General features: G+C 37.1%; 1 pseudogene; it reads left to right on the top strand.

Moving 5' to 3' along the window:
- Window positions 1-18,214: 18,214 nt before the first annotated feature.
- Window positions 18,215-41,398, top strand: LOC138441633 (tigger transposable element-derived protein 1-like; annotated as a pseudogene).
- The last annotated feature ends 19,550 nt before the right edge of the window (window positions 41,399-60,948 follow it).

Here is a 60,948-nt window from a genome sequence, read left to right as displayed (position 1 = left end):
GAACTGAAGTAATCTGATCATATGCTTCCTTTATGTAGTCCATGCCAAATCACTAATGATTCTGCTTCTAGGTCTTGGAAATCAAGGCCAAAATACTCTCCATCTTCCAAGGAAGTAAAGCTCATTGGGGTTTTACATAATGTCAAAAATGTCATGTGCCTCAGTGATGTATTCAGTTTTTATCCAGTTTATGTTGTGCCTCATAGTTTAAGAAGGAATAGTAACTGTATGGGTATGTGTTTCTCTGATTTAGTTTGCAGGCATGTCTTATATATAATCCAGTGCAGCCATTTCTGATTGTACTTCCTGTTCCAAAATTTGATAAAGAAAATAGATGAGCAATTTCCATAGCTTAGTCTTTTCTAAATAATCAGGACAAGAATGCTTACCAAAAAAAGGAACTTACTAAAAAATCTAGGGGAAAGTTGACATCTGTGTTACTAACTTACATATTTAATTGGTGTAATATTGTTGTCTGAACTCTAAATTAGGGGCTTTTCTTAGCAATTCTGGTTTTCTTGTCAGTCTTTTCTATAGGCTTTGCATATGTGCACTCTGTGTGTAATTTGATAGCCATATTCACATTCATGTCTTAAATGAATAAATTACTGAATTAATGAGAGTATATATTAATTATGAAAGTGTTTTAGTGATGGGGAAAATAGTAAACCTATAAAAATGAGAGTATTGTGATAAACTAGTGATGTGTGAAATGAATATGAAGATTTATGACGTTTACATGTAGCATATATTTAAAGAATAGTAACACCACCAAGCATAACTCATAACAGTCCATAAAGTTCACCCATGGTGAATGTGTATCTTATGTGGACAAATGTCTGGTGAGGGACATCTGACTATTAGAATTGTACATATCATAAATGCATTAGACATAGACCTCCCATTATGGAGAAGACAGAAGAAGAGGTCTTTAAGTGGCCATATTCACACTTGGAAAAGGCCTAAGGAAAAGAATGAGGCTAATTAATTAGTTAAACAAAATTCCTCTGTAGATAGAAGGGTGGGGGTGGGGAAGGGGAAGGAGGTAGAGTTATGCTCTTAAGGTCCAGGTGTCTTATCTGTCTTTTTAATGAGGTTCCAATCCTTTTAAAAATAATTTCATAAGGAAGACTAGTATATTTTGCCCTTCTGTCTGAAAATTAATGTTTGAAACCACAGACAAAGCCTCAGCATTTTTATTACAGCAGAGTTGTGTACAACATTAGAAACTATTGCTACAGTCTTTACCTGTGCTACGTTCTAAAGCACACCCTGTATACAGAGTTATTTAAAAAAAAAAAATCCAGGATGAAGTCGGCTTGCTTAGAGCATTCACTTTGAACTTACAGAACAAAATATGATGCCCTATCGCCACAGTACATAGATACAAAACATGTCTGAGCTGTGAAGCCATTAAAAACACAGCACCAGAGCAAATTGTCAATGTTATCGCATATGGACTCACTGCGTAATACAGATCTGATTCCCAGCCCCAGAAAGCAAGGCCCTGCTTTAAGCAATCGCAAAGTGCCTTCCATCTGCCTGCCCATGCAATCTGCCAGAAGAGAAACGCAGGTAAAGACGTTCCCCAGATCTGAAATGCTTTTATCTGTCCTTAGAGAGAGATTTCTTCCAGTCTTTGGATATTAGAGCGATCTACACTAGCACCGAGGAGGTAAAAGGCCGCGGGTTGCTTTTCCAGAAGCAGGCGGCAGTGCTAGCGGAAGAGCTGTTGATTGAGAAAACAGGGCTGTGGCAATGCCGCCGCCGCCGCAGCCGCCGCTTTTGCTGCCGCTACCTCTGCTCGGGCAGCAGACGTGGGGCAGTTGGATGATCACTGATGCATATCAATAACCGTGTACTTGAGATTTCTCATGACATCATCATTACCTTGGTCTCCCGCGGTCTCGAACCTTTGACCTTGCCGGGCTGGTCCACATTTTGGCAGTGAAAGCCCCTCCAATGATGGCCCTTTTCTCCTTCTTTCAGACCCGGGGCAGCAGCACGCCAGCAAGACGGCATCTTCTCCTCCCCAGCCTAGAAGCCCTGTGAAATCGAGGATCTTCCCCCTAAAACACACACGCACAAGATATGTGCAATCAAGCTGCCACCGCTTGGTAAAAAAGCTCATGGTGCCTACCCCAAAGGATCCGGAGCAGATCCTTGAATCAGCTGTCACTTCTTCTATAGAATGGGATTTTTTTTTTCTTCCTCCTTAACCTGCGCTGGAAATTGCCGTTGGCTTTATACGTCTCTATAGAGGGAGGCTAAGGAGTCTTGCGTGAGAATGAAGCAATTTACAATGCAAATAGAGGCCTGTGAAGGGACTGATGCTGCTGCTCACTCGTAACCGCTTTCTGCACCGTAATAGCTGGTTTTATTTTCTGATATTGATAGATGAATTGTTGGCTAACGCTGCCGGAGATTACCTGCTGAAAGGAGAAAAAAAAAGTTTGGAATAAACTTTGAAAGCCACAGCTCTCGTTTGGATGTTTTAGCTGCACACACAGACAGAAACCAGGTCATATTTACATACAAGGAGGCATCTTTTGCGCGGCAAAGTGTCCTGGAGGACTACTCTTCGGTGCTGCCGGAAAGATCCGGACCTGGAGTATGGGCCGAAGAAGACAGAGGCTGTGAGGGAAGCGAGTTGTTATCTTTGGTTATCTAGCTGTATGAGTGTATTGGTCTTCATAAAGCTAGATAACCGAAAGTAAAAACTCCTTCAAGGTCGCCGGGGAGCGTGTGAGAATGAACGACAACCAAGAGACAGTAAAAACCGGAAAGGTCAGGAATACTTATTGAATCTAACTTTGTTTTTGTGTTCGTTTTTGCCTTATGATGAAAGGTGGGATGAGAGGAAATTAAGGGACACACGTATGCCAAAACATAAAGGTGGAGATATTTTGCTAGAGGTTGTTGGAGCTGCAGAGGAGACTTGTATAATGCTAATGAGTAAAGGGGCACATGTAGTGCGTCCTACTTTAAGGCAAAAGTTTACATGTGGAGGGTTTTTTTTCTTTTTCTTGGAAAGCTGTTGTAGAGATGTCTGGTACCTAGTCTGCAAATGATTCCCTATATATGTAGACTTAGGCTGTTCCCTTCTGAGACCCCTCCCCTGAAAAATTTAAAGATTATGCTTGGAAACTGCATATATTGGGGTTGTATGTCAAATTATATGAAATTAGAGCTGGAAGGTTAATAATTTGTATCTACTGAGGATACTGAGTACAGAGAGCTAGGAGGAAAAATGCAAAAAAAAAAAAAAAAAAAAAGCAAAGGCTGATTTTTATTCTTCTATTCAAAATACAAGGACAGATGCTTCTCTGTTCCAAGAGGGTTTCCTTGAGGAAGCTACTGAAGCAGAAAGACATGATGGAGACGAGATCGCCTCCCCTCTTGTCAAAGTGTTAAAAAAATGTTCTGTCTTACTCTGCCTAGCATTGGAAATGAAAGTGACATTTACGCCACAACCCACGTGTGCGCCTCCTCTCTTTTTGTTTAAGGATGATCAGGTCTATCCAGGAAACAGCTCTGGCATCCCAAACTGAAATAATTAGGACGTATATAGACCTGACAAAAATGGGAAGGGGGTGGGGAATCTGAAGGTCTGTCTTGCCTAATTGATTCCACTAAACGGAATGCGGGAGATGTGAACGGCAGGACGCTACGATTCCCACGCTCGGGGGCAAGTGGTAAAGCGGGGCCCGGCAGCCTATGACAGACAGCCCTGTTGGGGGGTGGGGGTATGAAAAAAACATCAAGTGCACACACCATACTCATCTCCATCGCTTAAGAAAGTAGAGGCATTTCCCACCCACAGCCATCTGCAGCCTCCCAAATGCCAGCGCCAACTGGTCTGTAGCTGCTGCGTACTGTCTGTTTCTGTTAATTTTATCATCGCTGTTTAATCGGGCCATTATTAAGTCTGGCTGTTTTCTTCTGTTGAGATTTTTAAAATGTAAGGAAAGCTAGTAGAAAACAGTTCCCCCCCAAAGTGCCATTACTTCTTGCCCCTCATGTCAAATTCTCAGTCCCTCGTTTTGGCCTGGTGGACCACCTTTTCTGGCTTTTGTTGGATGGGTTATATTTAAAAATATGTATCTCTGTATAACAGACGTTATGATCACTTCATCAGGCTGTTTACCTCTGAACATTATTTATTTAGGAACTTGGCCTAATTATGCTAGTAGGCATGCACTGGAAGTGAAACTATAAAATCCTCAACCTGAAGAGTGTTAGTTAAAACACAATAAAAGTTTGTTCTGATATAGAACCAGTTAAATGTGTTCTAAACAGCCATTTTCATTTAATCTAAAAAAGCGACTTTGCTCAGGAGAAACTTTGGCATTTTAGAGGTTCCCCCCTGTAATCTTTTAGAGAAATCCTTACATTTTTCCACGTGTCACCAAGCAAACATTTCTATAGGTATTTAAATATAAATACAAACCTTGCATTACAAACTGTCTGGAATGACCTGTTACCTTCCATGTGGCCTAGATTACTAGCAATCCCAAACATACAGTTTTTCTTCAAAAGCATTACATTTTCCTTTGTAGTTTCAAATCCTTATAAGACTGCAGACTGGTGAAGCCTGTAAAAGCACTATTAGTTTCAGTTAGAAACTCTGAGAGACATTATTAATGTAAATTCTCAATTTGGCTGCTGAACACGTGCCAAAGTTTTACTACTGTAGTGACCGTTGAGAAGACCCTTGTTTATTTACATTTGAAGCACTGTTTGTGCAAACAACCTTTCATTGTTAAGTGCCTGTATTCCTTTCATTTACTTCATGTCCAGGGGTGCTATTTACCTAGAACCATTGTCTACTACAATTAACATTTACATTACAAAGTGTGTGGTTTTCTTTCTCAAGGAGGTTCAATTAAGGCAATAAGATGTTTGCTGGGGAAACCTATTGTTTACTGAAAGCACTCAATGGAGTCAAATTACTGAAGCTTTTGCCTACATCTTGGTCTTTTATGTAAATGTGTTAAATATAACATCTAAGGAAAATAAACAATATTATAATTATGTGTTTACCATTGTCATATCAAACTTGCTTTGTATCATACTAATGTTACATGACTTATCGATCAATAAAAATACATTTCAATGTTATTATTTTCATTTTATTTTTTGCTGTTCCACTGCTCTTGCTGCAACATGTCCCAATTTTTCTTTTTTCTATTACACATCAAACTTCTGACATTTTGTTTTATTTGTGTGTGTTGAAGAGAGGTACTGTATCTGAGCATGGGTCTGAAGGGTGTCCGAGGTGATCTCTACAATGACCTTATAATAAGGTGATATTTCTTTGAAATCTGAAATATTCCAAAGGCATGTACATTTAAGTCAAAAGAAGTGTAAATATCAGTTAAGTAGTTCTTTGAAAGCTAGTTTTAACATTGGCAGAAACCGGATCAAGTTTATTTAGCATACCACTGCATTGTAAAACAGTTGGAGTGAAGTTGCAGGTTGCGTGAGCATGCATGTTAACTAGTGGGAACCAAGCGCAGTCTTTGTGAAAGGGGAGCAGCAGATTGCTGTGCAAGGCCAATGTTAAAAAGGCAGCTGAATTTAACACCATCTGGAAGAAAAGATCCCTTCACGACTTTCTCACACCGTCAGACAAAACTAGTGTCTCTTGTTCCGAGCCCTTGTCTATGCAACCATACAATACTGAGTCATTATACTTTTGCTGAGAGAAAATTTGAGAACACAATATGGGTAACCAGTGAATGACCAAGTTTCATTGTGCCCGCTTAAGTCGATTGAAATCTACGTCTAGAGCTATGAATGGTAGTATTGTTTTCCTCACCAGGGCTGTACTAAATGTCAGCACAGTGTAAAGAAAAACTTGAAGTCTGCAAATAACTTACCAGATCTCAATTATAATATTTTCCCACACTAGAACTAATATCATTGCGAGGGGCTACATTGCAGAAAATACAAAAAGAAACTAAAAGAAATAGAGAGTTCATTTAGAAGTTATTTTATCCAGACAAACATTTTAATTTTCTGGTGGGAACCTCAATTTAGGCTGTAGGCTGGATTCAGAAGTGGAATTCATTACTGGGAAGTTCAAGTTGCAAAAATGCTTCTGGTGCAATTAAAATAGAATGAAACAACCAACTAGTCCCACCTGAAACTCTGGTTTCTTAAATATAAAGACACTCTCCTTGGGTTTTATTGCTTTAGTTCTGCTGAGAATTATTGGTATGGATCTAGCTTAAATTGTGCTTTGAATTTTGGCAGACATTGCTCTTTTAAGTTTGCCACTATGATTGACATTGCAAAAGAACATCATAGATGTACATTTCCAAAAATATATGACATTCTGGCACCTCCCTAGTTAGAATCTGGTGCCCTCAGGAATACACCCTTTTTATACTACTTCCCCTCCCCATTTTCTAACTTTTCTTTTTCAAGATGTGTGTGAATCAGTTATTATACTTAGGTTTAAGGTTCACACAATCTATTTGACTGTAAACAGTCAGAAAAAGGAAACAAAACAATTCAAAAGGAGTTGGTTGTGTATGTTTTATTAGGATGTCTATTTTAAATATAATTGACTTTGCAATTTTGTTATTGTGTCACCAAGTGTCGCATAGTTCTTAACATGTAAGTGCAAAACAATGAGTAATTGCTGTTTTGCTGAATAATACATCTGAGTTGCCGACGTCAAAGGTATTATTTTGTGTATTTCTAAACAGGAACGTTAACTGCAGGTTTTGACATCTAGAATCTTTTCATGAAATACTTAGAAATAGGCTGGTAAAATGACACCTGTAAAAGTAAATATAAAGATATAACCAACTTATTTTCCTTGTCCTACTTTATACAAGAAAATTAACAATGAAAAGTCACTCAATAATAGAATTATAGAGGATATAACATAAAACTAGTCATACAGAAAAATCCAAAACAACAACAAGAATGGAAATTAGAGATTAAAAAAAAGATATATGGGAAGACTTCTGCAATATCCTTGCAGGATATGAACAAATATACTTACCAGTATCAGCCCCCTAGTGCAGTTACCATTAATGTGCATAGTAATGAGATAAATGCATTATTTACAGTCAAAATGAATTATTTTCCCTAAGTGGCCTTTCTTTAAATCTTCTTAAACACTAAGTTTCTTCTACTTGTGCTCTGTTTATTTTTTAAATTAAAATAATTTTCTTATTTGGAAAAATATGAAATGCTAATTTGATTTCGTGTAGCCTTTGATGAAAAGAAACCACTTAAATAGTATGAGATAAGGATAAGTACATTTCAAGTTCATAAACGTTCTTCCTATTCATAGACTACATATAAACAGTTCAAGACAGTTTAGAATTCAATGAAATTTGTGTTTTTTAAAACGGAGAGAGTTGAAGCCAACCGTTTTATTTTCCAATGTGGCTAGAAAATGTATTAGAGTGTATAACTATGTATCTGTTTTTTTTCTATGGATCTGTATCTCTGGAAATGCCATTCTGATAAGAATATTGATAACCTTTCCCCACTCTGTCTTGCTAAGACTTGGCTTTTCCCTAATTAGTTACAGTAAAACACACCATAATATGATGGTGCACTTGGAAGGGTGCTGGGGGTGCAGGTGGTGAATTGGGCAACAGGAGGCAAGGTGTCCTTTAGAAGTTGCTGAGTAAAAAGACATCCATAATACTGGGTCAATTGTTTTTAACACTGGTACTTTGAGACAGTTAAACAGGTCCTACAGCGATGGGGCATGTAAGGTTGTTCTTCAGTGTCTCCAGATTTTAATGGATGGCCTTGTTATCCTGTTTTTGTGCTCACTGGTTTCTTAGCACAAGTTAACCTAGTACAGAAGTCAGCAGAAACCTCTGTTCTCATCTGCTTTGAGAATCCATTTCATCCCTCCTGGGAATTGCTCAATTTTATTGTGGAATTAATTCTAAAGATGGTGAATGAAAACGAAAAGTATATAGCTATGATTGCTAAGGAATATCTGCTCACCCTCAATCAGGGCCGCGACTTAGTGCACTTCCTTAGAAAGGTGATGACCGTCTTTGAGGTAGGAGCCTGTGACTTTCTGCTTTGCAGCCAACTGCCAGACCACAGGAGGGTAGGACTTTAAAAAGTGAAGATAATCGACTTTATTCAAGGAAATAATGTAGTGCTGAGGCATATCTGTTCAAAGACAAGCACATCACTGTGCTTGGTTGGTTGAACTGGGTTTTAAGCCGAGCTCTAGCCCTGTGTAGTCTTGAGATCTAAAAATAGCCAGGCTTAGCCGTCGCCTCGCTAGGTGCTTGGCGTGGGCGGTGCACGCCAGGGGAGACAGCAGACTCCGTGACTGGCTGCGAAAGTGATCGGGCTAGGCAGTGGCAGCGACGAAGGCAGCCGGCCGGCCGCCGGGCAGCACGACGCCTCCCGGTGACCGCCAGCAGCCAGAGTCCTGCAGCTGCGGCTGCTCGCGGCCAGGGCCTGAAAGCGGGCGTCTGATTGGTGTTTCCCGGGAGACCGGCTGCCCGAGCTGCCTGAGCTGGTGCGCCGGCGCGCGCGCTCCCGGGGCTGGCGCGCGCTCAGGACTGCCGCGCAGCGGGGCGGCCGGGGGCGCGCTGTGGCCGGGGGCGCTGGCATAGGAGGCCTCCAAAGTTGGCACGAGCTCAATTGCAGAGCCCGCCCTCCAAAGTTTGGAGACCGCCAGACGCCGGTCCCCACTGCCAGGGTGGGGGGCCAGCGTTCAAATGCCTGGCTCGTAGAGTTGCGTCCGCGAGGGCCCGTGTGTGTGTTTTGATTTGTCTGTCCTTCGGCCTCTCACCCACGACCTCGGCCCTGTCTTTGCGCCAGCTGGGAACTGCGGTTGCTTGGGAATCCGGGGAGTTGGACTTGAGGATGGGGGTGTCGTCGGGGTTTAGTCACGCCTGAAGGTCTGTCGTAGGCAGGCCTCCGCCTTCCCAGGCATCTTTCTGCAGCCTAGCAGGCAACTTGTGATTGTCTTTTGCTGACCCTCAGTTTCTCTAGTTCTGCCCAGGCATCTTTCCTGGGTATGATCAATATTAATGATGAAGATATTGTGTTTCCCATCCCCCACCCCCGCAATTTTTAGCCTAGTGAAAGGCTGCTAACGGAAAGATACCTACACCCGCACCCCAAGGGGGAAGATCTTGGGGGAAGAAGTTTTGTGTATCCAGAGAGGGGGTTGGTGAGCGCAAACTACTCTGGACCCTTCCGGAGATCAACTTGCAGCTCTACCCCCATGGCCCATTACGAACTCAGAGAGCATCTTCCCCTATCACATTTGCTGGAAATATTAATCTCCTTGTTGGGTGGATACAGTAGAACTTGTTCAGTGATTATTTTAAAAAGAGATCTGGGTCTTAAGCACTTACTAAAGCCAGTTAATAACATCATGCATGGACATTTAAACTTGTTGTAAGTTGCAGAGAGGATTAGTAGGAAGTCACGCTGTGCGCAGCTAATGATACCATCTTAACTCTAACAGGACTAAATCCACCTCGTCTGGCGAAGGTCTGGCTCTTCGGCCCTGGGGTGGGGCTGGGAAAGAGGAGGGGTCTTCCTGCCCTCCTTTCTGGTGACGGTCACTCGTGCTGGGGCCCTGAGGACCGTCCTGGCCCTGTTGCTGGGTGAGCACGAGCACCCGGATGAGGGCCCAGGCTTCACAGGATATTTGGACTCGCCACACCCACGGGCTGTGCTTAAGTGACACTGAAGGGCACTTGCCTATATATTGAAATAGATTTGATTCCACTAACCAATGGGTGCCCCAAGGTCTGTTGCAAGCTCAGGTGAGGGTGAGGGAGTCCAAAGGTGGTCCCTTTCTGTTGCCAGTGGGTGTGCATTACAAAGGCCGTTTACTTTCAGTTCTGCTTTTTCAAAAGTAGTCAGGCTCAGTATTTCACAGGTAAATTTCGAAGCATATTATTAACAGCTTTCTGTCATAGGCTTGAACAACTGGTTTCAAACGGATTACTGTTGTAAAGGCAGTTTGCGACCACTTTATGACAGGGCCAATTAGAAATAATCTTGGGAAAACGCTTCCAAAATGCTGCGTTATTAAAACACTCACAGAGCAATATTCATTTGGTTGTGTCACTAAGTAGCTGTCTGACGGATTTCTTATGTTCTCAGAGTTTCTTTTAATAGTAACTGGCCCTGGGAAAACAAGCTATGGGAGAATTTCAACTGCAACCTGGCTCTTGGAGGTTTTTTTTGTTTCTTGTTTAGTTTTAAATTCAAACTTGACAAAGTTAAAATGTTTATGCCTCATATTGTAATTGCTAGTGGAAGATTTGGAAATAACTATAAATGCTAATCACTTTAATAATTGGTGAAAACCTGTAAAATAAGCTTCATAGGAAAAGGGATGTGTGTAAATAATATTAATAAACATTTTTTCTCAATTAGTCCATGAAAAAATGACTTCCAGAATATTGTTCAGGATGTCTCTAAATCTTTGCCTTTCAGAGAAAAAAAAAAATCTATGTACATATATAACCCCCCTTCATACACACACACGCACACACAGATATAGATATGAGTAAGATTTACTAGAATGGAACAGTTTCTAGCAAGTATGATTAAGAAATATTTTCATTGAATAAATATCTCAAATATAATTAATTTATGTATTTATCAAACCTGCTGAAATAAACTTCCTATAATTTCTTTGGAGGTAATGCTTTCCTGAAGACAATAATAGATTTAATATCATTGAAATTCAGAATCCATGGACTTACTTCCTGTCAGAGCTACATCTCTTGTATAATAATAATAGAAGTGTACTTAGTTCTTATTTTTAATTCAGTGAGAATTACGAAGGTATCTGAAACTGTTGCATGAATTTAATAGTCTTTGAGAAGAACTCAAATCATGGAATTTAGGCTTTATTTTTAGAAAGCACAGTTTGGAGACTTCCTTGATGGTCCTGTGGTTAAGACTTCTTCCTTCCAGTGCAGGGGGTGTTAGTTAGATCCCTGGTTTCTGCAGCCAGAAAAAAAAAAAAAAAGAAAGAAAGCACATAGTAGCTGCTCAATATATATTATCCTAATGTACTGAATTATCCTTGAAGTATATAATCTATATACAAAGTTAAATTAGCATTGACTGACAGGAGTCTGAAGTTGGGGATGTTGTACAATCTGTGAAATAGTTTGCAAACTGTTTAGTAACTTTTAATACGAAGTTATTGCCATGACTCATTCATGACAAGTGGGTTTGAAAAGAAAGGAAGAAACATAATTTGATAGGTCTTGATCTTTAGAGTTTGTAGTATATGTCTCTTAAGTGCTTCTGGTAATGAAAATGCCTAGATAGCAAGGAAGAAGGAATTAATTGATAAATTTGTATTTGCATTGTCTTATAGAGTAGCTCATGACAATTTGTGGATACTTAGATTAATATAAAAAAATAAAAAGTTTAGCTGTCCGCAAATCAGGTTAGAAATTGCTGAGTAGCTTAGATTTTCACACCGAAGACTCATGCTCAATTATAGTCTAAAATCTGAGTTTGCAGATAGACATGGGCCTCCAATGATTCAAACGGCACAGTACAAATACTGCATATATTTCTGCTAAATTTGTCTCAGATGGACTGGCTGCTAAGGAAGAACTCAAAGCATGACTGAGTTAGCAGAAAGTTACTTTTCCAATAGGTAATCCCTCCGTTTGCATGCTGCGCTCACTGACAAAGGAGAGAACTTGAAGTTCTGTCATTTTTCTGGAGTTCAGCCTTAAGGTCTATATTGTCAATTCAAAATATATGATATGGACACTGTTTTTTGTTGACCAATAATTATGATTAATGCAAAATTATTTTCTTAGCCAATAGAAACAGAAATCTGGCACTATTTAAGTTAAATTTAGCTAGCTCCATTTTATTAGAGATTAATTCAATTTTGAGTTTTCCAATTGCATTTCATACCTTAAAGAGCCCTTTGATGTAAACTGCAGTTTGCAAAGAGAAAAATATTTATGCTTTTATCATTTTAAGTGATCAAATGCTGCAGTGGTAGATATTAGAATATCATGTGCATCAATACATTATTAACTTAATCTAATGCTCAGAGTCATTACCACATTCATGGGTGTCTTTCTGATATCTCTCCAGTCCACTGGATTTTGAAGTGTGATTATGTAAATTTTCTACTGATAAATAAATGACTATAATTGTACTTGAAATACCACTCAAATTCTTAAGACCATGGCATCTAAATAATATATTATGCATTCCTTAATTATTTATCAAGACTAATTCAAAATAACTGTAGGGTAAAGCATACATTTATTTTTAAATAGCTATCCCCTTCCCCATTTTTTTCTGCACCAGGTTAAAAAATACTCCAGATGGTGAAAATATGGAGAGATGAGAAAAGGTTGATGAGTAGAGTATGCAGCAAGTTTATCCTTCAAGGAAATATCTGTGGTTTGCCCAATAATACTATGATGCGATTTTTATGGCATGTGATCTTAATATCGGTTCAGGAGGGGTGTATTGTTGACAGAAGAAATCATGTTTCTGCATTAAATATTAGTGTAGAAAATTCCTCATCCTTCTCGGACAAGGAGAAAGGGAAAAGTTAGCAAACAAAATCATTTCACCCATCGGTATTTTTAAAAGTTCCTTTATAAACATAGTAGGGAAATTGTAATCTTGAGGCATAAAATTTGACTAAGGGTTACACAATCAAATGATACTAGATTTAATGTATGGCTTTCTTTCATTTAATTATAGCTATAGAAAATCACAATAACCGAGTGGTGCCTTTTCATTGTTTAGCATTGCAAGGCTGTATTCAGAACTCTTGTTGCACTGTGCCTTTAAAAGAAGCACGCACGTGTGTTTTACCTACATAAATTCTAATTGCAAAATCCACTCTAATCACCACGTAGAAATCATCTGAAGCCTCGTAAGTTCATGAGCTACACACTTTTCTTTTTTATTCTGCAGACCACACCTTATCTGGTTGCTAATGAAATACAGGAGATTGATTGCAGAAAATCTTCAAGGGAATATTTGCTGTACCACATATAGTAAGCTCCATTTGGTGCATTAGCATTTAGCCATTTTATGCAAATTTAGAGAAAATGACTCATGTATATGATTTAATATGCATCAGCGATAACTCATACCACCCTTATAAGAAAAAAGAAATTAAAAATTCATTAGAAAACTAGACTGGTGTCACTACATGGTTAAAACATTATTAAAGCATATTTCAATGTTTTGCTTACACTAGTGTTCTCATCATGGTGCCACCATTTCATGACAAAGGCCGTAGAGGAGAAAACATTCAACTTAAAATGTCTGCTGGCACACATCGCTGGATTTGTGTGTCACTAAACAATGAGCGAGCATAGCCTTGAATACCAACTATTTAATTAGCACTTTTGGAAGCCATGCATAGAAAATAGCTCATTTACATGCATCTGCTTAGCGATTAGTCCCATAAAAAGCTACCATTTTTTTTGTTGTTGTTTAATATAGCGAGCATTTTACCATTCGGCCATGAAAAAAAATCAAAACATATGTTATTATTTTCAAATCCTGAAATTCAGAGATTTAATTAAAATAGCAAAAGTCTTCATATTTCTTTTCAAGGTATATTTAAATTATTTAATTTAACCTTAAGTGTACCATAAAAGGCTGGATACAAGTAATAATTAAGAACTTCAAAGGGCAATGGAAACCCTCTAACAGTCCTTGGTTTAATTAAAGGCTATTATTAGAAAGCTCTCAAATTTACAGTTACTTTTAATGACAAATGATGACTAGTAAAAGCAGTATTTGAAAGTTATGAGTATCTTATTTTAAATACAATTGATAGACTCTAGAAAGTATTGCTATAATTTCATTTTGAAAATAAATGACATGTATTTCTTGAAAAATCAAATTGATAACATTAAAAACCTGTTAGTTTAAGATGCTTTGCTTTTCATTAATTCTCTAGTCTACACATACCTGTCATGATCACAGATTAATTGTATGCTTTTAAAAAGCATTTCTGCCAATTTAAATGTCTTTAAGAGGGTGTATTTTTGAATACAGTGGCGTATTTATGAAATCATGTATACAAATATGTATAGATGCATTAACAATGAAAGTGGGTTTTACTCATGCATCTTGAAGTATAACATTCTTTTTTGGAATATGAATAGATATTTAATATAATGGTAATAAATTATCTTTTAGAAGTTTATATGTTCTACCACATTTTGTGAGAGACAATTGACCAAAAAAACCCAGGTGATTCTAAATGTATTTTAGAAGAGGTGTAAACCATATTGAAACTAGATCATATGTAAAATTTGTTGTTTATTATAAGTTATTATACTCATTGGACTATTTGCTTTATGTGTATTTATATAGAGAATTTAGTTACAATTTGCATAGTTAAAATTCAGAGCAGATGATTATATACTGTATGTGTATATATATTGTCAACTGAAACTGATGAATATTTTAAAAGTTCATTTGGAATATTTTACTGATTCTGTTAATTATATTTAGTAATTGGCTTATAAAGCATGTACAATAAAAATGCCTGTTAAGCATATAAAATTTTACTTTTATGAGTAATCTATTTTTTTGAAAATGGGACACTATTTCTTTTGTTCACTGTGGGCCAGCAAATACCATGGGGTGTTTGGTCTTAGACTATGCAGATTAAATATGTAGATATGAATCTATATCTGTATAGCTTATCTACCTATCTATTTATCTAGTTAAGTAATGCAGTATATGTAAGTCCACTGTGTAAGAGAATGCTCCTGATGTGCATTTCGTGTATATTCTCTAACTTGCAAAATGTTTATTGTAGTTTCTTATTTTATCCTCCTTGTAACCAGTATTATTGTTTATCTTGCCCACCCCTTTTCACCCTTGCATAGAAACTCAGAATATAAGGTTTGTAGAGTAGGGATCTTACCTGTCTGACTCTGCTGAATATCCTGCACCTGGAACAGTGTTGGACACCTAGTAGATAGATGCTCAATGATTATTTGTTGATAAAATGACAAGTGAATTTAAATAAGAGGTAGATCTGTGTGAGATAGCTATTGCCTTGTGGATCTAAGGGCTTCCCTGGTGGCTCAGATGGTAAAGAATCTGCCTGCAATGGTAAGGAATCTTCCCTGGGTCAGAAAGATCCCCTGGAGAAGGGAATGGTTACCCACTCCAGTATTCTTGCCTGGAGAATTTCATGGACAGAAGGGCCTGGCGGGCTATAGTCCATAGGGTTGCAAAGAGTCAGACATGACTGAGTGACTGTTACACTATGGATCTAAAAGATTGATTCAAATACATAGACTGGTTCCCCCAACACTGAAATTCTTTTGAAGCTGCCAAGCTGTGTTAAGGGATCACCCTTCTTAAAGTAAGACCATTCTTTTATCTGGGAATGAATGATGATGGCAAGCAACTTCTAGGCTAGATTTTAAAGTCCATTTGTAGGAGAATTGTATATATATATATTATATATATATATTATATATATATATGAGACACTATCCTTGATATCAAGAATAGTCAGCAGTTCATGGAATAGGGTCAAGTTAACTGTACACATAGGAAGTGAATGCTGGAACACAGAATTAATAACAACTAGTCCTAACAAAAGTATGCTGCAGGTAATTTAAATATTTTTATTTAACAAATTAAAAAATGTATTTCATAGAATCATTGCTTGCAAATGGTTCAAAATGTTTTTAATTTTAACTAACGATGGAAGAAATAAATGTCAGTCAGAGTCTTCCTGGGGTCCAACATTCTTGACTAAGTTAGGACCATTTTTGAAAGCCCCATTAATTTCCTTAGAAAACTAGGAAATTGTGACTAAAGATAGGTTTATGTTACTAAACTGTGCTCCTGTGACTTAAAAATTAACTTAAGTATCTAACATGCAATTCAAAAATTACATGGAGGATTTAAACTATTGATTATATTTTTGAGCAGACATTGGAATTTATGGTTTGATGTATACATTGAAAATTTGTCTTTTTACATGTTTACACAACATGGATTTAAAATAACAAATGTAAGATGGGAAACTGAAATCAATGAGATATTTATTGACCTCTTATCATGTTTCTTCCAATGAGGCTCTAAAGTTCCTAGAAAATAACCAACTATAGATTGTCAAGTGCATAACCAACAAGCAAATATATAATGCCAGGTATAATAGGAAAGTGAGACATCAAAGAAGTGCAACCCTTTTTATTTATCTACCATTGAGAAAGAATGTTCTTGATTTGGGGGTTGAAGTAAGCACTGATTAACCCTATTAATTCTTTGAGATTGTTAAGATACTATTTTCATCTATAAACAGAGATTTTGGAAGCTACAGTGGACTCTGTGTTGGTGCAAAAATGAGATGTAATAGGCTTCTCAAGTCATCTGCCTTGAACATCGTGACTGACTCTGGTAAAATCATATCTGTCAACAGATGTTTTCATAAAGCAAAGCAGAGAATACTGATTATATATTTTATCTGGACTACATTGTCATGCTTTTTGCTTTTAACTAGGAAAGAAATTTCTACTATGTAAGTGACCATACTGTTTACTGCATTAAAGATAGAGCTGTTGTTGTTGTTTTAGTCACTAAGTCATGTCTGACTCTTTTTGTGACCCCATGGACTGTAGCCCACCAGGCTCCTCTGTCCACGGGATTTTCTGGGCAAGAATACTGGAGTGGGTTACCATTTCCTTCTCCAGGGGGTCTTCCTGACCCAGGGATCAAACCTGTGTCTCCTGCATTGCAGGCAGATTCTATACCACTGAGCCATCAGTGAAACCCCAAGGACAGAGCTGAATATGAGGAAATTAGTTAAGAATTTCTAGACCAATAGAAAAATCTATTAACCAGAAAGTATTGGTTGAGTGCCTTGTAAGAGTATACAGGGCTAGGGGCTATTTATATTTGGGGGAGTATAGGCTTGGGAGATGTAGAAATGGAAAACTTTGGAAGAGCACTTATAAAAAGTAAAAGAGATGGTGCTAAAGTAAAAATATAAGAAATGATGCTGTGTTAACTTTAAGAAACACAAGATTTGGTTGAGAAGACTGGATTAATAAACATTAAAACAGTGAATAGTTTAAGATAACATTGAATTGTGGAATCCTAGTAAACTATTATAGAAATATATAGTGAAGATAAATAAGTATGAATAACCAAGCAAGGATTAGTAGAGAGAGTAATATTTGCAACTTTGAATTGGAGCATGGAAAGAGTTGTAGAATTAAGACAGATAGAGGGCAGAGCTTTCTGGGCAAGAAAAACAAAATGATTGATGATGACCTGGATGCATGAATGAACAGAGCATGTTTTTGAGAGTGAGAAGGGAGAAGAGCTTCATATTCGGTAATAGTGATTAATATTTGTGGATAGGTGGCATAAGGCCAGATTATTTATGTTCTTGAAACTTGGTCATTAGAGATAGACATGATGATGAAAATTATGGACAGTTACTCTGAATTTCTTCTTTGTAATAGTCAACAAATATTTATTGAGCACCTGCTATGTGCCAAGCACAGGTAGAACAATGGTGAACCTAATCTAATTATTGCCAAACCTCATGAAATTGTATTCTAGCAGAGAATCTAGACTTTAAATAACTAATTATACAATTGACTCTTCACTTATGGCTTTGGTTAGCTCTCCAAAGGGAAAGTACAGGGCATCATGAGTGAGTGGAACTAGTCTGAGATAGAAGGCAGACTAGTACCTTAAGAAGTAGTGTTTGAGTTGAACCAAAGGAAGAGTGAGATGATCGAACAAATGGGAGGCAGTGGAGGGGCAGAATTTTATAGTCAGAGGACACAATACACGTCAGGACACATCAGCAGGATGAAGCCTGCCATGACTGAGGAACTTCAAGATCAGTGTGACCAGAGTTCAGAAATACACAGGAAATAGGATAAGATGGTCTAAAATGCAGTTTGCGAGGGAGGCAGATCAGATGGTGCAGATTCTCTAAGGTTTTGGTCTTTGACCTACATATGGTAAAAAGCCACTGAATGATTTGAAGCAATTGGGTGGCATGTTTATGTTCTAAAAAAATGATTCCAATAGCCATATGAATTGAAGGAAGGCTAGAGTACCAGAAATCACTTTGAAGCTGAGGTAGTAGTTGAATTAAGAGATGAAGATGGTTTTGGACTAAGGTGGTTGTAGGAAAAATGGAGAGGGGTGTTCATGAGGCAAAACTGATCACATAAACAAAATGCGGAAAGCAGTATTTAAAGACTGGCTCACTGTCATCAATATTCAAGTGGGTCAATGTGGGCTTTGTATGGATATGGAGAAACCACTCGCAGACTGTGACAATAATCTGAGGAGGTCATGGAACTTGAAATTGGGAATGGAAGTTGGAAGACGTGTTTGAGACATTAAAAATCTCTCTCTATATATATATAGATTTTTTTGACCCCAAAGTATTAAGTCTTAGTGAATTGAGTTGGTCTTAGTGGCTAGAACAAGAAAGTAGTATGGGGATGAAAAATGACTGAGTCATTTCATAAGTGTTGTCTGTAGTGCTAAATAGCTGTAAAGATAGACATAAATGTGATTCTATTTGGGAGGACATCAGTACAAATTTGAGGTTGAATTAAAGTGATAAGATGTGTAGAGTTTGTCAAGGAAAGAGGATAGAGAATGAAGAATAGCAAACTAAGGCACTGATTCTGAAGTTGGTGGAAGGAATAAACAGGTGTCACCCATGACTTGGCATACATCTGGGAACATAGTACCTCTCAGTAAATCCCTTTTTAAGGCCTCTTAAATTTTAGCTATTTAGTTTATGTTCAACAATTGAAATAAGCAGAATCCTCTCCCAAATGTCTGTAGTTTGTCACATTTAAGAATGTTACATTGTTGTCATAAGTAGACTTACAATCATTTTGAAATGCATAGAAATATTGAATCACTATTTTGTATAACAGGAACGAACATAGTGTTGTAGGGTAATTGTACTTCAAAACAAACAAGCAAGTAAACTCATAAAAAAAGATCAATTTGTGGTTACCAGAGGTGGGGTAATTGGATGAAGGCAGTTGAAAGGTACAAACTCCCAGTTATAACATACATAAGTCAATAAGTGATATGATGTACAACATGATGAATATAATTAATGCTTCTGTATGTTATGTATAAAAGTTGTTAGAGTAAATCCTGAGTTATTATCACAAGGAAAAAATTTTTATTTCTTTAATTCTATATCTATATGAGATTATGGATGTTCACTAAACATTGTGATAATTATTTCTTAATGTATGTAAGTCACTAGGCTGCACACCTTTAAGTTATCTAGTGCTCTATGTCAATTATATCTCAATAAAAACTGGTAAAAAGAGAATACATTACATTGAGATAAGAAATAAAGGGAGGAGAGACTAGCTGGAGAGTGTTCATATAATCCTAGAAATAGAGAGTTTAAATAATGCCTTCTAAATATTTAATTAGAACTGATGAGCAAGTTATCCAATATATGCTTAAATTCATAGAAATTTTTTAAATAAAAATATGAGCTTATTCTTTCAGTAAATATTTCTGTTTAAAAACTATTTATTTGTTTTTGGCTGTATTGGGCTTTGTAGCTGTGTGGGCTTTCTCTGCTTGGGAGGGCCGCTTTCTAGTGGTGTTCTGGCTTCCCATTGTGATGGCTTTGCTTGTTGCAGAACACAGGCTCTAAGGCACACGGGCTTCAGTAGCTGTGGGGCGTGGGCTCAGTAGCTGCGGCTCCCAGGCCCCGGCGCACGGGCTCAATAGTTGTGGTACACGGGCTTAGTTGCTCCACTGCATTGTGGGATCTTTCCGAATCAGGAGTGGAACCCGTGTCTCCTGCTGTGGCAGGCGGATTCTTCACCCCTGAGCCAGCAGGGAAGCCCCAGTAAATATTTCTTGAGAGCTTACATGCTTGACACTGTTCTTGGTTCTATTGATTTTAGTTTTGGTTATGGAATCTACATTTTAAAGGAGCGAGATAATCAATAAACAGGTAGATAAAAGAAAATATCAGAGAGCTATTGGATATTTATAAATCATGCCAGGAAATGGAGCTCACTTTAGATTGGGTGGTCAGGCAAGGACTTACTTGAGGAAGCAATGTCTAAAATGACACCTTAAAACATAAAAGCATAGTCATTACACTATTTAAGTCTATAAAGAAGGATATATACTTCACTATCGGTTTACATAAGATTAATGAATCTATCTGTGTTCAGTAGCAGTAAAAACCTTGATTTGATTTATTTTGATTCTTCATTCAGGTCCATAAAAGACAGAAAAGAAGGGCAGAGAGCAAAACACTGAACATGGATGTGGCTCTTTGTGTGCTTTACTTCCATAATTCTGCATTCAACTTCAAAGAAAAAGCTACAGGCATAGTTTTTTCTCTGTTTCTTATTTTGCCTATGAACTTCAGAGTTCAGTTTTAAAAGCATTTAAAAAAATCAACCTGATATTAATATATTCATGGAGACTTTTCAGCTACGTCGTGATAAAATGTTTTGTAAAGCAATACTACCAATAACATCAGGCAAATGTATCACAAGTGTTGACTGGGTAATGGGGTTTTTCAAAAGTAGTCACTGGGGGACTTCTCTGGTGGTCCAATGGTTAAGACTTTGCCTTCCAATGAAGAGGGTGTGGGTTCCATTCCTGGTTGAGAAGCTAGGACCCCACATGCCTTATGTCCAAAAAAACCAAAACAAAAAACAGAAGCAATATTGTAGCAAAGTTAATACTAAAAAAAAAATAGTGATTGGAACTGGGGCTAAGAAATATTTGTATAGTTAACAGAAAAGAGAGGACTTGAGCCAATTCATTGCTAATCAGTTCTGTATCAGTAACTATATAATTTATATGGCAACCCACTCCAGTGTTCTTGCTTGGAGAATCCCAGAAGCGGCAGAGCCTGGTGGGCTGCCATCTATGGGATCGCAGAGTTGGACACGACTGAAACAATTTAGCAGTAGCAGCAGCATAGAGATTAAGGACATTTTTCCCATGTCTAATGATATTTATATTTCAATACATTACAAAATTTTTAACTTGTTGAAGTTATCAAGTAACATTTTTCTTTTCAAGACATTTCTTAATTGCCTGCATCACAATTTTGAGAAATATTGGCATTTTCTAATCATATGTGCTTAATGTAGTTTTGGGAATCCATGTTCAGACTTGATCTATTGTTTAACAGTTTTAATTAATTTTCAAAAATAGGCACATGTGCACAGACTTTTAAAAAGTTAAAAGTTGCATAGAGCTATATGGTTAAAAGTAGGCCCCAGTTATTTGAGTTTTACTCTTTAGAAGTAACTAGCAGTTTCTTGAGATTTGGAAACTGTTTTAAAATTTAAATTGAAATTCCTTTGTGTGAAAGTTCCTCAAATTATAATTATGTTGGACTTCGAAACATTTTTCTGCTTTTTTACAACTTTCTCTAAACTACAATGTCAAGATTGGATTTAAAGATAAATCATTAAATATCTCAGAACTGTTGAGGTTATCTTTGATGAATGCTGGGCTTCAGTGAAATCATATTGTTTATTCTTTTTGAAATTCACATTTCAGAGCCTTAAAGGAAAGTTATGGGCAGTGTCCCTCAGAAAGGTATTCGTGTATGCCTCCAGGGATTTTGTGAACTTTGTTGTGACTACAGGGAGTTCACAATTAGGTTTAGTTTGTAAACTATTTTCCTTACAGCCCCAAATACATGACAAACTTTCAAAATGCCAAGATAATTAGTGGTTCTCCATTCATGTCAAATTAACTAATCTCTAAGCTTTGACCTGAGCCCTCATCAGTGTCCTTCTCTTCAATTTCTGAACTCTTGTGAATCAGTTAAAAAATTTCAGAACAGAGCATCCTCATGGAATAAAAAGAAGATGCTTCTCAGTTCCTAATCTCTGTCCTAACAGTGGCCTAATGTCCAGTCCTCCTTTCCCTTAGTAGGCAAATTAGTAATTCACGTGTCTATTGTGCAAAATCCCCTTAATTCTTGCTGTTTATCCTTCCGTCAGGGTTGAAGTTTAATCAGACATTCTGTGAAGCTGTTACATTCTTCTCTCTAGTTTCAAAGCTAACCTTTCAGTTCAGATTGTCCACCTTGGAGCAACAGTGACTGACAAAGGTGAAGTTGCAGCAGCATTGCCTGGTAGTATGAAGAAGGAGCATTATGCAGTTAGGTAAGTGAATAAATAATGACTTAAATTTTCTCAATAGCATATTATAAAGAAAACGTTGGACATCGAGTATATTGTTAACTAGTGCCTAAACTGGGGAACAAATCAAGGATGTGAGCAAACATTACTTTCTCATCAGTCACAAGTACGCTGACTGTTCTAGAACAGACAAGGAAAAGTGAGGTGAGAGGAAAAGAAAGCTTATTAGACACTATGCTAGGTGCTTTACATATATGTTTTCATTTAATCCTCCTGAAAACTTTATGTAAGCCTCAGCCTCATGTTTCAGAGCCAAAACTGAGGCTCGAAGAGATTACTTACAGAAAGAAGAGTCAAAAGGAGGAATATATAGATATCACAGAATCAGGTCAGGATATTCTTATATTTAAACAAACAAAAACTCAATAGAGAATATTATAATTTATTTATCTATCTCAATAGTTAAGAAAAGCATCAAGTTGATAAAATCTCAACACTTTGAATTTATAAATGGTCAAAATATCAGGTCATTTAACAGAAAATGAAAACCAGAGACCATTTGATGGGGAAAAATATAATAACTGTAAAGTGAATTGAATATTTCATTTTGAGTTCAGTTGCCATGGTATCATGGAGATATAATTTATAAATGCATACTTGCTTCACATTTTACATATTTAGAAATTACATCTACATTCATAAGTATATCAGTATTTGAATTTCTTAACCAAAAAATATTCATTTTCATGTTTGAAAATTTTCCAGCTTTACTGAGATACAATTGTCAAATAAAAATTACATATATTTCAGGTGTACAATGTGATAGATTTTAAAAATTTGTTTATTTTTTAATTGAAGAATAATTGCTTTACAGAATTTTGTTGTTTTCTATCAAACCTCAACATGAATCAGCCATCAGTTCAGTTCAGTTGAGTCGCTCAGTTGTGTCCGACTCTTTGCGACCCCATGAATTGCAGCATGCCAGGCCTCTCTGTCCATCACCAACTCCTGGAGTTCACTCAGACTCATGTCCATCGAGTCAGTAATGCCATCCAGCCATCTCATCCTCGGTCGTCCCCTTCTCCTCCTGCCCCCAATCCCTCCCAGCATCAGAGTCTTTTCCAATGAGTCAGCTCTTCACATGAGGTGGCCAAAGTACTGGAGTTTCAGCTTTAGCATCATTCCCTCCAAAGAAATCCCAGGGCTGATCTCCTTCAGAATGGACTGGTTGGATCTCCTTGCAGTCCAAGGGACTCTCAAGAGTCTTCTCCAATACCACAGTTCAAAAGCATCAATTCTTAGGTGCTCAGCTTTCTTCACAGTCCAACTCTCACATCCATACATGACCACTGGAAAAACCATAGCCTTGACTAGACGGACCTTTGTTTGCAAAGTAATGTCTCTGCTTTTCAATATGCTCTCTAGGTTGGTCATAACTTTTCTTCCAAGGAGTAAGCGTCGTTTAATTTCACGGCTGCAATCACCATCTGCAGTGATTTTGGAGCCGAAAAAAAAAAAAGTCTGACACTGTTTCCACTGTTTCCCCATCTATTTCCCATGAAGTGATGGGACCAGATGCCATGATCTTCATTTTCTGAATGTTGAGCTGTAAGCCAACTTTTTCACTCTCCACTTAGGTATACTATGTATCTCCTCCTTCCTGAATTTCCCTCCCATCCCACCCCTCTAGATTGATACAGAGCCCCTGTTTGAGTTTCCTGAGCCATACAGCAAATTCCTGTTGGCTGTCTATTTTACATATGGTAATGTAAGTTTCCATGTTACTCTCTCCATTCATCTCTCTCCTCTCCTCTCCCCATGTCCATAAGTGTGCTCTCTATGTCTGTTTCTCCATTGCTGCCCTGCAAATAAATTCTTCAGTACCACTTTTCTAGAGTCCATATATATGCATTAGTATATGATATTTATCTTTCTCTTTCTGACTTACTTCACTCTGTATAATAGGCTCTAGGTTCATCCACCTCATTAGAACTGACTCAAATGCATTCCTTTTAATGGCTGAGTAATATTCCATTGTATATATGTACCACAACTTCTTTATCCATTCATCTGTTGATGGATATCTAGGTTGCTTCCATGTTCTCGCTATGGTAAATAGTGCTGCAATGAATAATGGGATGCATGTGTCTTTTTCAATTTTGGTTTCCTCAGGGTATATGCCTAGGAGTGGGATTGCTGTTCTTGCCTGGAGAATCCCATGGACGGAGGAGCCTGGAGGGCTACAGTCCACGGGGTTGCAAAGAGTAGGACACGACTGAGCGACTTCACTTTCACTTTCACTTTAGTGGGATTCCTAGCTTTTTAAGGAATCTCCATACCATCTTCCATAGTGGCTATATCAATTTACATTCCCACCAGCAGTGCAAGATTGTTCCCTTTTCGCCACACCCTCTCTAGCATTTGTTGTTTGTAGACTTTTTGATAGTGACCTCACTTTCACTTTTCACTCTCATGCATTGGAGAGGGAAATGGCAACTCACTCCGGTGTTCTTGCCTGGAGAATCCCAGGGACACAGGAGACTGGTGGGCTGCCGTCTCTGGGGTCGCACAGAGTCGGACACGACTGAAGCGACTTAGCAGCAGCAGCAGCAGCAGCAGCAGACTTTTTGATGATGGCCATTCTGACCTGTGTGAGGTGATATCTCATTGTAGTTTTGATTTAGAAGGAATGATGCTAAAGCTGAAGCTCCAGTACTTTGGCCACCTCATGCAAAGAGTTGACTCATTGGAAAAGACTCTGATGCTGGGAGGGATTGGGGGCAGGAGGAGAAGGGGACGACTGAGGATGAGATGGCTGGATGGCATCATGGACCTGATGGATGTGAGTCTGGGTGAACTCTGGGAGATGGTGATGGACAGGGAGGCCTGGCGATTCATGGGGTCGCAAAGAGGTGGACACGACTGAGCGACTGAACTGAACTGAACTGAACAATGCACTTCATTAATAATAATAACAATAATAATATTTTACCTATTTAGAAATTACATCTGCATTCATAATATGTTAGTATTTGAAATTCTTAACAAACTATTACTCACTTTTAAGTTTGAAAATTTTCCAGCTTTATTTAGATACAATTATCAAATTAAAATTATATCTATTTCAGGTGTACAATGTGATAGTTATATATATATATACATATACACACACACACAGACTGAAAAAATTACCACAATCAAGTTAATTAACATACCTATAACCTCACATAGTAACTGCTTTTTTGTGTGTGTGGTGAGACCACAAAGACATATTTCTCTGTTTTTTTTAAAAAATTATTTCTTTAGGTGCATTGGGTCTTGGTTGCCGTATGCAGGCTCTTACTTGTGGTGTGGTAATTTTTCTTTAGTTGTGGTGCAAAAGCTCCAGAGCAAACCGGCTCAGCAGTTTGCGGCAGGCTTAGGCACCAGGTTAGTTGTTCCTCAGCATGTGGGGATGTTAGTTTTCTGACCAGGGATGGAACCGGCGTCCCCCGCATTGGAAGCCAGATTCTTAACCATGGGCCCACTGGGGAAGTCCCTTAAGCATAGTCTCTTAAATTTACCGTGTAGTTTTTGTTGTTTCTGCTGTAAAAATTGTTACTGTTTCCGTTTGGTTCAAGGGTTCAGAGAGGGCTCCAGGGTTGTTGGAAAACAAAACAAAACAAGACTGCATAGAGGCTGCAGAGAGAAGCTTCAGGTAGAAACCCTGACACCAGAGGGTCTTTCAAAGGTCGCTGGGCTCCAGAGGCTCCTAGTCGTTGCTTGAGGGTGAGCCTTTCAAAGCGATACTCGCCCAGGCCGGCCTGGGGACCAGCCAGCCTGTGGAGGTTGGTCAGGTGGTCGCCATCTTGATGCGCTTCCCCTGCTCAGGTAGGACGGGCTTTCCAGGAAGTCTCCGCGGTGGGGGCCTGGCGGGCGGAAGTCAGGCCGTGAAGATCCAAAACGGCCTGGTTCAGGGTCTTCTCCATGAGAACGGCCGCTTCCAGAGCGTCCTGGGTTTTTACGCACTCGAGACGGCTTCTGCTTGTCCTGGAAGAGGGCCGGTTTTGCATTTTCACAAGGCTCTGGGTGCCCTGGCACTTTCCCTCAGCCGATTGGCGGGAAAAGTGCCCCACATCCTCCAGAGCCACGTCGTGACTGTCGAAATAGAAGCCCAGAGACAGGTAAGTGTAGAGGCCCGCGCAGCCGCAAGCTGACCAGGTGGTGGACGGCAGCCTCCATCTGGGTAGAATAATTTTGAGGAATATGGGAGCTCACAGCTGATGAACGGTAAGGAGCTAAGCTCAAAAGCTGGTGTTAGCTGGTCCCGGAGGCCCAGGATAGCTGAGAAAAAAGGGAGAAAAAAGGGGTTTTTTTGGCAGCAATGAAAGCCATGTGAGACCTTACCTCCCTGACCAGAAATGGAACCCATGTCCAGTTGCGGTATAAGGGCGGATTCTTAACCACTGAACCATCAGGGAAGATCCATAAGACAGCATCAGTAACTAACTGTTGTTCACATTCTGTACATTAGATTCCCAGAGCTTATTCATCTTATAACTAAAAATTTGTATCCTTTGACCAACATCCCCTGATTCCCCTCACCCCCAGCCCCTGTCATCTACTCATTCTACTCTCTGGTTTCATGAGTATGACTTTTTTTAGATTCCACATAAACAAGTGAAATCATACAGTATTTGTCTTTTCTGTAGCTGCCTTATTTCACTTAGCATAAGGCTTCAAGTTTCATCCATGTTATAATTGGCAGGATTTTCTGTTTATGCTGAATAATATTCCTTTGTATATATATAAATATTATACACAAAGGAATATTATATATGTGTATATCTATCTATCTGTAGCACTCTTTTTTATTATCCCTTCATCCACTGGTAGATACTTAATTTGTTTCCATGTCATGGCTATTGTGAATACTACTGCATTAAACATGTTAAGTGCATATATCTTTTTGAGTTAGTGTTGCTGTTTACTTTGGATATATAACTAGAAGTAGAATTGCTGGATCATATGGTAGTTCTATTTTTGATTTTTTGACGAACCTCTATACTATTTTCCATAGTGGCTGGATCAATTTACATTTCCACTAACGTTGCATGAGTGTTTGTTTTTTTCTCCATGTCCTGGCCATAACTTATTTCTTGTTTGTTTTTTTTTTTTTTTGTAATAGGGATCCTAACAAATGTCAGGTGATATCTCTTTGTGGTTTTGATTTGCATTTCTCTGATGATTAATAATATGGAGCAGTTTTAAAAGTATAGTTGTTTCTTGGTATTCTTGGGGAATTGTCCAGGATGCCCATGGATACCAAAATCCAAGGATGCTCAGGTCCTTTATATGAAAATGGTGTGGTACAGCCAGACCTCTGTAGGTGTAGGTTCCTCATCCTCAATTTAACCAACTTCAGATAGAGTTAGAAGTTAAATGTAAACCTTGTGGATACAGAGGGCTGACTATACCTGTTTGTCATTTGTATGTCTTTGGAAATAAGTCTGTTTGAGTTCTTTTCCATTTTTTTATTAGGTTATTAGTTGTGTGTGTGTGTGTGTGAGTTCTTTATGTAGTTTGAATATTAACCCCCTTAACAGACATATGGTTTGCAACTTTTTTCCTCCCATTCTGTAGGTTGCCTTTCATTTTGTTGATTCTGTACAGAAGCTTCTTAGTTTCATGTGGTCTCATTTGTTTATTTTTGCTCTTTTGCCTGTGTATAGTGTGAAATATTGTCTTTAATTTCATGGAAAGAAATTTCATGTTCATTGGAACTATGTTTACTATAGATGATGATATGGCTGTACAAACATATTAACCCTAACTTTAAGTAGTGACAGTTTGCACTGCCTTGTGTCTGAATATGCCAAAAGTGTCTTTGATGATCAAAAGAAAGTTGATATTAACATAACCCACATTTGGTACTCAAGAATAATCAAATATATAACATTTTTTCCTTTAAACCTTTGAATTTAAACACACTCTTGAATTTGTGGTTCTGCACGGAGAAGGCAGTGGCAACCCACTCCAGTACTCTTGCCTGGAAAATCCCATGGGCGGAGGAGCCTGGAAGCCTGCAGTCCATGGGGTTGCTAAGAGTCGGACACAACTGAGTGACTTCACTTTGACTTTTCACTTTCATGCATTGGAGAAGGAAATGGCAACCCACTCCAGTGTTCTTGCCTGGAGAATCCCAGGGACGGGGGAGCCCGGTGGGCTGCCATCTATGGGGTTGCACACAACTGAAGCGACTTAGCAGCAGCAGCAGCAGCAGCAGCAGCAGCAGCAGCAGCAGCAGCAGCACGCTCTCCTAACTGCATGGAAAGCAAGTTGACACTGGGCAAAACTGTAACATAAGGGATGTTCATAACTCCTAATTTAGTAACGGATTGTTCGGCTCCTTTTGCCTTCATAGTTGTTTCCTATTCCTACACCCTTATTCCTCCTTGAAGACAGCTAGTTCTTTGTCTTTTCTGATTTTACCCTGGTAATTTTTGCTGTAGGGATGGGATTGGAAGGAACTAACTCCTGAGGTGAAAATTGCTTATATGGTTTAATGCCTTATTTCTTAAAACACAGTGTAGGTCAATGGAGTGAAAATTGTTTTATTTAACAAGCACTCACTCACCATTCTGTGTGAGTGTTTTATAAATGTTAATCATTTAATTTTCACAATAACATATTAGGTAGACTTTTCACTGTGGAATTTCTCAAATAATCAGTAGAGGAAAGGTTGGGAAACAATTGATCCCTTTATGTTTGAAATCATTTCGTGAAATGAAATTCTGTTTCAGTGGCCAGCCCCATTTTTACTCCCATGATGATAATTATGAACCAAGACAAATCAAGCACAGGATCTTGTGGTCAGTCTGGTTTTCTGTGTGGTAGTGACGATAAGACTCAATTAGACCCTTACAACAGGAGTTTTACTGACTCATGTTACAAGAAATGTTCACATCTAATTTTAAAAAGTTTTACAGAGATTTGCTAATTCTTGAATTTTTACTATATGTATAATTGAAGTGTAAGTTAATTTTTTATGTTATACACCTTTTATATGTAGTATTTTAGTAGGTTAAAAAGTTTATTTTTGACTTTTGGAGTATCTAGTATGATTTCAGTTTTAAAATTTAAGTTTAAATTTTTAAATTCAATTTTAAGTTTATAAAAACATGCATATTCTTAGAGAAGGCTTTCTTCATAAGAGTGAAAATGAATTGTATATTTATTCTCAGTAATAGTGCTATATGTGTGTGCTGCACTGTGCTGTGCTTAGTTGCTCGGTTGTGTCCGACTCTTTGTGACTCCATGGGCTGTAGCCTTCCAGGCTCCTCCGTCCATGGGATTCTCCAGGCAAGAATACTGGAGTGGGTTTCATGCCCTCCTCCAAGGGATTTTCCAGACCCAGGGATTGAACCCCTGTCTCTTATGTCTCCTGCACTGCCAGATGGGTTTTTTAAAAATTAATTAATTAATTTTAATAGGAGGATAATTATTTTACAATATTGTGATGGTTTTGCCATACATCGACATGAATCAACGACGGGTGCACATGTGTCCCCCCCATCCTGAACTCCACTCCCACCTCCCTCCCAACCCCATCCCTCTGAGTTGTCCCAGAGCACCGGCTTTGAGTGCCCTGCTTTATGGATCAAACTTGCACTAGTCATCTCTTTTACATATGGTAATATACATGTTTCAGTGCTAGTCTTTCAAATCATCCAACCCTTCACCTTCTCCCACATAGTCCAAAAGTCTGTTCTTTACATCTGTATTTCTTTTGCTACCTTGCATATAGGATCGTCATTCCTGTCTTTCTAAATTCCATATATATGCATTAATATACTGTATTGGTGTGTCTCTTTCTGACTGACTTCAGTCTGTATAATAGGCTCCAGTTTCATCCACCTTATTAGAACTGACTCAAATGTGTTTTTTATAGCTGAGTAATATCCCATTGTGTATATGTACCACAATTTCCTTATCCATTCATCTGCCGATGGACACCTGGGTTGCTTCCATGTCCTAGCTTTTGTAAAGAGTGCTGCAATGAATGTTGGGGTACATGTGTCTCTTTCAATTTGCCAGATCGGTTCTTTACCACTAGCACTGGCTGGGAAGCCCAATAGTGCTACACAGAGGTATTAATATATTTTAAGAGTATCATAAATTCTTTTTTAAATTTTTAGTTATTTAACCCTGTTTAATGGGTGACAATATTTAAATGTGAAATCAGTTCAGTTCAGTTGCTCAGTCGTGTCTGACTCTTTGCAACCCCATGGACTGCAGCACGCCAGGCCTCCCTGTCCATAGCCAACTCCTGGAGTTTACTCAAATTTATGTCCATTGAGTCGGTGATGCTATCCAACCATCTCATCCTCTGTCGTCCCCTTCCCCTCCTGCCTTCAATCTTTTCCAGCATCATGTCATTTTAACTGTTGAATAATAATTCTCTATCCAAAGACTTCAAAACCCCCTTCTAAGTATATGAAAGAATGAGGGGTTAAAATTCACACAATAACTATTTTAACTGGATTATTACCTAACTTTTTAGAGTATGTGGAAGAATCACTAAGAAAAATTATGTAAACAGTGAATGCAACAGAAAAGAAAAAGTGCTAAGAAGAGTAGACTGATTTTAATTAAGAAATATGAAGTTATAACTTTAATTGCAAATCTCATATGAAAAATTGATAGGAAATTTGTCTACTCTGAAGCTTATTATTATATGGTACTTCTATAGTATTTGTCATTTGACTTCTCAACTGATAATTTCTCAAAAAAAATCTTTGAAGAAATAGTACAACTTTGTGGTTAAGGTCAATACAGACAGGTGATAACAGTAATTCTTAAACTGTATTGTAGTTATGGTGGATTAAGTCAGACAAAAAAAAATGTGCAGCTCAGTTTAACATTATTCATTTAAATTACTGAGTCATATTCTATGAAACATTTTGTTGATACTATGACATTTATGACAGCTGATTGGACCTACCCAATATATAGGATGGAGGACAAATTCTACACATTGATAAGAATTCCGCCTTCCTTATGAACATCGTTTAAATTCAGAAAAGCATTCATCTGTATTGCAGCTTCACTTTGTGCTTAAGAGATGTACTTCTAGAACTAGTTTTTGCAATACTGATGCTTTGCAAACTTACTATTTAATAAAAATTGAATTCTGGATAATTCCCTTTTGTCTTCCCATCTACCACAGGGAATTAAGGAGGAGGAAAATAAAAATAAAAGCTTGTTGTAATGAAATACCTAGGGAAAAGATTATGGAGCCTCTTATTTTTTTTCCCAATAGCTATAAATTTAGGGCATTCAAAAGAATTTATGCAAAATCAAAGCTGAAATGAAAACTTTCTCTTTTTCCTAGGGAATTTAGTTCAGTGACTATAATATGCTCATATTACATCTAAAGTCAGAAATGAGTTGATCTGTAGCTTCACTACATACAGATTCCTTGAGAAGCATCATATGATTGTTGATCTGAAATGTGCATTAGATATATTATCTAAATGTTGTCAACCACTGTAGTAAATTTATGACAAAGTAAGAAAGATACTTTTTCAGTGATTCACATGAGAGTTTATCATATTTCAAAATGTTTGCAATTTATTATTAGTCATTGTTTCCTGCACAGTTATTGGTACCAATCACATTTTACAGATTAGGAAATAATTTGGACATATACTAAATAAAGTCTAAATAAGGTAGAATCATTATCAAGATGTTTTACAAAGATGGGATTTGGGGACGTGTTTACAAAGATGGGGTTTGGGGGCATGTCCTTGGACTTGAATGAAGGAAGACTAAGGAAGACTAATCTTCCCTGGCTTGCAAATTCTATACTAACTCTACCCAAGGCACTACTATGAAAGAGCATGCCCATTCTCCTCAAGACTCACCCCAACTATTCTGTGTAGATGCATTACTGGATCATAACTCAGTATGCTCCAAAGTACAAAGTCTCATCCAAGAAGAAATGTTTTATAGCCAAGGAGATTGTAAAATTCTGCTAATTTATATTGACAGAAATCCAGGGAATATAAGAAGGAATGAAATCTAAGGGTGTTGGAACATGGATGGTGGAGTAGAACATTGGGTTTTGTCACTTTTATGGATGTGGGTGCTCTTAACTAAAGATTCTGAGTTTAATGCCCTTAATGCCTGTATGAGCCCCTGGTGGCTCAGACATTAAAAAAGTCTGCCTGCAGTGCAGGAGATCTGGGTTCAATCCCTGTGTTGGGAAGATCCTCTGGAGAAGGAAATGGCAACCCACTCCAGTATTCTTCCCTGGAGAATCCCATGGACATGGAATCACAAAGAGTCAGACACGACTGAGTGACTTCACTTTCACTTTTAATGCCTGTATAGCTGGTAGACTCTAACAGTTTATTTGCTTGGTTGACTGAAATTTAGATTCAATGGTGAGGAAGGGATGCCATAATTTCTTTGGAATAGTAGAAGTCAAAAGCTTATGGATATAGGAATGTTGGAGTAGGTTTATCATACATGTCATACATAGCCAGCCATTCCTAACTACATCCCCTGAGCCATCCCAGAGGACACTTTACAAAGGCTTGGGGAAGTAAATTAGGGAGGGAAGCACCTGAATCTTTGAATAGCTCTGTGGTGAATTCTTCTGTAGTCCAAATAGCAACACTTAATTTCCAAAAACACATCGGGTATATTTACTATAATGAGTAGCAGAGACATGGTGGTCCAAATTAGAATGTTTGGGCCTGCAGGAATGTTTAATGAAAGGCAGTCCTCTCAGTGGGGAGGATTTCAAGCTGTCCGTTTGCCTGATTTGAGATATGGGTGGAAGTACATTGTATTAGTTTGCTAAAGCTGTCATACAAAGTACCGCACACTGAGTGAGTTACACAACAGAAATTTATTTCCTTACAGTTCCAGAGGCTAGAGTTCAAGATCAAGGAGTCAGAGGGGTGGTTTCTTCTGAGGTTTATCCTTAAATTGTAAAAAGTCCTCTTTCCCCTATGCCTTCACAATTTTTTCCCTTTGCATGTCTGTGTTCTAGTATCTTTTATGAACACTAGCTATTGCTGCTTCCCACGAACAGATAATGTTTCTACCTGGGGACCCACATGGTTCCATTGAATTCGGATGTCAGCCGGATATTTTGGGCTTCTCATTCCACTAAACCAAGAGGCTAGAGTGATTAATCCCAAATTACCAATTACCCTTTGGAGGTGTGGGTGTGTATGTTGTGTCTCTGTGTGTGTGCATACAGGTAGAAAAAGCAAGAAAGAAAATGTGCAGAATTGATACTGTCTTAATTTTTATAGCTGGTCATGAAACCATGGTTGATATTTTAAAAACTCCTTCTTCCATTACCGATTTCCTGTTTCCTTTGCCTTCCCTAATCCAGGACTTCAGTTGGTCAGTCCTTTGCCTGGCAAGGTCACCCACCCAAACTTTAATATGTGATGGATCTGAATCCTGCTCTTTTTTCGTTAGTTGTAGTTTTTCATTAATTTTTACTGTTGGACATGGAAGTTACTAAGAAGTGCCCAGAGAATTCCAGATAGTGGTCTCTGTGCCCTGTTCGGTAGGTCAAAGGAGTCACAATCAAGACAATGAACACATCTGACACCCCAGTTGGTTCCCTTTTATTGCTTTGTAATTTATCTCCCCTAACCCTAGCCCTCCGTTTCTCCCCGACCCTCACATACCCAGGTATTCTCTAAATTTTATATGCATTTGATCACACAGGGCATATTCTCTCTCTTTTTTTTTTTTGTCCTGGCCTTTTCTTCACTCAGTGTAATCATCTTTCAAATCATCCATGTTATTGATTGCATCAGTAGTTCAGCTCTCTTTATTCCGAAGTAGTATTATAGTATTATTTTCTGTTGTTTTAATCGCTAAGTCATGTCTGATACTTTTTCAACCCCATGGACTGTAGCCCACCAGGTTTCTCTGTCCATGGGATTTCTCAGGCAAGAATACCGGAGTGGGTTGCCATTCCTTTCTCCAGGGGATCTTCCTGACTCAGGGATTGAACCTATGTCTCCTGCATTGGTTGGTGGATTCTTTACTACTGAATTACCTACCAGGGGCTTCCCTGATGGCTCAGCATTAAATAATCCACCTGCACTGTAGGAGAAGCAGACTAGGGTTCGATCCCTAGGAAGATCCACTGGAGTAGGAAATGACAACCCACTCCAGTATTTTTGCCTGGAAAAAATCCCTTGGTCAGAGAAGGCTGCCAGGTTCCAGTCTATGAGGTCACAAAGAGTTGGACACGATTGAGCGACTAAGCATGCAACACAGCACATATTATAGTTTATGGATGTATCACCATTTGTTTGACAAATATTTATTGACAGATATTTGAATCATTTCCAGTTTTTGACAATTCAAATAAAGCCTCTGTGAACCTTTGTATCAACTCTCTGTATGGATATTACTTTGATTTCCCTTGAGCAAATACCTAAGACTGGACTAACTGAATTATATGATAGTTGTTGGTTAACTTTTTAAGAAACTACCAAACCTTAAAAAAGTTATTATTTAAAACCAGCACAAGGGTTCTAGGCCCATATCCTCAGGAATTCTTCACATGGCCAGTCTTTTTAATATTAGACATTGAAATAGTGTAGTAGTATCACTGTGTTCATTTGCATTTCCATGATGATTAGTGAAACCATTATTACAATCAAGATATATCCATCACCTTAGAGAATTTCCTTGGTATTTATTTACCATTCATGTATTTTGTTTGGTAAAGGTGATTATTCAAATCTTTAACCTATTTTTCAAAGTGGATTTTTAGAAATTATTAGTGAGTTTTGGTTTCCTGACTTATTTTGGATACAAGTTCTTTATAAGATATATAATTTGCAAATATTTTCTCCTAGTTTGTGGTATTTATTTTCATTCTTTTAACAATGTCTTTTGACGAGTAAAGTCTTTAATTTTGATGAGGTCTAGCTTATCAGTTTTTTCTTTTATGGATTATGTTTTTGTAGTTACAAAATCTTTGACTAACCCAGTGTCACACATATTTTCTCCTAGAATTTGGGTAATTTTGGTTTTATATTTAGGTCTATGATCCACTTTATTTTTAATATTTGTGTGCGGTATGAGGCATGAAAGTTTATTTTTTTTCTATGGCTATTCAGTAGTTCCAGGACCATTTGCTGATAGTTAACAATTCATATTAAATTTTCTCTTTTCGAATAACTAGTGTAGTTTCTATTTCCTGACTGCACTCTGACTGATACAACCTGGCTATCTCGTGAATTGTGATCTGGATTTCTAAATTTTTTAACTAATATTGTTTTCTAGATTGTCACAGCATAATGCATAAAGAGTGTCAAAATGGAGTCCTCATGATAAACATGTAGTTAGTAATATTCATTTTGTTGTAAATAAGTTTAAGAAGTTCTGATTACCCAATACAAGGTGATGAAATATTTTAAGAGGAAATGAATGGTTTCCCAGTCAATGCTCCTACGTTTTAAACTTTGGATTCTGAGCACATCTAAGGTTTTAGATTGGAATGGTTATTGTTAAGTGTTAATGCAATAGCTAAGTTAAAGTATTAAAAATAAATGACTATCAATTTGTTTTTCCTACATATTTCTTGGATATAATGGATGAATGGAGGGATAATTTACGTTGGATGAAATCAACCTGCCAATCAACCAGTTAATTAACCAACCAACAAGTAAACAAATTGATGCCTAGATCCAAAATCAAAACAATGGAGTTAGTGAAGTAATAGATGTCAAAAAGGAAGTGTTTTGAACCTTTTTTGGTGACTTAATCACTCATTCTTTTCAACTATTTTTAGGTCATAATACAGATAGAATAGTGATAAAAATGAAGGCCCAACAACTTGGAATCCCTCAAGGGTCTGAAGTTCCTTGTCATTAGAAACTTGATCCTTGAATCAGATTTTGTTTTTTGGATCTTGGTAGGAAGCAGAACGTGGAGATCATAAAGCATATATTTTGTGCTTTTGAACCAACTGCTGCCTGTGCTTTCTCTTTCATAAGAATCCCAGGTTTAGGGCATGTTGTGAATTAATGAGTATATAGGTATGACCTATATACTCAAATAGACCAAGCCTATTATTTAATGAAAAAGACTATTCCTTTTAAGTTAATGATTTGAATATATACATACCCTAAAAGTAATTCTTAAATTTCAAACGTTTATAAAATAGCCAATTGTGCTGTTTCTTTTGCAGCTTGACCAAGCATTCTTTTCTTTTGTACAGTGAAGAGGAAAAAAAAAAAAGTTTGTAATTTTAAGAGACTTTCTAATGAGGCTGCAAAGAGCCAGGATACATTTGAAATACCGAGAAAGAATTTAAAACCAGTTTTTAGACCAAAGAATAAAGGAGAGATTGGTTGATAAACTACTCAGAAATAGAAACCATGTTAAAGGTGATGTTTTGGCTGTTAGGCTTTCTTCAGGCCTTAATATATAAAAATAACATTTTTATATTTCTTACTCTGCCCAAGAAAGGCCTCAAAGACAGAATGCTGCCTTTAACCTTATTCTACATTCCATGGAGTATTTTAAAGACTATAAGAATATTGCTGGGGCAAAAATGATTGGGGCTCTGAAAGATCAGAAGAAATCTATCATTATTTTTTTTTAAATAAGCAGACACAGAGAACTTCATCCAAAAAGTTATTCTGAATTCAGTGTTCTAGCCAGAGACTTTTGTAGTAAATAAATAAGACTGACCTAGAGTTCACTGTATTTCTGGATCTGAGTGTTACTTTCTTTTAGGTTGGTTTACTTGAAACTTCACCTACTTTTCTACAATAGATTACTTATATTTTAGTTTTACGTCAAATAGTGGATTAAAAAGTAATTTCAATTGATAACCAAATTGCTCAATACATTTTACTTATGTTTGCTTTCATAACAGCTTGAAAATATTATTAAGTTATATGAAGATATTTTCTAGAGATTATTAAAATCATACTATTTTATTTTTTTCTCATTTAATTTTGTATATAGAATTTTTAAAATAAATGAATTAACAGTCTAGGAGAAGTAAAAATCACAGAAATCAAGGCATTAATTCAAAAAACTATTGGCAAGTTGGTCTTTATATATTTTTTGAAAGGAAAAATTTTAATATGCATTATATATTAGATATTACTATGTCAACACTGAATTTCTTTATTTTTGATATTGAAGTATAGTTGAATGACAATATCATAATATATTCATGTATGTAACATAGTGATTTTATATTTTCATACATTATGCTTCATACAAAGTTATTGGTTTGGCCAGAAAGTTCATTCTTGTTTTTCCACAACAACTAATAGGAAAAACCCAGAAAGAACTTTTGGGTAACCCACTGTTACAATGTTATTGACTGTATTCCCTGTGCTATATATTACATCCCTGTGACTTACTTATTTTGCAACTGGTAGTTTATGCCTCTTAATTCCCTTCATCTGTTTTGCCCATCCCCTAACCCCTCTCCCCTCTGGCAACCACCAGTTCTCTCTGTAAGTCTGTTTCGGTTTTGTTGTATTTGTTCATTTGTTTTGCTTTTTAGATTCCATATGTACAGTACTTGAATTTCTCTGTCTGACTTATTCCACTTTGCGTAATACCCTCTAGGCCCATTCACGTTGTTGATCTTTTTGTTTGTCTACTGAGCAAATATATATGCTCTGAAAAAATGTTCATCTTGACAGGTATGGCCAGGTGCATGCATGGATTGTGACATTCACTGAGGAGTGCAAGACTGTGTTCTAAATATCTAGGTAGCTGCCAAACTCACCAACTATTTGGGTCACTTGTGAATAAAATATGGAAGAAATATCTGCGTAGAATATGGAAAGAGAGTTGCAGAAAGGAGGGCACTATTGATTATTGAAAGTTAACTCTGAACCAAATGCTTTTGCATATCTTATCTTGTTTAATTCTCATTAGAGATAAAGCAAATTCCCGTTACTATATAGCTAGAGAATGTCATATCCAGCACTGATGTGTTTGCTCTCCAAGCTTGCTTCTCTGTGACACCAAGTTACCTCTTAAATATATACCAGGTAATATTCATTCATTAATTTGGTAGGAAGCAACAGCTAAATAGTATTCCATCTAATACTATGAAATATATTAAATACTCATGAAAAGTTACATCTTTAGTATTAACTTTTATGTATTCTATAAAAACATGTAGATTTCATATGCTGCTTTTAATTCAAAGTTTATTTTTAGCTTCATTTTCATAATTTTCAGTGCTGATATTTTATAATATTGTTTCTGGGGTAAAATGGATTAATGTAACCGAAATGACTAAGTAAAATAAAACAGGCATACCTCTTTTTGTTGCACTTCACTTTATTGTGCTTCGAAAATACTGAGTTTTTGACAAATTGAAAGTCTGTGGCAACCCTTTGTCGAGCAAGTCCATAAGTTCCACTTTCCAATAGCATTTGTTCACTTCATGTCTCTTGAGTCACATTTTGGTAATTCTTGTCATAGTTCAAATTTTCATTATTATATAGTTACAGTGATCTATGATCAGTGATCTTAGATGTTACTGTTATAACTGTTTTGGGGCACCGTGTGGCAACCATGTAAGATGTTGAACCCCATCCGTATACGTTGTATGTGTTCTGACTGCTCCATCGAAGGGCCGTTCCCCTGTCTCTCTCCCTCTCCTCAGGCCTCTCTATTTCCTCAGGTAAGGTACCAATTAATAACCTTATGATGGTCTCTTAAGTGTTCAAATGAAAGGTTTAGAAGTCTCTCACTTTACATCAAAAGCTAGAAATGATTATATGCTTAGTGAGGAAGGCCCATCAAAAGCAGAGATAGGTCCAAAGCTAGGCCTCTTGCATCACTTACCTAAGTTTTAAAGGCAAAGAACAAGTTCTTGAAAGAAATTAAAAGCGCTAGTCCAGTGAACATTTGAACGATGAGAAAGTAAACATCCTTATTGCTGATATAAAGAAAGTTTTAGTGGTCTGGATAGAAAATGAAACCATCCACAACATTCCAAAAGCCATCCAGAGCAAGGCGCTAACTCTGTTCAATTCTCTGAAAGCTGGGAGAGGTGTAGAAGCTACAGAAGAAAAGTCTGAAGTTAGCAGAAGCTGCTGGTTCATGAACCTGAAGGAACGAACCCATCTTTACAACATAAAAGTACAAGATGAAGCAGCAATTACTGGTGGAGAAGCTGCTGCAAATTATCCAGAGGATCTAGCTAAGATAATGAATGACCCTGACTACACTGAACAACAAACTTTCAGTGTAGATGAACAACCTTATATTGGAAGAAAATGCAGTCTAGAACTTCCATAGCTAGCGAGGAGACATCAGTGTCTGGCTTCAGAGCTTTCAAAGATTGAATGACTCTCTTGTTAGGGGCTGATGCAGCCGATAACTTTAAGTTGAAGCTAATATTATTTATCATTACAAAAATCTACTTTCTGCTTGTGTTCTCTGAATGGAACAACAAAGCCTGGATAACAGCACATCAGTAGACAACATGGTTTATTGACAACATGGTTTATTGAATATTTTAAGTCCACTGTTGAGACCTACTGCTCAGACAGAAAGATTTCTTTCAAAATATTATTGCCTATTGACAATGCATCTACTCACCCAAGAGCTATGATGGAGAGGCACAAAATTAATGCTGTTTTCATACCTATTAACACAACTTGCATTTTATAACTCATGGACCAAGGAGTAATTTCAACTTTCAAGTCTTGTTATTTAAGAAATACATTTTATAAGACTATAGGTATCAGAGAGATGATTCCTCTGATTGGTAGGGGCAAAGTAAATCAAATGTCATTGAGAACATTCATTGGAGAAGGGAATGGCAACCCACTCCAGTGTTCCTGCTTTGAGAATCCCATGGACAGAAGAGCCTGGTGGGCTCCAGTTCATGGGGTGGCAAAGAGTCAGAACCAACTTAGCAACTAAACCACCATCATCTTCAAGGTATTAGTCATTATTACATTCACCTATTCATTGTAAAATCCTCTAGTAGATAACAAAGTTCATCTTCAATGACTTATAGGGATTCTACAGTGATTAACAAGATTTGGATTAAACAAATCAGTGGTGGGAAAAATTGAATAAAACGGAATTGCTTATTTTGCTTTCTGAAGGACTGAGTGTCTGTTATACAAGAAAATATCATGACGGTGATAATGACCTTTAATTAAGACTTTTAGAGATGTCATTTGTAAGGAGTCTAATGCTCAGAATGTCACTACTGAACTGGAAGCTCATAGAGAATGTAAAAACGAAGCAAATAGGTCTAGGAATATTCCTGCATAAATTATTTTTATTTAACAAGGAATGTAAACCTTCAGTGCATCTCTCAGACACCCTAACTCTGCTCACAGAAGGTGCTGGCACTTAGTTTGATGTGCTGTCCCTCTGGTTCTGAATGCCTGTTGTTAAAACTGGGAAATAAGATGGAAAAATGTATCTGGGTGGAAATGTCACTCTGTTGATTTGTGAGCTATAAATGTTCACCTTTTAAAAATAATTTAAATGTATAAATGATTAATATTTAAGTTGATATAGCAGAAAAAAAAAAGAAAAAAAAGAACCATGTGAGCCATCCTATACTTTGGTTGTTGCTTTAATATAGGATTTGCACAGGTGAAAAAAAAACCATTCATGATTCATGCCAAGAGGTCAAAATTTCAACATTAACCGGGGTTTGGAAGAGGTTGATTCCGACCTTTATGGATGGCTTTGAGGGGTTCAAGGCTTCAGTGGAGGAAGAACTGCAGAGGTGGTGGAAATAGCAAGAGAACTAGAATTAGAAATGGAGCTTGAAAATGTGACTGAGTTGCTGCAATCTTGTGATAAAACTAACAGGTTGAGGGGGTTGCTTCTTATGGATGAACAAAGAAACTAGAGGAAATCTATTCCTGTTGATGATGCTGTGAATATTATTGAAATACAGTGAAGGAACTTAGAATATTGCATAAACTTACTTGATAAAGCAGTGAGAGGATTTGAGGAAATTGACTCCAATTTTAAAAGAAATTCTACTGTGAGCAAAATGCTATCAAAAATATTTAATGCTACAGAGAAATCATCTGTGAAAGGGAGAATAAAAAAGGCAAACTTCATCATTGTTTTACTTTAAGAAATTGCTACAGCCATCCCAACACTCTGCAACCACAACTCTGATCATTTAGCAGCCATCAACATTGAGGAAAGATTCTCTGCCCACAAAAAGGTTGTGTATAACTTGCTGAAGGCTCGGATGATGGTTAGCATGTTTTAGCAATAAAGTATTTTTTTCTTAAGGTATGTACATTGTATTTTTAGGCATAATGCTATTAAATATTTGATAAACTACAGTATGGTGTAAACATAACTTTTATAGGTACTGGGAAACAAAATAATGTGACTTGCTTTATTGTGTTATTTGCTTTATCACATTGTTCTTACTCAATAAAGAAATCATCCAGAAACTGGATATCCTATAAAACTTGTATATTTTATATTTTGATGGTAACTCTGAGCTCTTTTTCAAATTTTATTTTTAATTGGAGGATAATTGCTTTACAGTGTTGTGTTGGTTTCTGCCATACAGCAGTGTGAATCATTCATAAGTATTCAAGTATACTCTTGAATCAGTCAAGAGTATGTTTCCTCTTTCTTGAACCTCCCTCCCACCCAGTTATAGGCTCTTATTAGTTAACTTTTATACTATTTAGTATTTAGTAAAATTCTTTTTGAAAGCACCAAGTCATATTTTATGTTTCATTCACTAATAATAATAAACTAAATCATAGTAGATGAACTCAAAGTCAAGTAAGATTTTCAAATGAATTGTAATTATTTTTAAGATGGGAAATCTTGTGCTATTTTTCACTATCATAGTTTCTAAAGAGTGGTACAAAGTTGATGTCAGGGTATGTGTCTTTGCAGTTCACTCTTCATATCATCTGTAAGTGATCTACTGATCAAACCTACCAGGGGATAGCAAACAGTTTCTTACTGTTTGTGTTAAAAGCATTTGCTGAGATTCCCTGTTTTAGCCCAGCTGCAGGACACTCTACTGAGAATTTGTGGCCTATAACAAATATTTTTTAAAAAAAATCTCTCTGAGAATGTTCTTACAGTGGGTATCTGGAGGGTAGATTAGTCTACTTTAACTGTGTCTTCATGATGAGACCAAGGTAGAGAGGCTTTTTCAATTGTGTTCAAGTATATGAACTAATTACTAGATGTATTTTCAACTTTGAGTCAGAGTCAAATGACCAACACAAAGGACTGACATTCAGAAATCAGTATTTGTTTGGTTTGACATAATGCAAACAATACTTGGAGTAGTTGTCCTCAAACTCTTTAGAGTTATAGCATTCTACCTTTGTGGTCATTGACCATGGATAAATGTGCTATATTTTAAAAAAATTGACTTAAACTAAAATTTTGTTTGTAAAGGGTAAGAAATTATCATAATAACACCTTATTTTGAAATATTTTAAAGAATTCAAAAACAAGGGATCAAAATAAGTGGTTTAGAGCTATACTGACTGCAAAAATTATAATGAATTGTTTCTTAGTGATAAGTTCTGAGAATGGCCATCTGTTTCTGTTTGTGCCTCAGTAGATCATAAAATCATAAATTATTACTAAAAGATAATTTCAAAACTAACTTTGTAAGCACATTTAAATTTTTTCATAACTAACACTAGAGCAAGTGTAGTAGTAAATGCAGAAAATAAAAATGTATTTGTTAGAATGCTCAAATTTTTTTTATTCAGGAGAAAATTTTTTCTTAAATTGATAACTATTTTACAATACATATTTACTGAATTTGTGCAAGATAGTATTGCTTCTATGAAATTAGTTTTCTGACAAATGATTGTCTTCAATCAACCCTTGGACTCTTGATGGTTTTATAACTTGGTAAAAGAAAAGAAATGACATGTTGCATGTACTAAACAACCCTCTCAGATATATTTCCAAAGTAGTTTTTTCCCCTAGGAAGGACTTCAGGTCATGATTATTAACCAGATAGTGAAGAATTAACTAATAAATGTGGACTGTGAGGGTCAAATTAGATTATTACCTGAATTGACTCATGATTTAGTTAAAATTGAGTTAACTGTTTTTTCAACCTATACTTCAGTTTGTTTTTTTTTTCCTGCAGAGGTAGTCCTAGCTTTTTACAGTCCCATCTTGATATTTTTATTGTGTTCTTTTTTAATAGTACATTCCCATTTATCTTTATGTCATTAAGCAAAATAAGATTCACAATTAAAATGAAAGCCAAACATGGCTTGGCTAAAAAAGGACTTATTTTCCAAAAACAAAGCAGAAACAAACAAGCAAAACCCCCTATGGTTTGATAACTAACTGCAATAGTGAGACATTGTGACAAATATCTGTTCCTCAAGATATGCTCCCAGTCCCTCAACCCAATCTTCAGTGACCGCATGAACCTGTGGAGGCCAAGTAGAAGTGAGACTAGGATAACTTATTTGAAGAGCAAATTAAAAAGGTCCTAACAGTGGAGCAGTGCTCAGAGGAATTGGCAGAGGCTTTTGCATGAAGAAGCAGCAAGGAAGAAAATAGGAAATGCATAAAAACTCTGCACAGCAGTTTTTAGAGCTTTGATAAAATATAAAATGTCTTTAACCCCTTTGCTGTTCTTGCAAACGCCTGCAATTCAAGAATTTTATTATTCTGGGGCTAACGTATTTTAAACCTCAATAACTGAATGTTTCCTTTGGGATACCTTCAGGCAAACTATATATTGATTTTCTCAGAATGCACTGTATTTTTCATTAGTACCAAGGTTTGGTGGATATCTAGTCATTTGTTCACCAAATTCCTTTGAAAATTAAAATGGACTACTACATTTTGGCTGTGGGAGTCTTCAGAGCACGAATATTAATTTTTTCTATTAGACACTATCAGGACACACTCTTTTGACATTCATCTTGTGTCAGGACATATGACACCAAATCCTGTCTTTGACTCGATATGTCATTTTCCTCTAAATACCATCCCTTATATGCCATTTGAGTTTGATGACATAGTTGACGTTGCTGAGATCAAAATGTTTTTCTGATTTATATTTTTAAGTTCTAAAGTTACATGTTTTCCTACATAATGCAGATAAAATAAGATCATATCAGATTATACTTTCATTTGAATTATCCAGTTAGTTTAGTTATTTTAAAAGGCAGATCACACTGGCTTTGCTCAATATCCCTTGTTTCATTTGTTGGTAGAAACCTAGTCTGTGCCATAGGTGTTGAGATATTCCCAGTTGGAAGTAGAATTACTCAAGTAATTTTGGTGTACCTTTCAGTCTCATCCTTTATGACCCCCTTCTCATTTCCCACTTGATCTTTTCTTCAAACCTACACTGCCCACCAAGCGAGATATTTATACCAGAGGTCATGTATTAAAGAAAGCTTCCTTCTTATTTTGTCTTATACTTCTTGATGCCTGGCACAGTTTTGACTCTGCCAGCCACCCCTAAAGATATGTAGTTGGTACCTTTTTTGTTATGTATTTAAATCATCCAGTTTGGCAGTGAGTGAGGAAATTGAGTCCCCTGAATCCACATATCACCATGGATTCACGGTTCTTATTTAACTCTCATAACAATTTTCTAAAGTAGGTGTATATTAGCATACTAGTTTTACAAATCGGGAAACTGAAGAAATTGTATGTCTGGCTGGGTTGTTAATTCAGTGATTCTGGAGGAACTGAGATGTATCCTTTGGCAATGTAAAGCATCTACTATAACAGAATAATTTGAAGAACCAAGGAAGGGCTCAATACAGGCATGTACTTGCTGCCTCTAAACTACTCTATGCATCCTCAGTGTTGAGTTTTTGAATTTAAAATTTTTAAATCTCAAATTCCTTCTATGAGTAGAGCACTATTCTTGGTGTGGTTCCAGGGTGAACCATACAGCAAAGGTCCCTGTATGAATTTACATCCATTTAGGAAGAAGGTGAGAGAGTCCATATGAAATAAAACAAATAAAGAACAGAGTAATTTCATGTAAGGGAAAAAGACTTTAAAGATGGTAAGACAGGGTAATGTCAAAAGAGAAATTGGAAAGTGCAGGCTTGGGAGTAATGAGAACTGCTTTAAATTGATTGACAATTCTCTGAGGAAGTGAACTTTGTGCTCAGGTCTGAATGATGTGAAGAAGCTAGCCATGTGGAGATCTGGGGATAGAGAGAAGTGAAATGGCTCTAGTATGATAATGAGCTTGGTGTATTCAAGGGACAAGAAGAAGGTGAGTGTGGACAGAGAATAGTACACAAGATGGCAGCAGCATTAGTATATGAACAGGCCCTTCCTCTTGGATTAACCAAATTTGCAATTTGGCCTCAATGATGTAATTTCAGGATTCAGAATTTAGCACTTTTAGATCAAGATCAGTGTTTACTTACAATGATATAAGATTTTAATTCAAACGTCCTTTTTTATTTATTTTTTTAATTTTTTTAAATTTAATTTTATTTTTTTTCATTTGTTTCTATTTTTTTTTAATTTTTAAAATCTTTAATTCTTACATGTGTTCCCAAACATGAACCCCCCTCCCACCTCCCTCCCCATAACATCTCTGTGGGTCATCCCCATGCACCAGCCCCAAACATGCTGTATCCTGCGTCAGACATAGACTGGCAATTCAATTCTTACATGATAGTATACATGTTAGAATGCCATTCTCCCAAATCATCCCACCCTCTCCCTCTCCCTCTGAGTCCAAAAGTCCGTTATACACAGCTGTGTCTTTTTTCCTGTCTTGCATACAGGGTCGTCATTGCCATCTTCCCATATATATGTGTTAGTATACTGTATTGGTGTTTTTCTTTCTGGCTTACTTCACTCTGTATAATCGGCTCCAGTTTCATCCATCTCATCAGAACTGATTCAAATGAATTCTTTTTAACGGCCAAGTAATACTCCATTGTGTATATGTACCACAGCTTTCTTATCCATTCATCTGCTGATGGACATCTAGGTTGTTTCCATGTCCTGGCTATTATAAACAGTGCTGTGATCAACATTGGGGTACATATGTCTCTTTCAATTCTGGTTTCCTTGGTGTGTATGCCCAGCAGTGGGATTGCTGGGTCATAAGGCAGTTCTATTTGCAATTTTTTAAGGAATCTCCACACTGTTCTCCATAGTGGCTGTACTAGTTTGCATTCCCACCAACAGTGTAGGAGGGTTCCCTTTCTCTACACCCTCTCCAGCATTTATTGCTTGCAGATTTTTGGATCGCAGCCATTCTGACTGGTGTGAAGTGGTACCTCATTGTGGTTTTGATTTGCATTTCTCTGATAATGAGTGATGTTGAGCATCTTTTCATGTGTTTGTTAGCCATCCGTATGTCTTCTTTGGAGAAATGTCTATTTAGTTCTTTGGCCCATTTTTTGATTGGGTCGTTTATTTTTCTGGAATTGAGCTGCATAAGTTGCTTGTATATTTTTGAGATTAGTTGTTTGTCAGTTGCTTCATTTGCTATTATTTTCTCCCATTCAGAAGGCTGTCTTTTCACCTTGCTTATATTTTCCTTTGTTGTGCAGAAGCTTTTAATTTTAATTAGATCCCATTTGTTTATTTTTGCTTTTATTTCCAGAATTCTGGGAGGTGGATCATAGAGGATCCTGCTGTGATTTATGTCGGAGAGTGTTTTGCCTATGTTCTCCTCTAGGAGTTTTATAGTTTCTGGTCTTACATTTAGATCTTTAATCCATTTTGAATTCCCTGGCAGTCCAGTGGTTCGGCTGGTGTTCTTCCATTGCAGGGGCCCAGGTTCAATCCTGGTCGGGGAACTAAGATCCTGGTGTGGCCAAATCAAACAAACAAAACCTCAAAACAAACAAAGGAAAAAGCAGACTCAAAAATAAAAGTTCACGTGAGAAGGCATGTAAAATTCAACTTAAAGTAGCAGGGGGGAAAATTCATTTAATGAACTATTGAGTACTTTGGGCTTCCTTGGTGGCTCAGCTGGTAAAGAATCCGCTTGCAGTACTAGAGACCTGGGTTCGATCTCTGGGTTGGGAAGATCCCTTGGAGAAGGGAAAGGCTACCCACTTCAGTATTCTTGCCTGGAGAATCCCCATGGATAGAGGAGCCTGCCGTGCTGCAGTTCATGGGGTTGCAGAGTCGGATACAACTGAGCAACTATCACTACCATGAGTACTTCTATGTAGCATACTCTGAGTTAAGTGAAGGTAGGTGTAGGATTAAGGCCTAATCTTGCCATTAAGGAGGTCTCTGAGAGGTAAAATGCAGGCTAAAACCATTACTTATCAGGGAGATAACTCATAGGGACTTATCATACATCTCCCTGAAACACCCTCTTCCAACAACACAAGAGAAGACTCTAACATGGACATCACCAGATGGTCAGTACCGAAATCAGATTGATTATATTATTTGCAGCCAAAGATGGAGAAGCTCTATACAGTCAGCCAGAACAAGACTGGGAGCTGACTGTGGCTCAGATCATGAACTCCTTAGTGCCAATTCAGACTTAAATTGAAGAAGAACACTAGACTATTCAGATATGACCTAAATCAAATCCCTTACAATTATACAGTGGAAGTGACAAATAGATTAGACAAAGGGATTAGATCTGATAGAGTACCTGAAGAACTATGAACAGTTTCATGACATTGTACAAAAGGCAGTGATCAAGACCATCCCCAAGAAAAAGAAATGCGAAAAGGCAAAATGGTTGTCTAAGGAGGTCTTAAAAATAGCTGAGAAAAGAAGAGAAGCTAAAGGCAAAGGAGAAAAGGAAAGATATACCTATTTGAATGCAGAGTTCCAAAGAATAGCAAGGATAGATAAGAAAGCTTTCCTTAGTGATCAATGCAAAGAAATAGAGGAAAATAATAGAATGGTAAAGGCTAGAGATCTCATCAAGAAAATTAGAGATACCAAGGGAGCATTTCATGCAAAGATGGAGACAATAAAGGACAGAAATGGTATGGACCTAACAGAAGCAGAAGATATTAAGAAGAGGTGGCAAGAATACACAGAAGAACTATACAAAAAAGATCTTCATGACCCAGATATTCACAATGGTGTGATCACTCACCTAGAGCCAGACATCCTGGAATGTGAATTCAAGTGGGCCTTAGAAAGCATCACTACAAACAAAGCTAGTGGAGGTGATGGAATTCCAGTTGAGCTATTTCAAATCCTGAAAGATGATGCTGTGAAAGTGGTGCACTCAATATGCCAGCAAATTTGGAAAACTCAGGAGTGGCCACAGGACTGGAAAAGGTCAGTTTTCATTCCAATCCCAAAGAAGGGCAATGCCAAAGAATGCTCAAACTACTGCACAATCTCTATCATCTCACATGCTAGCAAAGTAACGCTGAAAATTCTCCAAGTTAGGCTTCAACAGTTTGTGAACCCTGAACTTTCAGATGTTCAAGCTGGATTTAGAAACAGCAGAGGAACCAAAGATCAAATTGCCAACATACATTGGATCATCGAAAAAATGAGAGTTCCTGAAAAGCGTCTATTCCTGCTTTATTGACTATGCCAAAGCCTTTGTGGATCACAACAAACTGTGGAAAATTCTTCGAGAGATGAGAATACCAGACCACCTGAACTGCCTCCTGAGAAATCTGCATGCAGGTCAAGAAGCAACAGTTAGAACTGCACATGGAACAGCAGACTGGTTTCAAATCGGGAAGGGAGTAAGTCAAGGCTATATATTGTCACCCTGCTCATTTAACTTATATGCAGAGTACATCATGCAAAATGCTGGGCTAGATGAAGCACAAGCTGGAATCAAGACTGCTGGGAGAAATATCAATAACCTCAGATATGCAGATGACACCACCCTTATGGCAGAAAGTGAAGAAAAACCAAAGAGCCTCTTGATGAAAGAGGAGAGTGAAAAAGTTGGCTTAAAACTCAACATTCAGAAAACGGAGATCATGGCATCCAGTCCCATCACTTCATGGGAAATAGATGGGGAAACAATGGAAACAGTGAGAAATTTATTTTCTTGGGCTCCAGGATCACTGCAGATGGTGACTGCAGCCATGAAATTAAAAGGCACTTGCTCCTTGGAAGAAAAGTTTTGACCAACCGAGACAGTATGTTAAAAAGCAGACACATTAATTTGCCAACAAAGGTCTGTCTAGTCAAAGCTATGGCTTTTCCAGTAGTCATGTATGGATGTGAGAGTTGGACTATAAAGAAAGCTGAGCACCAAAAAAATTGATGGTTTTGAACTGTGGTGTTGGAGAAGACTCTCAGACTGTGGAGAGATCCAACCAGTCCATCAAAAGGAAATCAGTCCTGAATATTCATTGAAGGACTGATGTTGAAGCTGAAACTCCAATACTTTGTCCACCTGATGTAAAGAACTGACTCATTGGAAAAGACCCTGAAAGACTGAATGAGAGAGGAAAAGATGGTTGGATTGTGTCACCTACTGAATGGACATGAGTTAGAGTAAGCTCTGGGAGTTGCTGATGGACAGGGAAGCCTGGCATGCTGTGGTTCATGGGGTCATAAAGAGTCGGACACGACTGAGCAACTGAACTGACTGATTGACCCCGATAAGTAATGGTTTCAGCCTGAATTTTACCTCTCAGGGACCTCGTTAATGGCAGGATTAGGTCTTCATACATACATGTTTTCTTACATCCAGCCAACTTCAAAAGTTATCCTTATATATGAAAGTGCACTTATGTACCTTCTCAATGACAACTGGACTTCTTGTCTGGTATCTATTTGTATGGTTGAACAACCAAATCAACTTTAAATCAATCTTAACGTTAACTCATTGTTAAATAACTTTAAGTCAAGCTTAACATTATTAATGATTATTTGTTAGTATTATTAACAACACCTGAAAGATTCAATGTATGTGGTCTATGTCAACAATTACTATATGCTGTAATCATAACTAATAATTCAGTATTGTAAATCCATGTTTTCAAACTATTTCCATATAGTGTATCAGTTGCAATATATATATTATATTTTATAAATCTGACTGCAATTATTTTTTCTGATTTTTCATCTGAATTTCTAAAACTAGCTAGTTTTAGGACAAATGTGGGTTGACAAATTACCAGTGCCCCTTGTTTTTCCTCCTTATATGTTATTTGAAAACAAAACAAAAGTGATAATTTCTCATTGTAAATAAAAAATAAATGTTCCAGAACTTCATAGAATAAAATGTCAAAATGCTGATGCCCCTGCCCACTCCAGTGCCATGTTGGAGAGACTGTCACCATTAATAGTGTGGTGTATATCTTGCAGTTCCTTTTCTGCACCCACTTGTCTTCTCTCCACACACAAGGTTTGCTTAATTTTCCATTTATATGAATAAATTATACTATAGATGTTCTGTGACTTGCTTAGCAACTTATCACTAATATATTTTAAAGTTCATACACATAGATTTACATCATTCTCTTATGATATCATGGAATTCCATAGAATCAATACATCATAAACTATTATTGGTTGCTTTTTAAGACTGTAGTACCAGATATTTAGCATCCAGACAAGAGGACAGACTAAAATAATACAAATAATAAACACTTGTGTCCATAGCATGTTGCTCCATCATATATTAATAAGGTCTCTATTGATGGGAATACATGTTCTCACTAGATCTTTGGTGTTCAAATAAATTAATAATTTCTTTGTACACTTATCATTATGGACATGTACAAGCTAGTTACGGAAGATCAGTGCCTCGAAGTGGAATAGTTAGAATATGCCTACAAAATGGTTGTGCGTACACTCCCGTCAGCAACAGATACACATAAGATCCCTTATTTGAAATAGTAACTTACATAATGAAGGATGAAAAACAATAGGATTTTAACATGGAAGAACAAATTTTTAGGAAAATCAAATTAAACTTCTAAAATTATTTTATCAAACTCAGAACTAGTAAATTGTGCTTTTATGAACTTCATTGTGTGTTAGTGCCTCAGGCTAGTATTTGCTTGTTCATATATTCAGATAGTTTTATAAAGATAAAAGTATTTCTGCAAATACTTGATTGATTTCTGCAAATAAACTTGATTCCAAAGGTTTGCTGCATGTTTCTTGTATTGCATACTCCATTGCACTTACTGTTGTATTTCCACTGTCTGAAGTTCTTTTATATGGTATTACCATTCATTGTAAGAGGTATTGGAGGCTTTCCTCATGGCTTAGAGGTAAAGAATCCTCCTGCAGTGCAGGAGACGCAGGTTCGATCCCTAGGTTGGGAAGATTTCCTGGAGGAGGAAATGGCAACCCAACTCCAGTATTCTTGCCTGGAAAATTCCATGGACAGAGAAACCTGGTGGGATCCAGTCCATGGCGTTGCAGAGTTGGACATGACTGAGTGGCTGAGCACACATGCATAAGAGATATCAATCAGGATCTTTTCTTGAATTATTGTAATTGGGATAATTCCAGTATTGCCTTTTAAACTCCAGAAACCAAGTGAAAAAAATCTTTTTCTTGGTCACAGTTCCTTTTTCTAGACATTCCAGCTTCAATTTAATTTACCTGGTCACTTAGCAGTGTTGAATTTAATCAAAGTTATAAATCTATACTTCAAACTCAGCAAATTAGAATCAAATTTCACCTACCTTTAGAATAAATTTTGCTTACTAAGGAATGTTCTGAATAAGTTTGTATCACTTTTGTGTCAACTTAAGAAAATAGATAAAGCAAAAATAACTATTTAAAACTTTTATTTAAGAACCCTAGGACCTTTGAAAATTAAGTGGACTTGTTTGTAGAGAACTTAAGACTCTTGAATTATATTCAAGAAAAATAGAAAGGATACTGCTGCTGCTACTGCTACTGCTAAGTCGCTTCAGTCGTGTCCGACTCTGTGCGACCCCATAGACAGCAGTCCACCAGGCTCCCCCATCCCTGGGATTCTCCAGGCAAGACAACTGGAGTGGGTTGCCATTTCCTTATCCAAGAAAGGATAAGAACTTACTAAATTAATTATGACCTCAGATCAATACATATTTATTGAGCTCTGCTGTATGCCTGATACTATGGTAGGTACTGTTGAATTCAACAATAAATGAGACATGTCCCTCGCAATTCAAGGAGCTTATACTTCAGTCAAAAGATAGACTTGGATCTCTATTCTAGGTGAATAATATTTATAGATTCTGCATACTTTTCTAATGAAGATAAAAAGTTAGAGAGTTGATTGACTCAATGCTTAATTATGCTAGACGAAAATAAACTGCTTATGGCTCCTGTCTCATACTTTCTTTTCAGGGAAGCCTTCTCTTGAGCAGGACACTTTACTTTCAGGTTAGCCAGAGGGCCAGACTAAAACAAGTTACTCACTAAGTAACCCCTTCATGGATTTCAGTCTTTCTGACTATGAGGAGAGTGTGTTCAATGCTGAGAAAAAACATGGGAAAGCAGATTATGCATATTCTGGTGAATTATCAGAAGTATGATTGAATTAATCACTTTAGAATTTGGGTTTATGGTTTATAATCTTTCTTGGCTAGAACAGATGTATTCATCTTTACCTACTTACAAAAATAATGTTGGTTTTAAATAAAAACAGAACCAAAAATAGGTCTCTAAAATTGGTGTTCTTTAGATATGCTGAGGTCCTTTAGCCACTCCAGTTGAAGTAGATTCAATGATTTCAGTGTCAGAGAATGAGCTTTCATGAATTAAATGTATTCTAAATCATTTTAAATGTCCCAAGTATTACTCATGGTACTATATTACTTGCTAAAAGCATATAAAAAGTATTAGGTAGAACAAGGTCCCAAAGTAACTAAGACTTTTTCTGGAAACAGTTTGCCTTTCTATGTATGTTCCATGAGTACTATGCTTAATAAAAATGCACACCCAGACTTACCTCCCTAATCATACTTCTTTTAACCTGACCCTATGCTCTAAAATTAAACTATTAAACCATTAGGATTAAACCATTTAAGAAATAAATACTTATTTAGTCATAATGAAAGAATAGATGAATTCAAGTCAAGTTTGTGGTTTAATTTCAATGTACAACTAGAACTAAATATTTTAGGGTATCAGATCTAGTAAAAGTTTCTTTTTCTTTATCAAAGTGGTTTAATTCTGTTGTGAATTTGAAGCAAAATGTCCTCAGTTATCTCTGTGAGCTTAAATTAACCTCAAATTAAACTTTATTATTATTTTAAATGATTTTTCTATGTTCACAAAATTGCAAAAAGTATTTGGCTTTTTATCTCTTTCAGGATGGAATTACATCTTGATCATTTGAGATAGTTGTACATCTAATATAAACAAGCAGTTGTTTTTGCCCCTTGACATTATCACAGCTCCCTTGGGCAGCAGTTCTTCAGTGTTTTATATCACATTGCCTGGGAGCTTGTTAAGAATTCAGATTCCCAAGCCTCTTCCCCTATGACCCTGATTCAGTGGGTTCGAGGCGGAGTTCAGGAATCTTTATTTTTCTGAGCCGCCCATCTCCATTCTGATGTGAGAAGGTGGTTCAAGCCTTGCACTTTCAGAATACTGCTAGAGGCCAATATCTAAAATAAGTTGAGTGAAATATTTGTAGTAAAACATCAATATTTTCTTTCTTTCTTTCCTGCTGTCTTTCAATCCTTTTCTCCGAGCTATTCTAAACTTTGAGTAGAAATTCCCCTATCACCTTTTTTCCCTTATGAACACACTTCTGCAATAAATCTGATCTCTTCCTAACAGCCTGTATTTTTCCCATGGAAAATATTACGTTATTCATTTTGTGTTCCTCTAGTGAAGTCTGTGCAGACACGAGTGGTCGTCCTTCTGACTATAACAGGGGATTTGCAGATTGTATTTTGCTTCCAAATATCTTCTCTTTTAATTTTTTACCTTTGTAAGAAACTGATGAGAAATCAGTAACTCTGTTAATAATGCTGCTTTATAAAGAGCTAGTTTTAAAAATGACTGTGATTTTTAAGTGGGGTGATATTGTTGCTCGTATAAGGGCTGTCTGGTTTGGTGGACAAACCATCTGTCTCTTCCCTTCTGAATATCTTTCCAGGGGGATGTAGTTGTCTGTTTCCGATTCAATGGACGTGAGTTTGAGCAAGTTCCAGGAGTTGGTGATGGACAGGGAAGCCTGACGTGCTGCAGTCCGTGGGGTTGCAAACAGTTGGACACGACTGAGCACCTCAACTGAACTGATTTAGTCAAAGGATACTTTTGAAAATTAAGCAATCCCTGTTCATTGGATAAATCTAGTTCAGTGTCCACTGCATGAGAAGCACTGTCTTAGGCCCTAGGGACATCACTGTGAGCAGAATCGAATAGGACCTTTCTCTCATATTTTAGACCTTTCAGTGATGGCACCCCACTCCACTCTTGCCTGGAAAATCCCATGGACAGGGGAGCCTAGTAGGCTGCAGTCCATGGGGTCGCGAAGAGTCAGACACGACTGAGTGACTTCCCTTTCACTTTTCACTTTCATGCATTGGAGAAGGAAATGGCAACCCACTCCAGTGTTCTTGCCTGGAGAATCCCAGGGACAGGGGAGCCTGGTGGGCTGCCGTCTATGGGGTCACACAGAGTCGGACACGACTGAAGTGACTTAGCAGCAGCAGCAGTCTAAAATATGGCCTGAAATAAGTAGTAGCTTTATGAGGTTACTTGGGTTGCCAAAGTGAACTTGAAAGGAATGTTAGTGAAACATGGTTGTTGAAGGTTTTTAGAACTAAAAAGAGCCCTTAAAGATGATGATTTTACTCTTATTTTAAAGATGACAAAACTGAAATTAAGGGAAGTTGAAGGACTTTTCGTAAAGTCATATACTATGGAGTGGTACAGACTGTGAATTCAACTTTGAATAAAATGTTGGAATTTTAGGGGTAGATCTTAGAGGTCATCTGTTGGACTCCCCATTTTAAAACTGAGTTGACTCACTGAAGTTCAAAGCTGTCACATGGCAGCTCTGTGATACAGTCAGGATGTATACATGTGTACAGTATAGCTGAGTGTTCTTTGTGCCAAGCACAACTTAGACCTTCGTGTTGACTCTGAGTTCAGGACTTTTCATAGCACACCATATTACTTGGCTCATGGACCAAGTGTTTGGTTGAAATTACTAATTACTTTTTGAAAAAATATATGTTCAATTTTAGAATAGATAAAGATGTAAGGAAAATGTATGACAATAATACCAAGGTTTCCCACATACCTCACACAATTCCTTCTGCTCTTAAAATGTTCCATTATTATAGTACACCTGCCAAAACTAATGAACAAACATTGATATATTATTAACTAAAGCCCATATTTTGTTTCAGTTTCCTCAGTTTTTAACCTCAGGTCCTTTTTCTGTTTTGGGACTCCCTCTAGGAAACCTCATTACATTTAGTCATCATGTTTCCTTAGGGTCCCTTTGTCTGACATTTTTTCAGACTTTTCTTGTTTCTGAGGACCTTGATAGCTTTGAGACTTACAGGCATTTTGTAGAATATCCTTCAAATGGGATTTTCAGTGGTTATGGATACTGGGAAGGAAGACCACAGTGGTAAAGACCATGCTTATCATCACATCACATCAAGACTACATATTACCAATATGGTTTATCACTGTTGACATTGACATTAACCTTGATAATGTGGCTGGAGCAGTGTTTGTCAGATTTCTTCACTATAGTGTTAACTTTTTCCTCCCCTTTCCACACCATGTGTACCACACACTTAAGGACTGGGGAGTTATGTTTCACCTCCTTGAGGGTGGAATTCTACTTAAATTATTTGGAATTTTTCTGTGTGAGATATTTATCACCTATAATTTACATATTTATTTAATAATTTATGTCTGTATGAAGTTATAATTCAGAGTACTTCATTTTGTTGCTTAAATTGTTCCAACTTTGGCCTTTGGGGGCTCTTACATTTGGCTCCTATATCCCTTTGACATTCCACCATCATTACGTGTAGAGTGTGTGTGTATGTGTGACATTTCTTAACATTTGGCACTGCAAGATGCCCTAAGCTCATCTTATTTATTTCCCGCCAGAGTTCTAGAATCAGCTGTTTCTCCAGGGACCTCAGTTCCTTTTATGAGAAAATGTTATTAGAAAGTAAGTTCTAGGTGCTAGGTATGCTTCTTCCAACTGAGATGTGTTTGATTCTAGGCCCTCTAAATTGAAAAAAAACAAAGAAATATATGTGTGTGTTATCTCGTGTATATGTACATGTCCATAAATATTTCCATATGTATCCATTTGTATATGTATTAAGTTAAACAGAAATTGATATTGCTTTCTTTAATCTGTTAGCACATACACTCTAGCCTCCTCTCTTTGCTTATTTATAATCTCCTGCACCAATAATGAGAAACCTTACTTTTACCATTTGCCATCCATTTGTTTAATTTCCAATATACATATATAGTGTTTTCAACAATTTTATCAACTAGAGTGCAGTGCTTATGAACAGCTTCTTTTGCCTTCAGTCCTACAGACTCCACTCATTTCTAGTTACTTAGGTCAACATCTTTTTCTCCTGTCCTCTTCAATGACATTGTTTCATATATTTGCAATCTAGTTAGATTATCTTCTCACAGTTGCATTCCTTCCTAATGATTTTCTTAATTTGCAGAAATTCAGGTTCACACTTTGTGCTCTAAAGTTCTTTGGGTTTTGACAAGTACATAGTATCATGTATTCACCATTAAAATATTGTGAGAATAGTATTGGCACCCTAAATATATCATCTGTTCTTTACTTATTCGGTTCTCCTCTTAGTGCCAAAACCCTGGCAACTGCTGATCTGTTTATCATCTCTGTAGTTTTGATTTTTTAAAAATGATGTCATATAAATGGAATTGTATAATATAGCTTTCTTGGACTGGCTTTTTTCAGTTAGCAATGTGCATTCAAAGTTCACCCATGTCTTTGCATGGTATTGATCATTATTTAATGAAGACAATAGAATATACTTATTTCACTATTTGTGATTTTGATTTTGTTGAAATTAGTGTATCATAACTGTGGTAATAGCAGCAAGGAAAACAGTGCTGGTAAAAATTGTGATTTGCTCTGTGGAGGTAGGTAAAGAAATACTTCATGGACGAGAAGGGGAAACTTGGGTTAGATTTTTTAATTTAATAGTTTTCCTTGTAAAGACAATGTTAAACACAACATGCACACCCATACACAGTCTAACCACCTTAACACAAAAGCTGTGTTTATTTGGATGTCTGTATTTGGAGTGTGTGGTGTGCGTTCAGTCGCTCAGTCATGTCCAACTCTTTGAGATCCTAGGGGTTGTAGCCTGCCAGATTCCTCTGTCCATGGAATTTCCCAGGCAAGAATACTCTAGTGGGTTGCCATTTCCTCCTTCAGAGGCTCTTTCCAACCCAGGGATCAAACCCACATCTCCTACACTGCAGGCGAATTCTTGTAACCTGGGAAGCCCCAAATATTCAGAGTATAGATGCATAAATTTTTGTAAGTGTTATTAGTAAACTAAGACTTAAATAATAAAAAAAATTTATTGTTATATCATGTAGAAAGAAGCCCAGAGTTAAAATTCCGAGTTGCTTCATTTACTTACACAACAATGTAGTCAAGAATCCTTGTGTTCTTTCAGCTATCTCATCTTCAGCATCTCTGTCTCAGTTTCAGCCTTATCCCCTCAATGTTGCAAAATGATTGCTATAGTTACAGGTATTGATCCAAAACTGTAACTTCTACTTCTGAAGTAGAAGTTCAGAAGTCAAGAAAAGTAGAGAAAAGTTCTCCTATCTGTCATTAGAAGTAGAGAAAAGTTCTCCTACCTGTCAGTTTTTGTCAATAAGGGGAATATTTTTAGGAACTCCCCCCAATGTATTTTTTCTTACATCTCATTATCTAGATTTGAGTCTTTCTCTGGCAAAAGGGAATGGTGTTACCGTGACTGGCTTAGATTCTTATAAATTATCCCTAGTGACGGGTTAAGGGTTTATTTTAATTAGTGTCAGAGTTTTTCTTGACAAGGAAGAAATGGGAATAGCAGTTGGATTTACAATGGAAAATGTCTGCTATAAATATTTTCTGTAGTTCTTAAGTTCTTTATTTTGTTATAACTTTCAGTCATCTAGAGAATATCTTCAGGGACGTTTTTAGAGAAATGCAGATATTTTCATATAAGAGTATCTTCATGTTTCACACATGAAAAGCAATGAAACTGAGTATAAAATTCATGGGTCATGGATGTTTTGCTTCAAAATTATATTGACATTCCTTCACTGGCTTCTGGAAACTAATGAAGAAAAAACACTATATACAGCCAATCAAAACTTAGAGACTAAATTTATTGTTTCTTTTAAAGTAATTTTCTCTGTCTGAAGGCTTATAAGAGTTTTTCTTTATGCATGTGTTTAAAATTTTTTCTTCTGAGATCACAGTAGATCTTGCATATTAGTCAGTTCTTCTAAAATATCATGAACCCTTGTTTATCTTCATATTCAGGTTTTAAAGAATTGTTTAAGAAATATTTTTTCCTGAATTGTAGTTTTGGTTCTTATTTCTGTTTCAAATATTGTGTTTCTTCCCTCAGAATTTGTTACTCTTATGTTGGATCTTTATTTTTCATTCCCAGTTTTCATCTTATTTTTCATATGTCTAGTTAGCCCAATACTTCTTATTCTTAGGTTGAACTTTATTTTCCATACTGTTTCTATATTTTTACTTGTCATTATTTTTCTTTATATCCTTTTCTTTTGCAAACAGGGAGATTCAAAACAATGTGTGTATATGTGTGTGTGTGTGTGTGTGTTTTTACCTTTTAAAGATGTGACTTTTAGACCATTTTAATGGTGTACAAGGCTTGCTTGCTTTACATATTTCTGATTTTTTTTTCAAAATTTCATCTTCAGTGGTGAGCACTGAGTTGGACACATTATAGGCACCATGTAAATCTTAGTTGTAAGATGAATGAAGCTGCTAATAATTAAAATTATTTAACCACTTACATAATTTCATCTATTGAGAAACTCAGTCCTAAACTGGGGAGAGCAGTAGTGAGTGGGAATAGTGGAAAATGTATTGGGTTAGGGTTAGATCTTAGAGAACAGCAAGGGGAAATGTGCCTTTGAATGCAGCGGATGCTTCAGTTCAGTTCAGTCGCTCAGTCATATCCAACTCTCTGTGACCCCATGGACTGCAGCACGCCAGGCCTCCTTGTCCATCACCAACTCCCGGAGTTTACTCAAACTCATGTCCATCAAGTCAGTGATGCCATCCCACCATCTCATCCTCTGTTGTCCCTTCTCTTCCTGCCTTCAATCTTTCCCAGCATCAGGGTCTTTTCCAGTGATTTAGGTCTTTTCCAGTGGCCACATCAGGTGGCCAAAGTATTGGAGCTTCAGCTTTAGCATCAGTGCATCCAATGAATATTCAGGGTTGATTTCCTTTAGGATTGACTGGTCTGATCTCCTTGCAGTCCAAGGGACTCTCGAGTCTTCTCCAACACCACAGTTCAAAAGCATCAATTCTTTGGCACTCAGCTTTTTTTATGGTCCAACTCTCACATCTGTACATGACTACTGGAAAAACCATAGCTTTGACTAGACGGACCTTTGTCAGCAAAGTAATGTCTCTGGTTTTTAAGTGGATGCTTCAGAACTATAAAAATATCTGTGTATCCAGGCCTGTCTAACTCTCTTCTCTCATCTCCCTACTTTAGCTTCTCTCTCTGCCTTTCTTCCTTTTTCCACTTTTCCCCCATTCATCTAATCTTTTGGGGTTTTGTTGTTGTTTGGTCTCTTTTGTTTTAAGAATCTCTGGAACCATTGACTAAGTATAAAATATGAGACGAAACAAAATGAAGCTGTATAAATAGGGTCATGGAATTTTAGGTAATTTATCTTAACCTTTCCCCCAAATTAAAAGCTTGGTCATTAATTTCTTTTTCCCTTGTGCTCACTATATAATAAATATTGTAATTGGCCAGAGCAGATTTTGAAGGCATTTAGTGACATTGGCACTCTTTCTCATCTACATGTAATCTATAGTTGATTAGAAGACTTTTTGACCCCAAATGCTTCAAAACCTTCTCAGTTTATTGATAACATCAATACATGATATCATTGTTGTTGCATTAGGTATGTTTTAGGTTGGTTTAAAAATAGTTTAAGTGGCATGGAGTTGGAAGCTAGAAAATGTTTTGAGAAGGGAGCCAGAGGGTATGGAATGAGTGTGAGAAATACCTGTCACCAAGCCTAATACATTCTCGCATTCAGTAAATCAGCCACTTCTCAGGAATCCTTCACAGTGTGACTTTATTTGAAAAATTTGGAATTCATAAAGTGGGAGACAGAGACTTTCAAATGTAAATATGAAATTGTTCTACAAAGAAGTTTTGCGTTATCCATCTTCTTGGCCTTCTGCAGAACTCAGAACTTTCTCTTTCTTGTCTTACATGTGAATTCTCTTAAACTTTGCCAGGAAACCGACTCAATGTTGATGTTGTATTACAAATATAGGAAACTAATTTTTATTTTAACAGGAACCTCCCCGTGAAACAACGAACAATACCAAATTACTATTGATGAGAGAGGTATTTTGGATTGCCTTAAATTTTACCCATGATATTTAAAGGTGTTGGTGTTTAGACTATTCCATGTCTGTTGTCCGTAAGGTGCCTTTGTCTGCTTACACCAGGTTCACATGTGATATCAATTAAGGATAAAAGCAATTGGGAGCTTGACTCTAGAGGTTATAATGAGCTCTCTTTCAGCAAATTGACTCTGAGATTTAACTGCCTGGATTTGAATCTGGAGTAGACCATTTACTTGCCAAGGAACACTGGGAAGATTA

Source organism: Ovis canadensis, chromosome 5, assembly GCF_042477335.2.
Source record: "Ovis canadensis isolate MfBH-ARS-UI-01 breed Bighorn chromosome 5, ARS-UI_OviCan_v2, whole genome shotgun sequence".
Classification (NCBI taxonomy): domain Eukaryota; kingdom Metazoa; phylum Chordata; class Mammalia; order Artiodactyla; family Bovidae; genus Ovis; species Ovis canadensis.
This window is presented reverse-complemented; position numbering and strand designations above follow the sequence as displayed.